Genomic DNA, 72,089 nt, shown 5'->3' on the forward strand with positions numbered 1-72,089 from the left:
TAATAGCTAAACTACAATAAAATTTCATTCAATTCAATTTGTTAAAATGTATTGTTTGTAGTCCATGTTAATAATAATACTTTATTCATCATTGAATGTTTAATTGCAATATGTATAAAAAAGGTTACAAATCTTGATTCATACCACAACAATATATTCTTCTGAATATGTCACTGATTAACAAAATGATTAAATTACAAATAAAATGGTTTGCTTAACACTATTTACATATTTTTAGAAGCACTTCTTATTCTGCATGTAAGTATGGTATTCTTCTAATGTGTCAAATGGATTTTGTAACAGGAATTTCTTTAGATGAAATTTAAGCTTCATTGTGGGTAGGGTCATAACTTTACTGGGCAGTGCATTGGCTATCTTTAAACTTGCATATTGCGAACCCTTTTCATAGAGTGCTGTTCTGTGGCTGCTAATGTAAAATTTTTCTTTATTTCTGGCATTGTACAGATACAAATTGGAACAAATGTTGGGTTGTAGTGTTTTAACAAGTAATGTGGCTTTAAGAATGTACATTTTTACTACAGTTAGTACTCCAGTTTTTGGAAACAAGTCACGGCATGATTCCTTATATTTTGCTGCAATGATGATCCTTATAGTCCTTTTCTGAAGTAGCATTAGCTTATTTAGATTTGCTTTGGTTGTTGCTCCCCATATTTCTATTCCATAATTCAGCTGAGAGGAAAATAGAGCATGGTATGCAGTCTTTAGGAGAACAGTATCTTTGGAGAACTTGCTAATCATATTAATTGCAAATATATTCTTAGACAAATTACATGCTAGTGTGTCAACACATGTGCCCCACTTCAGATTGCTTTGAATTGTTAAACCGAGGAATTTTACACTAAATTCTTTTTTTACTAATTCATTGCCTATGTACAGTTTAATTTCATCATTAAAACTATTGTTGTTAAACTCAATGAGACATGTTTTACTACTGTTTATATTTAAGTGGCTTTCATTAAAGTACTGTACAATTGCAATTGTGACTATATTACAGTATGTCTCTAGTTCATTAACTGATTCCTTTTTACACACAATGGATGTATCATCTGTATACAGAACTATTTTAGAACTCTAAGTGCAATATCTTATACCATTTACGTAAATCAAAAACAGAAGACGACTCAATACTGAGCCCTGGGGCACTCTATATTTTATATTAGTGATTTTAGATTTGTGAACACCACTTTCAGTTTTAAGCAGTACAAACTGTTTTCGGTTACTCATATAAGATTTTATTAGGTCATCATGAGAATGTTCCATAGCTTTTCTAATAGTATTGTGGTGTTCACATAGTCGAAAGACTTCTCAAAGTCGAGGTATATACCTGCAACATGTTGCTTGTTCTCGACACCACTTATTATCTCTTCAATCAAATGAGCAGCTGCTGTGCTGGTTGATGTACATTTAAGGAATCCATTTCGATTTTCAAACATTAGGTTGTGCATCTGGAGAAAGTTTATAATTCTGCTGTATTTGACTTTTTTCAACTATTTAGGATAAGACTGGAAGTATTGGAGGGGTCCTTAGTTTTGAATTTTGAGTTTGTTTTCTTTTTTAAAGATTGATGTTACCTGAGCTGTTTTAGTCTGTCTGGGAAGGTGTCTGACTCTATTATGTTATTTACTGCTACATACAGAGGTACAGACACACTTTCTCTGCACACCTTTAATACATTAATACTAGGCCATCATGCCCTGTGGAACTGGATTATTTTAGAGAGCTTATGATGTTAATTATTTCTTAGCAATTTGTGGGGGCTAGATAGATGCTATGCTTAGATGGATTGCCTTTAAAATTTTACTGCAGGTTATTATGTTTGTCACTGATAGCTTCCCCTGCTGAAGAAAAACATTCATTAAATATATTAGCAATTTCAAGTTGATCTTCTACTACCATCCAAATGTGGTCAATATTAAAGTCCACACAGCGTTTGTCTCTGCCTATTCTAAAACTGTTTAACACTTTCCAGACACCAGAAGTAGCACTGTGTGAAGCCTGAAGTTTGTTTGCAATGTAGCTGCTCCTGATCTGTATTAAAAATTCTTTATATGATTCTCGATAAGTTTTGAAGGCCTTCTTCAGCTTGAGATTTTGTCTATTATTCAACTTTGGACTATGCAATAATTTTAATTTTTCCCTTACTTCAATGACATCATTATTTATCCAGATACTTTTGTTTATATATTTAGTTTGTTTAACTTTTGTGGCTACAACTGGGCATGTGGCAACAAAACAGTAGTAGAGCTCAGCAGCAAAGCTATCATAGGAAAACCTATCATTCTCAAACCATGATACGTGTGCTAACATGCAGTTCAGTCTATACACAATTCTTTTGCTTACGTATAGTTTCTTTTCAGTAGCAAAGGGCATCTCATTTGCCTCCAATTGAAGCTCTACTGCATGGTGATCAGTGTTGGTTAGTTTTAGAACAGCTGTAGTGTAGGAAAGATGGGTCAAAAAATTGGCTCTGAGCACTATGGGACTTAACATCTCAGGTCATCAGTCCCCCAGAACTTAGAACTACTTAAACCTAACTAACCTAAGGACATCACTCACATCCATGCACGAGGCAGGATTCGAACCTGCGACCATAGCGGTCCGCGGTTCCGGGCTCCAGTGCCTAGAACTGCACTTTGCAAGGTCACAAAACTTTATGCTTTGCAGGTACACATTTTACTACTAGACTAGAAGGGCCACCCACAAAGTACAAATGAAAAATATTGGAATCTAAATTGCGTATTCAAATTTCAAATTCTGATTTTGTGCTATATTTTCTCATATTTAAAGTTCACTGCCAGGTCACTAGGAGTGGTGCTGTCATTCTTAGATTAGATTAGATTTACTTACATTCCAATTGATCCATAGTGAGGAGGTCCTCTAAGATGTAGAGCAGAAAAACAATAATACATGACAAATATTTACAGCTGAAACAAATAAGCAAATGTACCTTCCACAGGTAATAAGTGGAATGATCGTCAATTTTTTTAATGAACACTATATCAAAGAATCATTTTACAAGCACTCATTTACTAAGATTGCATTAATGCACTGAATTTAAAATTTAAAAATATGTTTTCCTTTGAACTTCCCATTTGACACCTAAGTCTATTCATGCTGTTCCAGACTCTCCATTCCAACCGTGATCCAGCAGGAAGTTATTCTTTAATGTTCCAACTTTTCAGGCTGCCTTTATCCAGTTTCTGTTTCCACATTGATTCTCTGGTTGTAGATTGACTTTCGTTTAGTGGACATTCAACTTTTATGAAATCTTTCCAAGCTTTAAGTCTTGCCATCGCTGGCTGATGTGCATACAAGGGATGTCTTGCCTCTTCTCACTGCCTGCTTCGTTCAGCCATCACCAACTTTTGCCATCTAATCTGTGGGGAGGGGCTATTCCAGAATACATATAAAGGAGATCACAGTTTGTAGGCTTCAGGCATCCCATGATTAATCGACATGAGTCATTCAGTGCTGCATGTAGTTTCTGGTCATGTGCCAATCTTCTCCATACGGGGTATGCATATTCAGTTGGAGCAAAGCACAATGCCAGGGTTGAAGCATGTAGAATTTCAGGATTTGCTCCCCAGTGTGAGTTGGTAAGTTTGCGCATTATACCCTTCCATGTGTTGACCTTCATTCTAGTTTTTTCTACATGTTTCTTGTAAGACAATGTTCGATCTAACGTGACTCCAAGATAATCTGGGTTTGGGCAGTGTTTAAGTTTAACTGAGTTCCTTTCCACTTGTAATTTCCTATCTGCTTCCTTATTGTTCAGATGAAATAAACAAGTCTGCATCTTTCCTGGATTTGGTCGAGGCTGGTTCCCTTTGTAGTATTCAGTTAAAACTTCTAAGGCATCTGTTAGATTTCTCTCAATCTGCTTGACTGATCTGGATTGGTAGGCAATGGTTACATCATCAGCATAGATAAAACTTCTTGTTGTTGGTCCAACGTGTTGGTCATTTCTATACAAATTGAAAAGTAGAGGGAACAAAACACTACCTTGTGGGAGCTCATTCTTCTGGTTCCTCCAGCGACTTCTTTGCTCTTGAAATTTCAGATAGTACCTTCTGTTGGAGAGCAGTGATCTCACAACTTCAGTAAGATGGTAGTTTCCCATCATTTTGAAAATTTTTCCCAGAAGGATTTTGTGGTTTATCATGTCGTATGCTGCTGATGAGTCGACAAACACTTACCAGTTTTTGTCCCTTCTCAAAACCGTCCTCAGTGTAATGTGTTAGGCAGAGGACCTGTCCAGTGTAAGACTTACCGGGTCTGAATCCTGCTTGTTGTGGAATGATTTGGTTTTCTAGTTGTGGTCCTACTTTATTCAAGATAAGACGCTCATATAGTTTGAAAGGGCAACACAGCAGCGATATTGGACGATAGTTCTTGGCATCACCTCTTGATTTACCTACCTATGGGATAACTACTACCTCAGCCAGCAGCCATAGCTTAGTTACCGTCTTGTTGGACCTGCAAAAATAATAGAGCTGTAAGGGCCATTTCTTAGCAATGGGCAACATATTCTGTATGAATTCATTAAAGACGTCATCGGGACCTGTGGCCTTCCTGGGTTTCAAGGAACTAATAGTAGCTACCAATTCTGTTGAATTGAAATATGACTCAGGTGAAATTTCAGCCACTTGTAGCCTCTTATATGAGGTGGCAATCTTGCTGTTCCTGGTTGGTTTATCATTCAAAAGGAGCTGATGTGCGATTTGAATAGCTGCCATGGAAACCTGATCGTTGGGGACTGCCAGGTCACTAGACAATCGTTTTATAAGGTTCCAAGATCTTCTGCTACTATGTTTCATGTCAAGACTCTCCAACATATGTTTCCAGAACTCTTGTGGGTCTTCGCTTGTAGTTTCAGTCAGCTGATCCCCAAGTTTTATGGTTTCTGCACTGAAAGGGGCCTGGCTGTACTACGCCAGGCATTCGTTATGTATTTCTTTCGTGTCATTGGACACTACTGGAATGTAGAGTGTTCGGCAGCCTCTGGGTATGCTGAGTCTTGCTGATCTTTTAACAGCTAAGGTGTCCGCAAATTTTTTCCGGTTAGCCCTTTTGAAGTTAAAACATCTTTTAAAGGGTACTTTTTGTGGCACTATTACTGGTCTAAACTTTAGCATGATTGGTCTGTGTTACGTCTTTCGGATCGGGTTGAGAATCAATTTATTGCATGACCCAGACAAGGTCTTGGAAACAAGTATGAGGTCTGGTTTATACCCTCTCTGCTGTCTTGCACTGTTGAATGACGCAGGATCCTTCTGATCATGGATGAGATTCAGCTTGTGCTCTTCTGCCCAGTTTTCCAGTAATTCTCCATCCTCGTTTGTGTCTTGGTAGCCCCACACTCAACTGTGACAGTTAAAGTCTCCCATTATTAGCTGTGGGTGACAGACATGTTGGCTGAAAGCAAACCTTTCCCCTGGTGGTTTATATATATTGGTCGTGAGGGCACTCCTTCACGAAGGTCATCCCAGGAATATTTGGACGGCTTTGTGATGGCCCTCTACGGGTCTGCTGGAGGCACAGGACGTCACAGACGTAGCTCAGTGTGTGGAAGGATCTGCCGGTATTTAGCGTTGCCCAGCAGATGCCTGACTCTACATGTACAATCTTCTGGGAGGCTCCTTCCTTGTCCCACTTGCCCACACAGGGCATGAATAGAAACCTTAAAGAAAACGATACAGGTAAATGCGTTTGTAGCTAGTGCTCCATACAGGCATGATTTAATAGATAACTGCTGTGTAAACAGAGAAACAGTTACCATGCACATTCTGAAAGATCTACAGGAGTTCCCAATATGCCAGATTTTTAGAAACAAGGAATCAATGAGAAATCTTTTCATCAGGCATGGATTATACAAAATAATTAAGGGGTGACAATTCTGCATGAAGAAATATTGCAAGTAATTAATACGCAAATAGAGAAAAATGGAGTAATTGTACTGTTTGCAGAAACTCAAACTGAAGCAATACAGGACGCAAAGAAGTGAAATTGCAAGGAATTGAATCATCCAAAGAAGAATATTCACCAGCAGCAGAACTATCACTGACACCAGAGTTTAAAACACCAACAAAACTGGCAACAGCATTCAAGGAGAAACTCGAAGTATTAACCTTACCTGCAGCACAACCGACACTAATTAGTAACAGCAGAAAAGAGGTAGAAGCTGACTGAACAGTATTTTAGATACCTACAGGTAGCAAAAATGTAATATAAAAATATAGATACTAATTTAAATGTTACATCATAATAACCAAAAATTTTAAATTAATTATTTTACTTTAAAATGCGAAATATGTCTCAAAAAATTAGAAGAGATAGAATTACTATTTGTTACTGATGTAACATATATTTTTGTAATGGCAGAACGTGACCTAAAAGAACATGAAATAAGTGTTAACAACCAATAGGACTACACAGAATTGCCATGATTTCTGTAGATCTGAAGATAAGGTTGGGAGACTGACAATACTTGCTAACAACAAGATGAAAGATAGTATGTCTTGGTAGTGGTAAATAGCACAGAAATAACTATTTTCAGTTAGTAGCAATAATACCTGGGGAAATAATGTTTCATAATAGTTCTTTTCTGATTACAAGCATTGAGATAAATTTTTTTTACAAGAATTGCAGTTCATTTTAATCAAGCTTGGAGAATTCTTATATATGGTAATGGTCGAGACTTAAATATAGAGTACATCATAGTTAATAGCGAAGACTGACATGGGTGAAAGTAAATAAAAACATTCTAGTAAACTGGCTTCACAAACAAGACATTTTTGTGAGAAGACTGCAGATGTGTGGTTACAAGCTTTAACTAACTCCAGTATGAAATGTTGCCCTAGTTAGTACAAATATATTTGAAATACAAAATTTTCAGTGAAGTCTGGACCGTTCATGTTCACATACTTTCAATCGTCTCGCTTTCCCCTATTATTTGTAGTACACCCTGTGTAAATACACTGATAGCCAACTTACATACAATATCTTTTTTGTGAGTTGTTCACCAATTGCGTTTTAAGGTTAGAAGTAAATAGCTGAACAAGTTTTAGGAACTCATCAAATTTACTAGTAGATGATATAATAGCCTATGTTTGTCAAAGTAGACCACTTTAAGTCACACTTACACTGAATTTGAAGTATGTTTTGATACAATGTTCACAACAGTGTTCGCAACTGCTGTTGGACTATCATCTTGCGACTGTTACAAACACGAAAAAATCTTGTAAAAGGTCAATATGTAACCATGTTTATAAATGGATGTAAAATGTGAATATAAAATGACTTATTCCACATCAGTGTGATTAATCATACTAATGAATCATGCAGCATGCAATTAACTAACTAATTAGCTATCTATGATTGTGTCAATACAGATCAAAGGAAACATTGGTTGTGATACACTACCGGTTTTTGTTTATTTCGTGACATACATTGTATAGTTGAATGCAGTGTAACTGTGCTGGCTCACAGTGTGTGATAGGTTCTAATATCTGTTGTCCTGTGAAGACAATACATATTTAATCTTGTCACACTCTATGAGACAAAGAAATGGCTGTGGAGTTTGTGAAGTGTTAACTATAAAAATTACAAGTTAAAACAATCTCCATCCAGAAGATCGCTGCTGTGCTTAAAACCAGCTGTAATGAAGTTGAAAAGAAATTTGGGGGTCTCTTGACACACTGCAGATGAGTGCCATCAGGTCCTCTTTGAGAACAAATTGACTTTATTTAGGAGGATGGAAGAATTGTCAGTGAGCATGGACATGAGAGTGTGGATGGGGAGGGCGGGGGGAATAGGGTTGAAAACAACTGTAGATTCTGTTGTTACATTCATTAGGTCCAGTTGCGGTATTACTGCAGAATTGTTGGTAGGATCTGACAATGAAAATGATATGATTTTTTATACATTAATGTCCTATGAGTGTTTCAATGTACAATTAAAAATATGCTTCAGTGTTATTTATGTGACTGAACTGCTGTTGTGTAATCCTTCAGCTGGTGCTTCACAAACAGCTGTACGAATATAAATATTATGTGGATGTCAGATGTAGAATAAATATCGAACAAAAATACACTGCTTGATACAACAGTGTGTTATCTGGTTTGCTCTGGGAGGACACTGAGCGGATGCTATAAGACATAAAATATTAGTTCAGTTTATGACAACATAGATAACAAGAATTACTTAACTTTGTATGATCCATATCCAGAGCAATTACATGGGTAGTTACAACTATCTCTGAACATTAAGGTATCACTTTATATAGACAAATTAGACGTCTATCTCTCAGACTTTATTGAACAATAACTTTGACATTGACTCTGCCTACTAGATTAATCACACAGCTGGCCTACTAGAAGACAATCGCGTCACCTTAGTTGATGATTGCAGACTGAGCTGGTGGTACTGTGCTCAGACATAAGTAGAAGGTTGGATGCAGTGGCGTAGCAAAACGTTTCTAGTTGTGGCTGTGCCAGTGTCATTCAATCACTGTGGCATTGCATTGACTATCTTTTCATGTGGTTCATTATGGGGTGCCAATCATGTTTTGGCATCCCTGTGTATGGTGGTGGCTTGTGACAATGGTAGGGGGAAACGGAATGCAGACAGAGATGACGGCACAGGGAGTGTATTGCAAGTTAGCAAGTTAGCGAAACCAGTTACAGGCTGCATGCCAGCATCCAGAGACACAGATGAAAGGCAAACAGCACGGGGATCTTCTGGGGGGCAGAATGACAATCCAGGGGTAAAAATGGAAATGTCGTGTGACGAGGGCCTCCCGTCGGGTATACCGTACGCCTGGTGCAAGTCTTTCGATTTGACGCCACTTCGGAGACTTGCGTGTCGATGGGGATGAAATGATGATGATTGGGACAACACAACACCCAGTCCCTGAGCGGAGAAAATCTCTGACCCAGCTGGGAATCGAACCCGGGCCCTTTGGATTAGCATTCCGTCACGCTGACCACTCAGCTACCGGGGGCTGACAATCCAGGGGTGCCACGTCCATACACATTGGTTCAGGACGTAGGGCTGGTGCAAATGTTGGTGAGAAAATGGTTCAAATGGCTCTGAGCACTATGGGACTTAACTTCTGAAGTCATCAGTCCCCTAGAACTTAGAACTACTTAAACCTAACTAACCTAAGGACATCACACCATCCATGTCCGAGGCAGGATTCGAACCTGCCACTGTAGCGGTCGCGCGGTTCCAGACTGTAGCGCCTAGAACCGCTCGGCCACCACGGCCGGCAGATGTTGGTGAGGTCAGTGGCGGCTGCAGTAGCGGTGACAGCAGCAGCTGACTATAGTCTGATTTGAGGTAGGTTTCACTTGACGTTTACGCTGCGATGTTGCGGCATTGTCACGTCAAGCACTGGCTGGAGGCAGCCGCCTCAGCGCATCGCTATAGTCTGTCGGTAAACTGAAGAGCGAGCAAGCGAGTCCCCACTCTGCCTACCCTGCTACGTCACAGGGTGCTTCTACAGGCCGTTTCACAACGTAGTACTGGCCCTGCAGCGGCGCGCGCTTCAAATCTGTGGCGACGCCGTGTACAGATACGTCCCGGCTGTGTTTATTTTTAGACAAACGCATTAAGAGTATAAGTAAAACAAAAGACGATAGCTTCTTCGAAACAAAACATTATAGAGTAAATAATATTAACATAAGAACGGAAGTCAGTATTCTACTACAAACATAGAACCGAATGCCTCTTCATGTGAATGTATGTTCCTCTATTCGAAAGACGAAGCAGATATAGTGCAATCAATCTGTAGAATTTAAGGCTTGTTCTTACTTTGTGTTTCTACTAAAAGGCAGAAGTTTTCTTTAAAGGGTTTGCATTGAAACTTAACAATACTTGCAACACGAGGAGTGTTAAAAAGTAAGCAGAAATTTATAATTCCATGTTTTGTATTAGTTCGATTTGCACTGCTTTTTTTGTCACTGTCTTCGTAAACATGTCTGAAAAGTATCTGTGCAATGTTTTGCATATTGGGGATTTACCCAGTTCTCAGTTGTCAAAAAAGTTATATGTGTTTTGGTAGCATCAACTATTATTTGTTTTGTATAAAAATAGATTAGAGAATCTGTACTAAATTTTGTTATAAGAATGGAATAAACTGTATCAAATTTTTAGGAATGTTAAATATTGCTTTTGGTGAGTCCCTTATGAGTAAACCCAGAACATACAAGTGGTATAAACATTTCAAAGCAGTCCTTAAAGGACAGCAGTTTTACAAGAATGGATGAGATTAAAAATGCAGTCAAAAAGCCTATGAACTATACCGAGGAAATAATTCCTAAATTGTTTTGGGAATTGGAAAAAGCACTGGCATAAGTGTATAGCATGTACTGGGGAATATTTTGAATATGATAACATTGTTGTAGAATAACAAGTAAAGTTCTTACCAAAAAATAAAAATTAATACGTGAATGCACCTTGTATGTCAAGCTTTTTACATAGAAGTCCAGAATCGGTATACATGTTTCGAAAGAAATTTCAGCAGGGTTTAGATTAGCTATTGCACACGTGTTTTAAGCAATATTCCTTAGAATCATGTGAATAGTAACCGAGATAGAGTTTTAGCGACAGAATACATTCAAATGCTGCTGTTCTCTAGGCATTAAATGTTTTACATGATTGAATCACGTTCTACTAGCGAAAAGTTAATTGATTTTACCATGAAGTTCTCAAGTTATTTCTGGTTTTGTACAACAAGTGATAATGGTATTTATTGCTTTGGACCACATTTGACTGTATTTATCTTGGAAAATCTTTTACTACCATGTAGTACATTTCTACAAAAAGAAATTTCATGGTGTATGAGCAGAGTCAGGCTTGAAAGAACACACAACATATTTTTCAAAAAAAATATTCATTGCCTGTTTACATACATCGTATTTGAGAGGTCATCATCAACATTGTCACTGTCATTACCGACGTCGTCGTCGTCGTCCTCGTCGTCATCACTTTCTAAATTAATAACTATAGCGTCTATTATGTCTTCCATAACCCCATCCTTAACACAGTATTCTCTTTCAAGTTTCTCCACATGGAGGCAGTATGCACTCCAGTCATCTTGAGTTATCGTTTCGAAACCTGTGACAATTGGGACAAGTGTTTGTATACGCTCTCTTTCGGTTACGGCAAAATTTAGTTCGGAATAAAACATGGAAGCTCATAAAATGTCTACGTACCTTCTTTCACCAACTGCAGCAACTTCGTCATGCAAATATCTCCAAGAATATTTCTTCTTCTGACGAAATTCTTGAGCTTTGCCCACGCCATTTCAATTGGATTTAAGTCACAGTTGTATGGTGGAAGTCGCAGCACAGTGTGTCCATGAGCTTCAAGTATTTTATTAATTTCAAATACTTTGTCTTCCGGCTTATGTTGTTTAATTAAATCAAATAATTTTGTTATTCTCATTGTCATATCAGCTTCCACCTTATTTTTTAATAACCATTCAATCGATCATTTCGCTTTTATTCGAGGACCTAGTTGGAGCTTTGTTGTGCTCCTTGTTGTGATATGAAGCGTTGTCCATAACAAATGGCTCTGAGCACTATGGGACTCAACTGCTGAGGTCATTAGTCCCCTAGAACTTAGAACTAGTTAAACCTAACTAACCTAAGGACATCACAAACATCCATGCCCGAGGCAGGATTCGAACCTGCGACCGTAGCGGTCTTGCGGTTCCAGACTGCAGCGCCTTTAACCACATGGCCACTTCGGCCAGCTGTCCATAACAATGACAAAGTTCGGTGGCAGATTCGGAATTACTTTATTCGATATCCAATTAGAAAAATTTTCGTAGTTCATTTGCCCATGGTGGTCTCCTGTTGCACATCCCGCTTTATAAATCAACCCATCTTTTGATCCAGTATTGACCACTATAATCCTATTGCTTCCGCTAACATTGTCCATAATGCCCTCAACGCCAGGGCCCTGCCAATATTTTCTGTAAGTAATGTTGTTGTCCACCCAAGTTTCATCAATATAAAAGAATTTTCTGCCTAGCTCCCTTAATTTCCTCACTTGGATCAGGTACTTACATCGCCAGTCAATTATATCCGTTCTTTCTACGAGAATATTTCGTTTACTTACAGATCTTTTTCAGGTAAATCCCATTTCATGCAATGTCTTGTGTAAAACATCTTTCTGCAAGGAAAATGTATTTTTTGTTTCACGACAGTAAGTAATTTCCGTAATGTCGGCACTATTTTTTGGTTTATGTAAAAGTCCTCCATCGTTTGTCGAATGACTGATTTTGTGAAGCTGTCTATAACGATGGGTTTCCTCCCTAAATTATCAGTTTTCCTTCGCGGCGATTCCAGTAAATCATGCGGCTTGTTTTCACGTTCCTTCCTTATGCGTCCTATTGTGACGAGGCTGACGTTTGCATAAACTGCAGCCCTTTGATTGGGGCTGTTAATGTTAGCCAACAGTTCTTTTGGTGTCGCCTCCTTAAAACACGCTGTAATAACGTTAGAGACGATCGAACGCTCGTTACTCCGCAAATACCTCCTCTTCTTCGTATTCTGCACATTTTCTTGCAATGCAGGGCGATTGTCCATCACTCCGGGATACTGAAGTATATCAGTGAGTACACAGTCAACTGACTGACACTGACAACAAAGATTCCACAAACAGAAACGACGTATATCAGTGCACGCTGAACTACACTGCTAGACAGGTAACAGGGCAACTGATTTTGGGTGGCCCTGTAGGCCAGTGACAGGGTTCTTCCGGGAAAGGCCACTTCCCCCACGAAAGGCGCTGCTCGCTCTTGAGTTTACAGACCATACCCCCGGCGATAGAAAATCGTTTTAAAGCCTGTATCTTCTACAAAAAGTAAGTAAAAAATTTCAAACCCACATATGATGTATATCTCTACAATGTCTCTCAATCTGTCAAATATCTATTCTTAATTTTAATTAGGACAAGAGTTACGTTAATTCGTTTGAAACCATTTCAATTCTCGATTCCGCAAACAGCTTCTAACTTATCACGTCATTACTGAAAAACTTTTGGTGTCACAGCAAAATATTTTTTTTTCCATTCATTACCAAAATAATGCACTCAGCAAAGAATCCTTAAAAGTTTTCGTAGTGCATTACGTTTCCTGTATATAAATTTCTGAAAACAGCGTTTTTAAGCAACCCTATCAGTACTGAACTCGAAACAAGTATGACGTTTAAAATCTCTATCTCCTATAAATATTATGCAAATATTTTTACATTTACGTACACTATCGGTCTCAGTGGTATCTGTAAGCATATCAAATATTTTTTCTTAATTTTAATTAGGGCCATTGTTACATTAACTATTGAAGTGTGAGAAATTTTCGCGTCCGGAAAAGTTTTCTTCTTTAGGTTGCAAATCTCGAAAACTATTACACACATTGAATAAAATCTTGGTGTGTATACAAAATGAAATAGAATTAAAATTCAGTCTAACTTACCGTAAGGAGATGACGAGAGCTGGCCAAACAGTATTTCTTAGTCTCACAACAAGAATAAGAATTAATCGAAATAAATTCACAAACACAATATTTAATGGCAGTAAGTACACTACACACTAATCAGACAATGCGAAAACACCGCTTAATTCAGAGTCAGAGTCAGTGGAACTACCTGTGTCGCTGCTCGTACTGACAGATATAACCAAGTCTTCGACACTTTGTTGTAAGATACCTTCATTGTTCCACGTGTCCTGTATCACTCCTTTCACGTCATGCACTACCTTCTGCCAGTCTTCCGATGTCATAATTTCAACTGCCTCTTTCCACTTCGGTTAATGTGAATTTCTTATGTTCTGCAGCAATATGCCGTTTAACCTGAGCCCAAATCAATTCTATTGCGTTGAAATGGCAATGGTATGGAGGCAATCTGAGCACTTTATGCCCGTATTTTTTTGCTACTTCATCGACAATGTCAGTCGGGTTCTTTGGCTTGTGTTGCGATACAAGTTCTAATAAGTCTGCCCTTGTCAAATTACCGTCGAACTGTACCATATGTTTCTGTAACCAGCTAACAATGTCGTTTTTCCTCGTTGCCTTTGTGGGTGCCTTATCTTGTATTACTGAGTGATAAGGAGCGTTATCCATAAAAATGATAGAGTTTTTTGTTAAGTTCTGGAGCACACAGTCTTCAAACCATTTCGCAAAAGTATTGTGGTTTATCTCTTCGTGGTAGTCGGAGGTCTTATTTGAACTGAATAGCAGCAGACAATTTGGAATGAAACCTTTTGAATTTCCGGCATGTGCTACAATTATCCTTTTTCCTCTGCCGATCGGAGCTGCCATACTACCGCTGATGGTACCGTCTGTCCAGCATTTTTTTTTTTTAACTGTGTCCTGCATTCACCCACGTTTCATCAAGCCAAACGATATCATCAAAACTTGTCCCCACTAATTCTCTAAGAAAGCGGCACGCCAGGCTGCAATATCTTGGCGTTCCATTAGTAACTTTCTGCCAGAGATGGATTTATAGCGGATCCTAACATTTTCACGACTCGTAACAAAGACGATTTACTACCCTGAAACAGGTCAGCCACTGTGAGGGTAGTATGTAGTTTTTTGAGTGTTGGATACTCCTTCCACGAATAAAATGCGTATATTTGACGACGAATGGCATCTTCCTGAAAAGAGTTTAGTTTTGTGACCCCCTTCTCTAGTCGCCTCTTTTTCCCAGGTGTCTCCAATTTAGATGATTCACTTGAGCCTTCTTTCGTGAAATTCTCCTTGGAGATTCTTATTACTGACCGTTCGCTAACTTGCAGAGCAGCTGCAGTTCGCTCCACCACCTTATCCAAAGGAACGAGAGGCCCTCTCGCATCCCTCTCTCTCTCAAAATACTCCCTTAAGGAACACACGTATTCGCGCGCCTGACTGCGTATAACGACGCCATGTCCGCCACTTTTTGGAGGTTTCAAAGGAGTGTGCAGCCGCGGCCTCCCTCTCTTGCGACTGCTTTCATCAGACATCGTAAACACGCGAAGCTACAAGTCACTCGAATCTCTCACCCGCACGTCTATAGCGGCTCGCTGAGGACTGGCTGGCTTGCGTAATGCCTTAGTCAGCTCAGCAGAGCGAAGTGGCAACGCAGTGGCAGCCGACAGCGCTGTCGGCTGCCATAGGTTTATTGATGGCGGGAGCCCTGCAGCCCGTTGCCTGTCAAGTGACAACTACTTTAAATCAGACTAAGGTGGGGCAGTGGGCAGTGACCTCCACAGGGACCACTGTGCACGCGTACTGGCCACGACAGGCTGGGAGATGGAGGCGACTGATGGTGTGGTCCCCAGCAGTGTGCTGGTCGATGGGAAAAACTCTGCAGCAGAATCTCTGACATGTACTGAAGCGTGCAACAGTTGGTTCTGGTGGTGCCGATGCAGCCCAGTGGAACTTTGTACAATGAAAGAAGGGCGTCCAAAGGCTTTTGTAGTGACACTGTGGTCCCAATGTAGTTTCTTCCAAAACGCTTCATAGAACACTTTATCCTATGCCTAAAACTTTGTCTACCCAGATGGAACGAAATATTTCCATGGTAAACGCAGAAGATGCAACAGGGTACAGTGTCTACAACCACGTAATAATTCTGCTGGCAACTTTTGTCACACGGCAAGGGGCAATAGGAGGACAGAAAAATCTTTAAGAGTGCTTCTGTGTGTGGGAGGAACGGAGTTTCTCCATGTGACTTCTGAATGTCTGAAAGAACCATTCAGCTTCAGAGTTAGACTGAGCATTTTTTAATTTGTGTCAAAGGCATCAATTACAAGGGAATTAACAGAAATTAACAGTTATAAAACATGTAAGTATACAATGGACAGTAACACATAAACATGAAATAGGAGAAAGAAATCTATAATTAACTAGCTTTTGCCCAAAAGGGAACAATGTTCAAAGCATTACAATTAGCAAACAGTTAGAAGTAATTGTACATAAATGAAAATTCATAAATACACTTAAGTATAGACTAACAGACATTGAATTAAATTGTATTCGCCCAGAAATGGGCAACGTCCAAGGCGTTAGAACTGGCCATCATCAACTCTTCTTTGGTGCATGATGATGGACACAGACAGCAGTTGTGCAGGTGAGACATCATCTGCTCCTCTCCACACTCACAAGTTGAGGGTCCTCTAGCGCATCCCTATTTTTCGATAGCTTCTTTACACCGCCAAACACCAGTTTGTAATCTGTTGAGGGACTTCCAGGTACACCAGCTCTCATTATCACTGGGGGGGGGGTAGTTCTTCTTTGGGTTGTCTCCAGCTTAGAGGAGCAGTCTCTACTCTCTTTCTCCTCATGTGTAGCCTTTGGTTTGTGTTGTTGTTGTTTACATAGACCCTTACAAAACTTCAAGTGGGACGGTGCTGGCGAATGGCCAAATGATGGGTGAGTGTCAGATGTCAAGGCTCTACATCCTTCTATTGGAGTAGCTGCTTCACACCTGATGTCAGGTGGAGCTATACCTGCAAGATGATACAGCGGCTCCCCTTTAATGGGTCTCAGGCACCCAGTGATTACGTGGAATGTCTCATTCAGAGTAGTGTCCACGTGCCTAGCATGGCAGGAGTTAAACAGGCGATGCATATTCTCTCGCAGAGCAGCAGAACGCCAAAACCTAAGTCCGAATAGCGACTGGCTGTGCTCCCCAGTTAGATACCATTAGTATTCATATGATATTATTCCCTGTGGAAACTTTCAATTTGGTGTTTTGACATTGCGTTTTGAACATTAGGGTCCGATCTAAGATCATCCCAAGATACTTTGGGGAAAATGAATGTCCAAGTTGAGAGTCATTGCATGAAATATTTAGTTGTTGGTTGGCCTGTATGTTTTTTTAGCAAGTTCTTCCAGTGCTTCAGACAGCTTATTTTCGACGTTATGGAAATCTTTTCCCTGGGTGGCCAATGCGAGATCATCCACATACAGAAAACTCCAAGTGTACAGCGGGAGTGGTTGATCATTTGCCATATACATATTAAAGAGTATAGGGGCCAGCACACTGTCCATTCCTCTGTAGTCTACATCTACTGCGCCGTCCTTGAAATTCCACGAAAAATCTCCTAAGGAAGTTGGCTATTAAGGTGGTTAGAGTACAGCAATTACTGATGTCATAAAATTTTTTCAGGAGTAATTTATGGTTCACAGTGTTGTACGCAGCAGATAGGTCACCAAAGGCCTCATTGGTTACCATACGTGATTTAAAACCGTCTTCAATGTATTGGGCGAGGTTGAGGATCTGTGATGTGCAGCTTTTACCCAGTCTAAAGCCAGCCTGTTGAGGTATGAGCGCAGAGTCAGTTGCTTCTGTCAAGCATTCAAACTCATTCTCTTCAGGATTTTATACAAAGGGCAAAGAAGAGATATGGGACAGTAGTTCTTAGGGTCATTGCTCTCTTTACCAGGTTTAAGAATAGCGATGACACGAGCTTTCTGCGAGACTTTGGGGATCCTTCCAGAGCATAAGCAGTTGTTAAAAAGATCTAGAATCAATTTTAGTGTTGCAGGACCAAAACGTTTTATTTGCTCATCCCTAAGGTCATCCATTCCAACAGCCTTTCCTGTTTTACATTTACTAATCGACCTCTGCAGCTCTTCTGAGCAGAAAGGTCTAGACAGGTCGGTAACATAAGTACGCACGTTATTAGACTTTGGCTTGATGTTTCGGTTATCCGATTTCACATTTAATAATAGTTGATGGGAAATATCGTAGGCTGTTATGTTTGCGTGGGGTGGGGGGGGGGGGGGGGGGTCGCTCTAGCAGGGTCATTATTAAGGCGTCTGAGAAGTTTCCAGGCTTTCTGGATGTTCTTGCTGAAGTCAGTTTCCTCCATAAGCTTGATCCACTGACCCAACTTGGCGGCTGATATTGATTCAAGTAATTGCAGTCCAAGAGATATGGTTTCTTCGCCAAAAGGGTTTAGCTCAAATGCTGTGTAGTAGCGATCAAGATCTGGTGCTATCTCAGGGGCAGTCCTTGCACGTATGTAGTTCGACATCGACGAGGAATGGACATTCTAGACCATTTGTTCACAACTCTTACGAAACGATCGTATTGCTCAGGGTATGGGCTGATACTAACCTAAGGACACCACACACATCCATGCCCGAGGCAGGGTTCGAACCTGCGACCGCAGCGGTCTCGCCGTTCCAGACTGTAGCGCCTAGAACCGCATGGCCACTCCGGCCGGCTACATCGCACTACAGGTGATACCTCCTAACACACCGAGTCTTAGCATCGACACGCACCCAAAGCGTGAACCGCTTACACCATATGAAACACATCCGAAGATCGAGACTCACATGCTCGTAACACACTGAGTCTTAGCGTCGACACGTGCCCAAAACGTGGGCCGCTAATAAGATACGAGACACATCCGAAAATCGAGACGCACATGCTCCATGGCACGACTTAACATCTTGACACCACGAAAAACATAAAGTGACGTACATCCGTCCCTTGGACAGTGTACAAGAAACCACGGAAAGTAAACAGAAACAATTTCATCGACCATGGTGATAACTGTGAAGGCTCTTCTACGAGAATGCTATGAGAGAGTATGATGCTCAACTGCGGTCAACTTACTACAGACCTCCTTGCTCTCCTGGGAGCGGAAATCGGACAACAATTGTGAGGTTCAAAGAAATAATAGCAGTACTCAGTTGTTTGGAGTACTCAGTCTTGCAACGTGCCTGGTTTGGTATGCCACAAAAGTGCCAGTTGGTGATGACATATAACTTGCAACTGAACTTTAATTCAATCTACCACCTGCCAGTGAATGTTGGTGTGAAGATGTCACAAATACGCAACCCATTTGACCACATTCAGCAAGGACTACATCTACATTTATACTCCGCAAGCCACCCAACGGTGGAAATTACAAACAAACAAAATAACACAGAAATAGAACAAATGGAAAATTACGATAAGCAGCACAATATCAACGTTAAATTACGTTAAAAACTTCATCTCTGGAGACTATTTACATACTGCCACCTTCTCTTCCCGTTGCAGTTCTCTTTTAGCTTAGTATTCTAACAGGTTAATATCGGTCGTTCCGATAGTTTCTGCGGCATTGTGTTGAGCTGAGTCCGCAGCGGCTGTGTGTCAATTCCTGTTCCAATTTTCTCTGCGTGACTGACCCCTGCGATGGGTTAGGTGGCCTCAGTTCCACATATTCGCTATGTTGGTTATTCCATTGACCTTTACCGTTGTAGGTCCTGCAGTTGCTTTGCTGTTGGTCCCTGGAATCCTGTTGGCCCTGATTTGAGTTCTGTTCCTCTCTCCGCTTTCCGTTTCGTCGATAGTTTTTGTTGTTGTTGTTATGATTATAATTTCCTCATATTTTTCTATTTTCCCATGATGGCCGCTTATTTCCATTGAAGTTTCAATTCTGGTTTCGACTCGATCGATGTTTCCCCCCATTTCGTCCATCCTCATTCATCTCTGGGGAATCTTGCCAGTTACAGTCATTATTTCTACTTCTTTCCCGCGAGTTGTGAATTTCATTCACAAACGCGAGTTCTCACAGCGCACTCTTGAAAGCTTCGATTGAACTGCTGCATCCACCGATGAGCAGTTGCTGGTAACATAAAGGTAATTTAATGTAGCAGTGCCTTATAATTTCCTTGGGACTCTATGGTTGATCCAATAATCTTTTCTCCTTGACCAGGGATTCGAAGAATTTGACAGGAGTGCGGAATCCTGACGCTTCTAAGTCCTTCCCTAACATGATCTCCTGTTTTATCCTCTCCTGCGTGTCTTGCGACCAATATGTGCCAAGGAATACGTCCTCAAATTCTTGGTAGGAATGACAACTCTGCAACTCCGCGCGTATGTTCTGCAGTCGACCCTTCTAAGAAAACACAGATAAACTGGAGCTTGTACTTCAGTGGCCAAGAGTCTGGTAGCACGTGATCGTACTGTCCCATCCAGGTCATGGATGCAATGCGTTGTTTGCCTCCTTGTAGGCTTGAAAATCCTGCATGGTCAACAAAAGTTTGTAGTCGAAAGGTTCGACGTATCCGCCGTACGAATTATCCCTCTTGTCTGCAGTGCGATTCCATGTATCCGTGCCCAAACGATCCTCGTGCACTGTTATGGTATCCTCTCGTGTTGTCAGATTCACATAATAACGTTTCTTACCTCCTTAGAGATGAACAATTGTTTTCCGGCTCAGTCTGCGCGTTACCGACGGAGCATTTTCCATTACACGTTCCACCGCGACTAGAGCATATTCCTGCTGCATTCGCGCATGTGCAGAGGGTATGTCCTCATAGAGCTGTCCGGAGAGTCGCAAAACATTTTCTTCGCTTCTGTAATGCTCTCGATGGCGCTCTACCGGACGAGATTGTGTTTGCAATTGCGCGACCCGCTCATGTGCCTGCCGAACGTTCTATGCCGACTTGTTTTGTTGCACGGCTACTCGGGTCTGCTTATCTTTAACTTTCAGAGATTTCGACCTGTTTGATTTCTATCAGTTCGATTTGCTACGCAGCCTCACTCATTTTTTCCTGCATTTCTCGAACTATTTTTTTGGTTTGCTTTTGGAGAGTTGCAAGTGCGTTTTCTGTCTTACACACTTCAGTTCTTGCCACTTTAACTTGTCCTTTGGTCACTGATGCATCCTTTCGTGCTACATGCGCTACCAATCATGCTGTTTTGGCATAGCGCTTCGCCTGGTCTGCGACCTCACATATTTCTACTGTCGTTTTCTTGACATTCTCTTGCTCTTCTTGGATTCCTGTGATCTCTTCCTAGGCTCTTTCTGCCTCTTGCCTCTTCCCTTCTGCATCTTGCATGAGAGCCTCATACTGAGATCCACGGCTAACACCTTCCAGACTAGATGAACGAGATTCCATCATTCTGTGAGGTTTCGTTCGTGATTCTGATCTGCCAGTCTCACTGATGTTGCGTCTTGTACCAGCAGCGCCTACATTTCGTTCTGCTGTCTCCCGTTCACTTTCGTCACCTGACTGAGACATATCATCATACTCTGATCTCTGCCCAGTCCGCAACCGCATTCTCCTGAGAATCCTGTGTAACATCTGCCTGGTCACCGCTAAGAATCTGACATGGACCCATGGTTAACAAAACGCAATTCAAATGGCTCTGAGCACTATGCGACTTAATTTCTGAGGTCATCAGTCGCCTAGGACTTAGAACTAATTAAACCTAACTAACCTAAGGACGTCACACACATCCATGCCCGAGGCAGGATTCGAACCTGCGACTGTAGCGGTCGCTCGGCTCCAGATTGTAGCGCCTAGAACCGCACGGCCACTCCGGCCGGCAAAACGCAATTGCTTCCGCTACTCTGTAGCAAGTGTGCCTTGCTTCTTGTATGCATGCACTCTAATTCTGATCCAACAGAATTTAAACACTACACATTCCTATGCCACACAGATTCTAATCTAAATTACGCTCCTGAGAGCTATTGATTCTTAGTTCCTGACAACGAATTCAAATAACAGCATGCTTGTGTATGCTAACAAACGAAAATCTCAATATATCCTAACAAATCAGCACAACGCCATTCGCCATCAAAACAAACAATCAAGTGATACAGAAGTCACAACACAACATGAAAATACACATATACAATAATTAAATATTAGTACTATGTCTAGGTGCCAGCAATACGATTCTACTCTACCCAGTGCACCATGTTAACATGGGAAACAGAAACTTCACTAGGCAATACCATCTAAAATCTGATGGTCACAGAAGGTGCCATCAATTCAAAATTCTTTGCAAGGGACATGAAATTGAATGACTATGCTAGGCAACACAATCTGATGGTCAAAGAAGGTGCCATCAATCCGAGATCCTGCCAGGGTCGCCACAATGAATGTTAACCCTGTGGGGGCTATATGAAACATTGAGAATGAAGTAAAATTTACTAACATAATTTATTTTACTAAACCAGACATAAATTATGCTAAACAAGTTATTGATTGAATACCATAAACAACTAACAGGTGGTTTAAGACTACAATGGGCAACGATCGTGGGTGGCAGACGTGAGTGAAGTACTCTGGCCCTAAAAAAGTGAATAACGCAATCTGAATTGGTCTGATGCTGAGCAGATTTTGATTGAGAAAATCTACTGTAGTTTTACTACATAGGTGCAGCTGAGAGCAATTGGCGATTGAGATCTGTACATCCTGACAATGCTGGAGTGGCAGTACATTACCCTATATGCTTTTTGTGGCAATGTAACTTGCAGCTGGTGAGATGTGTGCAGTGGAGGTGAGATGTGAGGTGGCACCTGTGAATCGATTGCGGCCATGAAAGAAATGCAAAAATCTCACAGTCTAGCAATCAGGCAGATGGATCGCAACTTACTCTCTGCCAGAGCCATAAAACCATGGTAGATTCCAGTGTGTTCACCGATCGTACCAAGGACCAATTTGGCTCACTTATATGACAGAGTGCACAGGGATACCAAATGTCAAGGCTGCTAAACAAAAAACGAATAAGTGTGCTCTCGGCAAACGAGTAGTCCAAGACATTTGAAGTCATACTGTTGGTACAGTAAGAACTTCACCACAGGTTCCCCAGTCTGAACTACTCGCAAGTGAAGTCAGTCATAGGACAGGTCCCAAGTACCAACCACACATGCCAGAGCTTTGACCAGAAGTGCTTCCAGACCAAAGTCCAGCACCCAAGTATTTTGCACCTCTTCAGAAGAAAACAAATCCGTTTTCTTGCAAAGTGCACAAACGACACCACATTCACGCCATCTTGAGCCAATCACAGGGCTCTAGAGGCGCTAAATCTCGCCTCCCACATGACAGCAAAAACTCATGTCGAACCAGGGCAAGAGTTAAGAAACCTGATTCTCTGGGGAGAAAAAACACCAATTATTGGCTTTTTTAAAAGTTTTCATAGAGGGGGAAGATGATTTTCTCCAAATTCATGTTGCTTCCCATGGCAACAAGCGAACAGATACAATCTTAAAAAAATTTATCTGAATCACCTGTGCCTTGGAGCTTGTTCGTCCTAGCTATGAGGCATAATAAAGATTCTATCTCCAAACATTTCTGAGAAGCTGGAGTTTCTTATACAACTGAGGCAGCCAATGGAGATCGTTCACAGGCTTATTGGCAGTATTGGCGAACACGAAAACCCGTGAATTTTTATTATGCACGGCTCTGCACACAATGCCCAGTTTACGACTCCATTGTGTAGACACATTCCTTCAGTCCATCACCCCCATCTCAGACTTCCGCTGGCGCCATGGCAGGTAGCTCAGTATTGTTGTGCTGGAGACCTGTCTTGACAAGGGGCTGCTCTGTCTGTCCTTTATGGCTGTGGGCTTGTCTGGCAAGTTTACTGTGACTCTCATCCACATAGAGGAAATTCATAAGTTTCACACTATGATCGAAGTGTCAGAGATATGTAGGTCACTGTCTGGTATACTTTGATGTATATGTTCGAGAATTAACAATAAATGAATGTGCTGTATAGTCATCTACTTACATTCACAATGGTACTCATAAAGTAGTGGAGGGGCTGTTTAGCAGTGATAAGAAATTTGTAAACATTCTGCCGTATCGTTAGTCAGTGTTGAAATTATGATAAAGTTGCTAAAATTAATCGCACTATCAACTATGATGCTTATTGTTAAAGTACATCGATAGTGTCTTTTCCATCCCAACATTCCATTGATACGCTGTTGCTTACCACATGATGATTTGACTGACATTGCTTGTTTGAGATGGAGAAAGAGTCTTGGTCGAGGAGGCAACACTTTCCAGGGATGGCTAACGCCGAAACAGTGCTCGCGTGCATGGCAGCAATATGAGGAATCAATCAAATGGAGCACAGCGCCATCAGCTATCCCGTCTGTGAATGATGAGTTTAAATGTAGAGGTCGTCAATCACCTTTGGACAGCAGTTTGGAAACGCTCCACAATGCCTCAAATCTCTTCCAGTTTCCTTATGTTGTGTATGTCTTTTATTTCAGTCACCCAGTGTGTGGGTGCTTTGTGGGATCAGCAGCGCCAACATGATTTGCACGGTGTGATGTCTAGTTTCCTGGGGGAGCCAATGGACCAAAACATGTTAATGTCAGTTTAGAATCTGATGCAGACGTCGAAGTCGTGGCGGAAAAAAAGTAAGTATGGCAGTGTACAAAGTGTGTTAGAGCAGAAAAAGTGGTGCATTAAAGAATGAAACAGGGACCCTCTCCTGCGACTGATAACCTGTGGGAGAAGAATTTCGTACAGTACAGGCAATGAAACTTTACACCGGTCTGTGCAAATGACGTCAATCACTAGCCACCTGCTCCAATGGATAAATACCTGTAAATTTAACAGGATCGCCACATATGCTCGATGCCAGCACGTAGACGGTATTCGTTTTTAATATCAACTGCGGTGTGTATCACAGCACATCGCCCCATATCAATGGTATCTTTCCTATCTCGACTCTCCACTGGGTACACTGTTGATTGCCGCACAATGACTGACAGACTGACACCATTCCGTTGACATGGAGGGAGCCTTGGCGGAATGCTGGATATCTGCTGTGGAACAAGGGATTAAATGTAGAGGTCATCACCTTAATACAGTTGTTTGGAATCGTTCCTCGTTGCTACAGACTCGTCCTATTTCCATATGCTGCGATATCCTACACGTTTTAATTTTTAGTTTTTTCACCAATAAGACAACAGTACCTCTTTTTGATTATGCTTCCTCACGTGTGTTGTGAGCAGCACCTTCTGGTGTGGTCAACACCGGAACAGTAAGCATGTACAGTCGTGCTCAAAAGTATCCGAGCGACCTGAATTGCATTTCGCCTGATTCACATTCAACCCGTATAATGCAGCTGTCTAGCAGGTCCTCTAATCGCTCCTTTGTACAGTCGTTTGACTATTGAAAATGGTTCCAACAAGTCACCACTAGAAAACACTGCTCTGTATCGTAATAACTCAAGATGTAAAGTAATACCACGATACTAGAAATATCAGGGAACACCTTATCTCAGATAAGACTGTCCTGAGGCTTGTAAGCTCACATTTATTGCAATAAATGACATACCTGAAATTTTACCACTCTCATTATTACGTGAGATAGGTAAAGCACGTAGTAAGTTCGTCGTATTCATGATTTCCTCTTCAAGGTAACATACCGTACTTGTTATTTAACACAAAATTACATTAAAAATTTAAGTTATTCACGAGCAGCTAGTTGAGAACATGTATGAACTTCAAATGACACGACGAACCGTCTCGTTCTGCATATGGATTCAAACCCAAGTCATTTCGTGACTGACGGAAACTAACAGTCATTCCTGACCAGGCATACAGAGAGGGATATACCTCGATTTTAGACAGTATCAGCTAGCAAATATGAACTTCAAATTACATAACGTAATCATTTTTAGCGGACGCGAATTCCTACCCAGCATCTATTGCCCCTGTTAAAGAACTACAGGAGATGTTAAATATTGCTTCTTCGCAAGTAACTTACTTGAAATGCCGTGAGGTAAAGCTTTGTGTTGGACAGGGATTCGAACCCAGAACCTAATCGGATTGTTATCGAAGCACAATCAACTGTGACATATCGGATTTTCTCGTCAGTAGCCAGATGTTTTAACTGAAATGACGAGACGAAACATTTTTTTCCTTCCCAGGACTCCAACCCGGCAACTATCGCTAATATATTCTAGAGAAATCGAACGTTAAATACGGGTTTGCTACACCAGCAGCGACATTTGAGCATGTTTGAACTAGAAATAATGTGACGAAGAGTTCAGAGCTGACTGGGAATCGAACCCCACATATATCGTTGTTGACTACACACAAACAGACGTCAGTTACCGAATTTATCTCCACCAGCAGTTCGGAATAACATCCTTGAACTTACAGTGATCTCGCAAATAGTTATATGTCTCACTGGGAGTCAAAAACGTCAGATATCGCTAGTGTTGACAACGAATGAAAATGCATAAAAAATCTAAATTATTATCCTCCAGCAGATTGGTGTTCTCGTGCTAGAGCTTGATAATTCATAATAAAAACCTTTTTGACCGGCCACGATTCGAACCCATTCACGCGCAATATGTGGAGATGTTGAGGAATCTACAGTTTTGAACAAACAACAAATTGTAGTCGAGGTGTATTGTCACGAATGGATCAAATTCCACGTTAAGGGCGGTCTGAGTTGCATTCCCAGTTCAGAACCAATTTGATTGGCATACAGAAGCTCAAATAAAAGATGGAATAAGAGTCCTGTGACCCTACATAGCGTTTGTTTCGTCACTAGAAATGAATAACTAGTATAAGAAAGGATACTGGTGATCGAGTTTCTACATTTCGCCACCCCTGACTTTATTGTGGTTCAACCTAACGTCTACTTGGTAGAGAAGGAATATCATGTTCAATGTGAATTTCAGACCACAATTCCATTATACCTTCTTCACTTGGCGTAGCCAGAAGCGAATAGATTCTGTCTCTCCCTATCAAAAACCATCGGCGGGAGGTGGAATCGAACCTAGATCGCCAGTATATGAACCTATCACCAGTCCAACAGACCACCAAATGCTCTTTTCTGTTACTCATTTTCCTATCATAATACTGATGCCGCACACTCGATGAGAACTCTAACACAGGCTCTCTGTAGTGGTTTGCAGCATGTTCAGTACAGTCATTTACTTGGTTGACCGAATCGCCATGAACTAGCTGCCTCGGCTATCCAGTGCATACATTCAACTCTATTTTGTAATCACCGAAATAAAATAACGTAACTGCCACCTACACAGAACTGCCAACAGTGTAGGATGCAGAAATTTAAATAGGAAGTGTTCCTTTCCATTTGAGCTATTCTATTGCCCTATCTGTTTGTTGAAACCGTCGTGCAGTGCAAAAGGAAAGCTGTAACTGTCTGCCTCTCAGAAGTCAAGATCTGGCCTTATGCATTATCTCACAGCACTGTGCAATGCGGAAGACCTGAAGGAACAGTTGTCGATATCTGAAGCTGCTAGCTACTAGCGTAACGGTAAGCGTCGCGCAGTGTCGATTCGATAATGCGTCGCGAGTTCTATTGCAGTCGCTGCTATATTTTTTAATAGGCAGAACTGCTGTCTGCTGAAGTTATCAATTTAATGGAACTTTGAACATAATTCCCTTCACTTCTCAACCCAAAATATTCGCATGTGGAAATAGGGCTACCTTCGGCGACATTTAGTTCTTTTCAGGTTTAATAGACGGCCAGGCAGCAGATGCATCTCGAAGGTTTTGTATTATGTCTGGGGAGAGCGCATCGTGCCAAAATAGTCAGAAAAGTACTTTCTACTTTAGCCGTCGTCTGGTAGTGGCATTTTATTCTTCTTCAAACCTTGTTTGACAGCTTTAACTCAGAACAAGTTTTCTACATGCATGTAATCAATAAACTGCATGTTCATTGTCAGACTGTTATAGATAACATCAGAGAATTCGCATTATCGTTGATGATTAATTTCTCTCTCATGTTTAGTATTGTTTTAACAACACTAAAAGAAACCTTACGAAAATTGTGCACTGTATTATAAGAAATGAAATAAAACTACCCACGATAACCTTACGACGAAAGTCTGTTTTAATAAAACTGAGTATATGTACACAAGCGTGCCTCTATCGGCACGAATTAGTAAAATACTACTCACTTAGATTTCGATTGGGTCTGTGTTTAATTGGTATGCTGTGTCATACTCAACAGGTATGCAAAAGTGGTATTTCATAAATGAAGTTGTGTATTCCTAGGAACCTAAACTTTGCTTGTCAGCAGCAGAAAGAGGCGTTACCTGTTGTGCAGCATTGTAAGTTTATCACCATTGCACTATGAGCTGAAAGTATTTTCTTGCGATTTGCTTATCAATTCATTTCCTTCATTCTTATCATCCTGGCATGTGAGTCTTAAGTGAAGAGCAATTTGAATTTCGTATCGTTGACGGTCGATTCGAAATTCTTCAGAGACGCTTGTATTGTGAAGCAGCTTGGCAGTCAGAAAGCCGAGATCTATGACCATTAACACAACTTACTGAGTCGAGCTGCCAAGAGGATTTGATGTGTGAAGGTTTTCTTCTGATTTCGATACAGAATTTTTTCTGGCAATTCGCAGCTCCATAAAATAAAGCACGGAAAAATGTTTGGATACACTGGCCTCTGCCACGGTCAGAACTGACGACTCCTTCAAGCGTTGCAACACTATACACAGGCGGTACCTAGGGGCTACGGAGACGCCGCTAGCGGTACACCACTCTCATAGTGGTATTGCTCGCTCAGCCTCATAACGCGTCGTGTACGATAATAAAAGTTATCACTTACGTGAAGAATAGCATTCGATTATTCAAAAAATTGAATTTTCTGCCTCAGTGTCTTAGTTTACATGAGGATTGTACAGCACGAGTCATTCAAATGGAAAGGGAATATCAAGTGAATTTAGCGAGTCACTTCATTACCATACGCGGAAGTGATTACACTGTCACAGTGTTGCCAAATGTTTGTGACGATGTTGCCAATTCTCAACTGTGCTAGGAACAGCTCTGTAGCGTTATAGGAGAAAATCCCGTGCTGGTGTCACAGGAGGATACGGAGAGGAGGCGCGGGGTTTGGTTAATATGCTGCGTTTCTCCTCCCAGTTGTGTCAAACATTCAGGTGTGTAATCTTCCATCACGATTACAGTTTCCCACAAAATACATACGAATAAAACACTTACCTTGTTACTTTGTGACAAAAGATTATTTCAGTCCAATAAAAAGTCTTTGGAATTCAACTTTGCCCAGCTGTCACGAAAAGTAAGATAACAAATATTTTGCACCTCGAAATCTATTGCATCTATGTGCAGTCTTGTGATCATACAAGCAGAATTTCATGAAATGCACGAGAATGTAGAAAAATGTTGGTGCGAATGGAAGCTGTAAGACACACAGTTAACTGATTATTTTATACCAAGTAATAATCAATTCATTTGAAAATTCAGAAGAGAAGAAACTAAAAATTATGCGCATTAAGACAGAAACTAAAATGCAGATGCGGGCACTGTGCAGATCCTGGCTTTTTCATCTTCAGATCTATTCAAATAATGTGTACTAACCAGCGTATTCATTGCTTTCGTAATGTTTCCCTCTTGTTTAGTCTTCTAATGATGAACTGGATCCACACCCATGAGTCTGATTGTTTCTTTGTATCCTTCCATCTACTATCTTTGTGTGTAATTGTTTTGTGTTCAAAAAGTAAAACATTACGCCTGCTCCCACGAGGTATTAAAACGAAGTCGCAAGAAGGCTAACGAATTATAATCAAAATACAGTGAGACGCCAATTTGTCTGTCGTCATGGTGTTAAGTCGACAGAAATAGTTGGGTGTTATTGCCTGCATCACCGGCATACCATTGTCGTCTTCTCTTATTGTGAGTTTCATATTACCCTGAACACAAGACGCCGAGATAAATGTGTATATTCTCCGTGACGAAACATCCCACATTCCATTCATTCTGATCCATTCGTTACGTGCATCTGCGGTATTGAGTGACAGGAAAGCTGTTGTGAGGTGACTAATAACAATAACAATGCTAGTAATAACAAATCAATACTCAAGGATGTTTACTGCATTACAGACGATTAACAAAATAACCAAGAAAGGCTGATTGTTTAATTGGCGCATTGCGTAGGTGTCCTTACCACTTTGTTACTGAATTATGGTCTCGTTGTTTGCAGAGAGAAAAGAAAGAAGCCTGTAGCCATACATATCGCTAGTACAATGAGATATTACCTATCAACTATCCTTGCTTTACATCACGAGACGAAAATGGCGTCACTGAGCTGATATTTGAAATACATTCCTGTTTCCTCTCTCTGTCTCTCTCTCTCTTTTTATTTGTACTTTTATTTTTTGAGGAAAGCATCGAGAAGCGCGAATAATAAGCAAGTGGGCATATAACCTGTTTACAGTTATTTTCATTGGGATACATAATGCAAAAATACAACTTTTAAGTGTATTATTGCGAAATTCCAGTTATTGGCAGTCTATTCGTGAGTTTGCTCGCATTCAGTGGGGTGAAACCTATCAGAGAAGCAAGCAAAACACAAATATTTCTTGCACCATGCGCAACACACAAACGAAATCTCGCTGCACTGACGCGTAGTTCGATATATTGCACGGAAAACATATCTAATTCATGTCGCTGAATACATCTCTATCAGATATCAATTTGGATGCGTACCAAGCGTACAAAAGTATATCTTGAAATACGTAGAAAGGCACATAGAGGTATTCGACTGAAACATAGCCATGACCAAGATTGTAACTGGGGTCGACAGCATCGTCGTCTACCACCTTGACAACTCGAACGGTGACAGTGCTCGGCCGGTTACTTATGTTTACTGGTATCAAAGCTTCAGCATGAAAACACAAAAATGTTAATAACCCGAAGATAATTAATTTTGGAACCCATACAAACTAATGCAATCATCAGTCGGAAGAGTTGTTTGAACACCACAGTGCTTTAATAGGCACGGTCTTGTTGGAGGTGGTATGCCGTTGCTTTCCTCCGACCTTTCAGTTGACTTACCTAGCCAGTTAATAGGGGAACCTACAGTTTAACGTGGCTTTCGGACCACAGTGCAACTCGGCATTTTTCACATCAAAAAACACTGCCCGAGGGGAAATAAGTGTAAAATGGCACATAAAAAACGTGGGACTGACGAGGACTCGAACCTGAGACCTTTATATCCGTAGTTCTGCTCTTTATCACCTTGCCACCATGCAGCCAACACTGTGGGTTCTGCTTGGCATTAAAATTAGGATCTTTCGTTTGTGCCTGCGTGGGCACTTGCGTGTCCCTTAGGAGACTTTATTTTTGGGATTACTCTCGTATGCGTGTGTGTAAACGCCTTCCAATGCCCACTCAAGGAAGACAAGGACACACAGTCTAGCTTCAATATTACAAATACGCTTCAGTTAGTGAATGAACGCAGACTTAGGTTGATAATCATTCTGAATATTTAGCAATACTGTACCCATTGGTGTTAAACTCGTTTACAACCAATGATTCCTACAGCTGCAGGAACACTACTTGTGATACCTCTCAGATAAAATACTTAGGCAGTGCTGTCAGACGAAAAGATCAACCTGATACTGTGGGAAGTTTGTTTTACAACCTTCGTACCTGGATAAAGAGCTTTTCCTATCTGAGATATCTGTGAAAGCTGCTGCATAAGACGATTTAAGAAGAAACTAAATTCCTTCAGCTAAGCCAATGTTTAAAGAAATCGTCTGGTTTGTGAATCGTTTACCGGTCGTACTCTGCCGCATTTCGCTGGTTGGAAGGCAAAAAGCTTACTGACAAATTTCACAGAAGGAAAAGGGGGACGAAATGTCTCCCACTGGAAGGTCATGTTGTTTTATTTAAATGATTACAAAATCAGGTAAAACGAACAGCGAAGTTGTCAGTATAATCACATTACTGTTGTCAGTATGATGCTTAACCGCCCAGGGCCTGTAATGATAAAGGTCCCATTTAGGTCAGGCATATTGTATACAGAAGTGTAAGAAAGAGCACCACTAAATTCTACAATCCGTATGCATTGCATACACACAGAATTTACTGTTACAGTGTACTTATGGAGCCCAATGAGTGAATTGCATATTTTCCGGTGAGAAAGAGCACTGGCAAACAGTCTTCGCTATTTTATGTTACTTAAACTGGTGTCACTCTGAGCCAGAATTTATGTCAGCGACTAAGTGTAAGGACAATGAGTCGGATGCTGGTTTTGCAATTGTGAACTACTTTCCTACATTATAGAAGCGGATATTAAATTTCAACTAATATTGCGAAAAATTTGGATTTGGATAGCTTAGAATGAAAATCTTTCTGTTTATTGCAAAGGAAAACAATTGATTTTCTAAAAAAGTCTCTGTCATACACAACATGAAACAGGCCACGTCGACCAAATCATATCAAAGAACTGACAGCGACGTATATCGGAAGGCAATAAGATCCCTTGGCTTTTGGTTAGGCAGTATTCGACAGCCATTTCTAGGCGCAAGTAAATGAAGAGAGGCAGCGCGTTATTATTATCAAGTAACGTCTTCATTAATTACTTTAGTTTTAATGTGATCTATGAGTAATTGCTGATGTTTGATATTAACATGAAAAGGATTCCGAAGACAGGGAAAGAACGTGTTCTTGGGCAACTACTTCTATAATGACCAAAAGGCATTAAATGATCTTCAAGCACATGGTTTAAAGCAGCGGTATGAAGAAAATGATAGTAATAATGGCGGTAATAATCGAATTATCCTGTAACTTCACACTTCACAGTGGATTTTCTCGAACTAAGAAATTTGCTGAATTAGTGAAAATTTCCGAATGGCTTCACATCGAAGCTATGATGCCTAGAAGAGTCTTTACATCCTGCTGGCATGAGAATAGCATAATCTCCACGTCAGAATCTTGCTTCTACTTAACCATTTAATAGACTCGCATTTTTTCCACCGTGACTAATTTTGTAAGCTAAGCACATCATCCGTTTCAGCACACGCCTGGGGCTGGGAAATGTGGCCACAATGGTCTGGTGGAACGAACTATCACAAGTGCAATGCGTGGGTTCAGGCATTTACTCTTAACAGGCACAAACAGATTTACTTTACCTATGGTAACCTCAAGAGAAAGATGTTATAATCCAGAATACGAATTACACACAACGTTCCTTCATTACGCAATGGGCAGAGACGGTTTACGTTGGGAAATGACATAGGTGGAGGTCATGGTCCAGACAGAAATACTGTCACCAGTAAACTTACTTACATTTGAAGATTTTATTTTATTTGATGAACCGATAGCCATTTAAAGGAACAGGGCTCTTATTTTACTTGTACTTGATTGAACTAGAGACGTTGAAAAATTTGATGCTGGACTGTGATTCGAATTCGTATCTCCTCTTTCGAGGATCTGAATCTCTCGGGACAGAATAGTTCAATCATTTCGTTCCTTTTCCCAAGACTGCAATATTCTTTGGGTCTCCTCCAAAGGTAACTATGTGGCTCCGAATCCTGATCCAGTACAAAATTATTCATAATTTCATTTCAAGCACAATCACGTGCACACCGACCTGCTAGTGAAAATTAACGTGCATTTTTAATGTCTGTTCATGTGTTGCCAACAACTTCTGGTCAAACACGCACACATCTTGGTGAGTAAGCAGTTCATACTTATACTATATTCGTGGACGATAAAGAAGAACGATAGGAGTGCTGTTCGATTGTCGCTCAGCCACAAAAATTTGTATCCTTATTTTAGATTCAAACACCTAGCAGCTGGCAAGAAATACCGATACGTAACATTTGCTTTTGCTTTGTTAACGATCCGATTACGTGTTGGGTTCTTATCTCCGTCAGAGAATTTCATATCATGCGCTTCATCTTTAAATGCATACACACTTTGTTACCTCTGAATTGAAGTGTATCAGACACCTTTCGTGGTTAGTTAACAGGGATGAAAGGGTCTTGATAGGAGTCCCGGTTTATTACAAAAACTGTCGTCTTTTATTTTCAAGTTTAGATTTCGTTACTGATATAGGCGAGAATTTCGGTAATTCATGACTGTTCATGGCTAGTCAGCAATATGATTAGATTAGATTAGATTAATACTTGTTCCATATATCATGAATACGACATTTCGTAATGATGTGGAACGTGTCATTTTAATGAAAGGTTTCTTTACATACCAGTAATCAATTTTTGTACAACAGTTTTTTTATCCTCTCTCTCATTCTTTTTTATTTTGATCTCTCTCTCTCTCTCTCTCTCTCTCTCTCTCTCTCTCTCTCTCTCCCACACACACACACACACACACACACACACGACACACACACACTCTCTCTTTTTATTTTTGTTTGTTGCGCTCGACTATCGGCGAGGCACGAAAACGTCCGTGAATGAGTTTCTTAGTTCGCGTACAGTTACGAAAGAAATATAAAAACAACAATTAGAGTGACTGATTTATGATAGTTAGCGGTCAGTTCTGAGTATTATTAGTAACTACGCTCCAGTCCCTTAACGTAGTTACAGAATTGCGAATCAAACGCATTACATATTCCAGACCGTAGCAGCCGCGTCTTTGAGACACCAGCTGTGGTCACTTTCCAGCCCGCTGTAGGATCACATCGGTTCGTCTTCTTCCTGCTGGCACTGCAACTGAGATTTGGCAACAAGACAAGGTATATTTGGCAACACTGCAATCGACGAGTTACTTCCTCGTGTGCACGGAATTAAGCCTCAAAGTTCACTTGATATTTCTTGTCATTTCCATTGATTAATCTGAGTTGTTATCGCTTGAGGTGTAAAAGAAGATTGTAAATTTCCGTTTTCAGCCCAGGAAAGTCGTTGCACGTGGAAATCGCAACTAATCACGTCCTTTAAATAGCGGATTACGAGTTCTAGCAACTATTGGCCTTATAAGAGGAAGGCCCAACCCACAGCTCTTCGGTGGCCTTCTGGTGGCGTGCTGACCCGTGGAAAAGCGTCTGTTAAGTTTCGCTAACTGTAACGTTTTTATCCCATCTGTGAAAGAGCTACAAGCAGTCACATCAAACATCGATAAGCAAATTGCAAGAAAATACTTTCAGCTCATAGTGCAATGGTGAAAAACTTACAATGCTGCACAACAGGTAACGCCTCTTTCCGCTGCTGACAAGCAAAGTTTGGGTTCCTAGGAATACATAACTTTATGTATGAAATATCACTTTTGCAAACCTGTTGAGTATGACACAGCATACCAATTAAACACAGACCCAATCGAAATCTAAGTGAGTAGTATTTTACTAATTCGTGCCGATAGAGGCACGATTGTGTACAGATACTCAGTTTTATTAAAACAGACTTTCGTCGTAAGGTTATCGTGGGTAGTTTTATTTCATTTCTTATAATACAGTGCACAATTTTCGTAAGGTTTCTTTTAGTGTTGTTAAAACAATACCAAACATGAGAGTGAAATTAATCATCAACGATATATGCGAATTCTCTGATGTTATCTATAACAGTCTGACAATGAACATGCAGTTTATTGATTACATGCATGTAGAAAACTTGTTCTGAGTTAAAGCTGTCAAACAAGGTTTGAAGAAGAATAAAATGCCGCTACCAGACGACAGCTAATGTAGAAAATACTTTTCTGACTATTTTGGCACGATGCGCTCTCCCCAGACATAATACAAAAGCTTCGAGATGCATCTGCTGCCTGGCCGTCTATTAAACCTCAGAAGAACTAAATGTCGCCGAAGTTAGCCCTATTTCCACATGCGAATATTTTGGGTTGAGAAGTGAAGGGAATTATGTTCAAAGTTCCATTAAATTGATAACTTCAGCAGACAGCAGTTCTGCGTTTTAAAAAATATGGCAGCGGCTGCAATAGAACTCCCGACGCCTCATCGAGTCGACACTGTGCGACGCTTACCGCTACGCTAGTAGCTAGAAGCTGCAGAAGTCGACGACAGTTCCTCCAGATCTTCCGCATTGCACAGTGCTGTGAGATAATGCATAAGGCCAGATCTTGACTTCTGAGAGGCAGACAGTTACAGCTTTCCTTTTGCACTGCACGACGGTTTCAACAAACAGATAGCGCAATAGAGTAGGTCAAATGGAAAGGAACACTTCCTATTTAAATTTCTGCATCACACACTGTTGGCAGTTCTGTGTAGGTGGCAGTTACGTTATTTTATTTCGGTGATTACAAAATAGAGTTGAATGTATGCACTGGATAGCCGAGGCAGCTAGTTCATGACGATTCGGTCAACCAAGTAAATGACTGTACTGAACATGCTGCAAACCACTACAGAGAACCTGTGTGTCAGAGTTCTCATCGAGTGTGCCTCACCAGTGTTATGATAGGAAAATGAGTAACAGAGAAGAGGATTTGGTGGTCTGTTGGATTGGTGACAGGTTCGATTCCACCTCCTGCCGATGATTTTTGATAGGGAGAGACAGAATCTATTCGCTTCTGGCTACGCCAAGTGAAGAAGGTATAATGGAATTGTGGTCTGAAATTCACATTAAACGTGATATTCCTTCTCTACCAAGTAGACGTTAGGTTGAACCACAATAAAGCCAGGGATGGCGAAATGTAGAAACTCGATCACCAGTATCCTTTCTTATACTAGTTATTCATTTCTAGTGACGAAACAAACACAGGACACTTCTTCCATCTATTATTTGAGATTCTGTATGCCAATCAAATTGGTTCTGAACTGGGAATGCATCTCAGACCGCCCTTAACGTGGAATTTGAGCCATTCGTGACAATACACCTCGACTACAATTTGTTGTTTGTTCAAAACTGTAGATTCCTCAACATCTCCACATATTACGCGTGAATGGGTTCGAATCTTGGCCGGTCACTAAGGTTTTTATTATGAATTATCAAGCTCTAGCATGAGAACACCAATCTGCTGGAGGATAATAATTTAGATGTTTAATGCATTTTCATTCGTTGTCAACACTAACGATATCTGACGTTTTTGACTCCCAGTGAGACATATAACTATTTGCGAGATCACTGTAAGTTCAAGGATGTTATTCCGAGCTGCTCGTGGAGATAAATTCGGTAACTGACGTCTGTTTGTGTGTAGTCAACAACGATATATGTGAGGTTCGATTCCCAGTCAGCTCTGAACTCTTTGTCATATTATTTCTAGTTCAAACATGCTCAAATGTCGCTGCTGGTGTAACAAACCCGCATTTAACGTTCGTTTTCTCTAGAATATATTAGCGATAGGTGCCGGGTTGGAGTCCTGGGAAGGAAAAAATTAATGTTTCGTCTCGTCATCTAGCTACTGCCGAGAAAATCCAATATGTCACAGTTGACTGTGCTTCGATAACAATCCGATTAGGTTCTGGGTTCGAATCCCTGTCCAACACAAAGCTTTACCTCACGGCATTTCAAGTAAGTTACTTGCGAAGAAGCAATATTTAACATCTCTCGTAGTTCTTTAACAGGGACAATAGATGCTGGGTAGGAATTCGCGTCCGTTAAAAATGTTTACGTTATGTAATTTAAAGTTCATATTTGCTAGCTGATACTGTCTAAAATCGAGGTATATCCCTCTCTGTATGCCTAGTCAGGAATGACTGTTAGTTTCCGTCAGTCACGAAATGACTTGGGTTTGAATCCATATGCAGAACGAGACGGTTAGTCGTGTCATTTGAAGTTTATACATATTCTCAACTAACTACTCGTGAATAACTTAAATTTTTAATGTAATTTTGTGTTAAATAACAAGTACGGTATGTTACTTTGAAGAGGAAATCATGAATACGACGAACTTACTACGTGCATTACCTATCTCACGTAATAATGAGAGTGGTAAAATTTCAGGTATGTCATTTATTGCAATAAATGTGAGCTTACAAGCCTTCAGGATAGTCTTATCTGTAATAAGGTGTTTCCTGATATTTCTTCTAGTATCGTGGTATTACTTTACATCTTGAGTTATTGCGATACAGAGCAGTGTTTTCTAGTGGTGACTTGTTGGAACCATTTTCAATAGTCAAACGACTGTACCAAGGAGCGATTGGAGGATCTGCTAGACAGCTGCGTTATGTGGGTTGCATGCAAAACAGGCGAAAAGCAATTCATGTCGATCGGATACTTTTGAGTATGACTGTACATGACGGAAAATGAAGGAACAATGCTTTTCGAAACAGAGCACCAAGACATCCGCTACCCTATCGATAGGAAGATGAGATTAACTGTACAGGTAATCACCTTTGAATAGCTGTTGGAAGCGCCCTACAATACCACAAACTCTTCCAGTTTACATATGTTGCAATGTCTTCCACACTTTTGTCAATGAGAAACATTGCCTCTGTGTTTTATTTCTACCTGTCTGTGTTGTGGTAGCTGTATAGTTTATGCCATGCGATGTTCAGTTTTTTGTGAGAGCCTGAGGATCGAAATGTGTTTATGTCAGTTTAGCAGCAACTGACATGGGTCACTAAGTCATGATACAAAAAACAAACGGTATGGCGGAACACTGATTGGGTGAGTTACAACCGAAAAAAACAGTGTATTATACTTTTTATGAAGGAACAATACAGGAACCCTCTCGTGTTACTGACAGTCTGTTGGATATGGTCATCCTACAGTACAGGTGATGAAACCTTACCCTGGTCTGTGGAAGTGACTTTGATAAAGAACCACCTGCTCCAATGTACCAATACCTGTATATTTAATAGGACTGCCACTTATGTTTGGGTGATAGACATTGGATATGTATTGCAATGCAGTAGCAAAATCTTCGTCCTTCCTCCATGCCATGTATGACGTGTAGTCTTCCTATGTTTCCCAACAAGAAACACCACTGTAACTGCTTCGTTTGGCGCTGGCCTTACACACTGTACACAGTTGGCAGAGCTATGACACCATGTTCCCATTTCCACCGAGTGGTCGAAATGGGCTCCTGTCGCATTAACTCAGCTCGTCCTGTTTCCCCACAGGCTGCAGAAGGTCTTAGATACAGATCTCTCCAACTTCCGTACAGTCAGACTTAAATTGGGACGATCACATGGACTATGCTGCAGGGGGGGGGGGGGGGCAGGGTAGATACTTAGGATCAGTTACAAGATGCAGAGGGACTGTCTAAAAACAGTGCTGGGGTTCTTAGTGTATGGAATCCTTAGGAGATAGGTTCGAAAAAAGCTGACTCGTTTTGAGATACAAGAGTGGCACAAATGTGATTCACCAGTGGCAGTAATCATTAAAAGACGTCTCTACAGGATTCAATGCAAATATGTAGTTGAATGGATAGACCTGATTCCAAATTGCAGACTGCACTTCGGACAGCATTTCTCCCTAAAAGCGTAACACTAACAGCGACCCATATGTGCCTATAGACTCAGGACCGCCTTTTATTCAGGGTGATGGTAACATAAGCTCAAACTGGTTCAAATGGCTCTACGTATTATGGGACTTAAGATTTGAGTCCCCTAAACTTAGAACTATTTAAACCTAACTAACCTAAGGACATCATACACATCCGTGCCCGAGGCAGGATTCGAACCGGCCACCGTAGCAGCTGCGTGGTTCCGGACTGAATCGCCTAGAACCGTTCGGCAACCGCGGCCGGCGTAACATAGGCGTTATGATCGTGTTTTTAATAGCATGGTCCTCACGCTTAATGTATGTTGTGGGCTTTAGAATCCCTGTGTGGTCAGCTTCAGATGTCATTTCTCAATAGTGTTCCTCGAAAAGAACATCGTGTTCCCTCCATGGATCCCCAGTTGTGCTACTTGGTGAGTGTAATCCGACTGTTGAAAAAAAATTACTCGCCATGTAAAGTGACTCTCACGATCAATTTAATTAATTGGCCTATCAAACTGATATCGATGAAGTGCTGCCTTGCGGGTGGAAGAGTTGGCTGGGGCGCCACAAAATGATTCTTGACAAGCATTTCTTTTTTTTTTTCGTTGCGGTGATATCTTTTAACGAAATTTCAATCCCCCACCTACACAGGGTGAGATAGGCTCTCACGATTTGTTTCGTAAACGCTAGTATGATATAGCATCGCATTGGTAAAAGGGGACTTGTCATAGTGTACAAAACAGCTATGTTCTCTTGAATTATAGCTTATGGTTATTAAACGTTTTTCCGACATGTGAGCCAACGGCACGAAAGATTGCATTCTCTAATGTTATTTTAGGTGCATGACAGTTTATTTACAAACACTGAACGCAAGAGACGCCCTCAGATCGTGTAATTTGTTCAACAAGATGGAAGAACTTGCTTAATATAGATTATAATTTTTTTCTTTGGAGTTTAAATTATCGCTTTTTCTTTACTCTGATGACGGTTTCGAAATAACAAGGATATTCTGCGGTGATCGATAGTTTTTCGCAGCAAAATAGTCGAAGTTTTTTTCCTGATTTTACACATGGTAGACATGTCTCTGCTGATCACTGTAATCGGTGGTGGTATATTTCGCTGGTTGTCGCAAAATAAAGAGATGCACATTGCAGCCGGCCGGTGTGGCCGAGCGGTTCTAGGCGCTTCGGTCTGGAACCACACGACCGCTACGGTCGCAGGTTCGAATCCTGCCTCGGGCATGGATGTGCGTGATGTCCTTAGGTTGGTTAGGTTTAAGTAGTTCTAAGTTCTAGGGGACTGATGACCTCAGATGTTAAGTCCCATAGTGCTCAAAGTCATTTGAACAATTTTTTTTGCAGATTGTACCCTGCAGTTGACTGTAAAACCTATACCGATTTTTTCATTGAACTCAAACTAAATGGACTGCATCTATTTTTATGGAAAGAGGACATTTATTATCGTCGCAAATGTGTTTTCCTTTTAACAATTGCTTTATTATAAGAGTCGAATTGATGTAAAATAGTCCAGCACAGAATGGTGGGTTGCTGTGTGCGAGTTCCCTACGAGGTCATGGCTCTCCCTTGGTCGGGATAGCAGTTGTTTATCACGGTTTTGAGGGATGCCGGCGTGAGGCTGCACTCGCTGTAGGCGGCAGGGGCTTCCTGTTTTGCAAGCAGCCAACTTTTGAAATTGCCATCTGGAGCGTTCTCCGGATGGGCGGAGTTGTGCTACTAAATTTCCCATCTATGCTGTCAAGGACCGTCGCCTGAAGGTATGCCAGGTATCATGAGGGACGACAGAGGGCCTGGTGAGGCCTGCAGCTGTAGAGGGCTCGGCAGACAAACTGTAGAGGACAGACAGTGGCCTGCCTGTACCGTGAGATGGTCGGCCGATAAGCTGGCTGTTTGAAGGAGCATGTGTTCTCTCCATAGATCGATGGATGGACGAAGGCAGAGGGGAAGGGAGGGAGGGAGGGAGGGAGGGGAAAGGGCCTCGGTTTTCGGCAGTTTGTGATTGTACATCGAGGAGAACGCACGTTCAACTACCACCCCCTTTTCATTCTTTTAGGACGACGATTTTCACCAGTACATGTGCTGCATTATTACCTGTTCACTCTGAGTGCTGGTTTTTTCACGAGAATTTCGATGTGTAATTAGAAGTGTGATGAAATTTTTTCCATCAGTCTATTGGCTTCGATTACCAGGACTGCAGGATGGTTTTTCATCAGGCATCTGTTGCGAATTCTGACATCAAACAGCGATAGATACTGTATGCTTACAGGTAATACACTTTTTAAACTCATCTCTGTCCAACACCAGCATCTCGTCAGTTGAACGTATTTCCCACCAATAAGAATAAAGACAGTACCATACACCCCTGCCTTTTTCCTGCCAGCTTGACGTGAAGGGTAGAGTTTCAATGTGTCTGTCACTAGTTTTGAGTGGTATTGCGAAATGTTTTCCCAGCAGGATAACACCAATTGTATGGTGGCGCCAATTTTTGAGTTGTATTGCACTTTTATGCTGTCCTTGTGTAGCGCTATGCATATAGTTGTGTAACTAGGCCGATCCTTATGATTAATTACGTAATTAGGTTCGATCTTTGCGTCAGTTTCCTGATCAAAATAAATAAAGTACAGTAACCTAAACTTCCTCTCCCACATCTAGGCAGTTTGCACATGTTGGGGGAGCGCACTTGGGCTTTCCATACAGAAGAATCAGGGTTTGAGTTCGGGATAGGTAACTGCCATTTTTAATTTCCCGCCAATTCCTGAGCGGGGGTGGAGTGAGACATCACCACAGCCCTGGGACAAAGAAATTCCCGCCAAATTCGAAATTTCCACCAAAATTCGAAATTCCCATCAAAATTCGGAATTTCCTCCAATAGCATAGGTTGGGGGAGGGTGGAGATGGGGGAGGGAGGAGGGGGAAGGGGCTGGGGCCCACATGCAGGTTGAGAATACACGTGATGTCATCTGGGGGTGGGGGTGGATGTGGTCAGGGCAGGTGTGATTAATTGATCAATTTAATTAACTTGTGTATCAGTTTAATATCAAAAGTGTCCTGACACCGCCACTACCCTCCTACTCCTGATATTTGGTGTGCTTCTAGGTGGGCCCTGAATTGTGCAATATACTCCGTCGAGTCTTCCACATTTTCATCGAAGGTACGATAAAGTGGCAGGAACTGCAGCACGGAAGCTGCAGGATGGCTGCCGATGCACTGTTTACAGTTTAAGCTGCTACTTGACGTGTGACGAATTCTGTCATGATTTCAGTCAGTTTCTGAAGCGACTGCATCTGACATTGAAGGAATGTATTAATATCCTGTGGCGAATGTACAACCACGTTAGGCAATGATTTGGTAAGAACAGATACAATTGGCGGACTCGTTTGTATTTGGAGCTGAAGTCTGTGCAGGCAAAGGTGACCGTTTTGTCATGGGATAATGAATTATAAATTGTGGTTGGGCAGTGGGTAGGGTTGACATCGTAATTAGTTACACAATAGCAATGACACAAAAGCATAAGGTGTGATGTACACTACGTGCTCCAGCAACCAGAATAAAAAATGTCACAAATGTGCATGTTATGTTGGGAGAAACAAGGCAAATTAGAACACTTTAAATTCGAAGCAAAAGACACGTCAGCCGTTGTCGCCACTGCATCTGGCTTAGGAAGCCGCCAACTCGTCGACAATTTTGTAAACGACTTGTCGACAATTTCGTAAAGACCTCGTCACTACTGCTGTGGACGCCGAGTTGCCACTGTAGTTATGGTAGGCCGAGTTTGTGGGTTCTTGAAATGGCTCCTGGTGCAGTACACCGCTAAGACAATTTCTGCTTGCCACTATTACACAGCTATGCCAACATATCAGGTAACAGGATAGGTGAACGAAGGTTCTATAACACTCCAACAGCTGGAGGGAGTGGCCGAGCAGTTCTAGGTGCTACAGTCTGGAACCGTGTGACCGCTACGGTCGCAGGTTCGAATTCTGCCTCGGACATGGATGTTTGTGATGTCCTTAGGTTAGTTAGGTTTAAGCAGTTCTAAGTTCTAGGAGACTGATGACCTCAGAAGTAAAGTTCCATAGTGCTCAGAGCCATTTTGAACACTCCAACAAACTAGTAACAAAGTTACGCAAATGAGTTAAAAGATTCACTTACCTTTGTGAATAGTTTAATACTGATGTCTGCAACACTGCTTGAAATACAACACAAAAAAGGCCATCAATGGCTAAGTGCAAACAATCGTAGGTAAACTTCACAGTACATAGCAAATCCAATGTACAACAACTGTCTGTTCACTTCTAAGAGTTCACTAAAAGACGTTCCCTGTCTAAGTCAGCCCTGGGCGATGATCTATAACCAAGCGGGCGAGAGCTGCTCTTCTGTCTTCCAAATAGGCTTTTGTCCGCGCTCGGCTCGTCATCGGTGGATTGTATTCAGCCAGCAATTGGGCAAGGCGAAGTCGATATCTTCACTCACAGCGCCGCCCGTGGCGCTGGTGGAAATCGCGCAAGTGGCGAGTCTCTAAGGCACTGGCACGAGCTCATATTTTTGTGCCTGTCTTGTTCGGACAACACAGCACATCTTGTCATGAAATGAGTAGGGTCCACACATCTGTGCTGTGTGTCAAACCGTTATGCCTGTTCAACGAAAAATGTCATCACTGATGAATTTGCGTTATGTTGGACCTTGTAGAAATGGCTTGTGAGAAATCTGTTTAGAAAATGTGAAGTTAATTTTGGTAACATCTGAGATATAGTTACAGTATCATGTTATGTATGAGCTCAAATTTTTTTTTTTACGAAAGACTCCGTCAATGACAGAGTGCGAGTACTTGTAAGTCACTGTCTGGATTTTAGTTCTGACGGCTTGCCTTAATACTAATGAGAATATTCCTTATCTCAAAACAATTGTTTTTTAGCAGCTCTTCCTGATCCTTGGCCCATGTACCCATCACCCAAGTCACCAAGCAAATATAGTGGGTGGACTCACCTAAAGAAGATTCCACATGAAATTTTCACTCTGCAGTGGAGTGTGTGCTGATATGAAATATCCTGGCAGATTAAAACTGTGTGCTGGACCGAGACTCGATCTCGGAACCTTTGCCTTTTGCAGGCAAGTGGTCTACCATCTGAGCTAGCCAAGCACGACTCACGCCCCGTCCTCACAGCAGATGGTAGAGCACTTGCCCACAAAAGGCAAAGGTCCCAAGCTCAAGTCTGGGTCCGGCACATAGTTTTAATCTGCCAGGAAGTTTCAAGATCCCATATGTTGGAGTACCGGTCAGATGGCTGCACATGTAGATTAGCCTTTTTACATTGGTTGTCCTTGTCATGGCTGTGGGTTTTGATTTATAATTTGATGTAATCCTCGAAGTTCTAGAGATGTTGCGGAGGCCCCACAATTGAAATAGACATTAAGCATGGGAGATGGCAAAGAGAGAGGGAATTTCGAAGTGTTGTCGTAACTAAGTTCATTGTGCTGAAGCTCCTTTCACAGTCTGATGTGCTATTTCAGGTTTTCAGCAATGTTCTCTCCTCTGTTATCTATACAATCTCTGAAACCTTCTCTTACATTTGGATAAGAAAGAAGAAAACGGTTACACATTTTTCTTAGATTTTCTTCCCCATCAAGCCATGGCTCAAAATGTCATAGGACCATTTTTTACTGTCTAAAATATCGATCTCTTTCATGAACAAAAGAGGCAAAAAGGTTGTTAGTAGCAAAATTATTGAGGAAGTCAGGTGACATTGTTCACAATGTGATGAAAGAAGTCCACTGCCATAGAGTGGTACAACCTACCTCAACAAAATCTGCCACAAAACCAGCCACCACTGGCAAGCCAGGGGAACTTGTAAAGCCTGCTGTCCTCATTGCTAGTCCAAAATTATCCTCTATGGCCCAGCAGGTAAAACTCAGCCTTAAAATCATACACCAGAATCTTGGTAGTATTAGAAATAAGCATAATGATCTAGATGTAATTTCACGGATTGACAAACCCGATATATTAGTTGTAACTGAACATTGGTACTATGAAGCTCTGATTAGCATTAGTCAACCACTGTGTATGAAATTCTGCACAGCCTTCAGTAGAAAAGACAAGACTGTAAATGAGAGTAATTTTAATGTTACTGATGTGAGTGCCTTCTGCTTAGAAGGCGTCTCAGAATTTGCTGCAATAAACCTAACATGGGGTAAAGATAACATAACAGTTACAGTGTTTACAGGACATCTGCAGCAAATACAGATATCTTTTTTGTAAATCTTTCCGACTTGCTTGTATATATAGACACAAAATTTTCTGGGCCAAATGGTCTTGTAAATATTATAGTTACAGGGGAAATAAATATAGATTTATTAACAAATGATGTCAGCACCAAAAAGTTACATCACCTGTGTGATGAATTTAACCTGACCCCACTCATTCGGGAACCCACTAGAGAAATTGGCAATAGTAAATCATGTCTTGACAACATAATAACCAACATGACCCACCTATCCCACAGTGCATCTGTTTTAAAACTAGCCATCTCAGATCTCCATGCAATACAGCTTAAATTGGAGCTCCATGAGGCCCCACTGTCACCACAAAGCAACAGTTTGTAACTAAAAGAATAATGTATAATGACAACATAAATAGACTAAACTACATGCTAGCACATATAAAATGGTTTGAAAATAATAGCTTTTCATGTGATAGCTTTGCTGCTGACTTCTATTACTGCTTTGATACCACATGCCCAGTTGTAATCACAAAAATGAAACAAACAAAAAATATAAACAAAAATATTTGGGTAAATAGTAATGTCACTGAAGCTAGGGAAAACTTAAAACTACTCCACAGTGGAATGCTGAATAATAGAGAGATTTCTGAGCTAAAGGAAGCCTTCAAAATATATCAAGCACACTATAAGGACTTACTCACACAGACCGGGAGCAACTACGTTGCAAACAAGCTTCAAAACTCACACAATGTAACTGCTGGCATCTGGGCAGTCATAAACAGTTTTAAAGCCTGCAATGACAAATCCTGTATGGACTTTACTATTAACAACAATGACATGCTCATAAAAGACCAACTGGAAATTGTAAATATTTTTAATGAATATTTTTCTTCCGTACGGGAAGCCATAAATGACAAATATAAAAACATGCACTACAGTTTTAAAGGTAATACATGTGACCATAGTATATATCTAGCCCCCACAAACTGTGCAGAAATAATGGACCTAATTAGCTCTCTAAAACCCTCCAATTCAGCTGGGCATGATGGCCTAAATATTAATGTTTTAAAAGCCTGTAGCCAAAATGTCTCTGTACCTCTGTCTGTAGCAGTCAACAATATAATAGAATCAGGCACTTTTCCAGGCAGACTAAAAATAGGACAGGTAACACCCATTTTTAAAAAAAGGTGACAACAACAAAATAGAAAACTACAGACCAGTCTCAGTCCTTGTTGTCTTTTCCAAAATAGTTGAGACAGTTATATACAACAGGATTATAAACTTTAACAAACACAACCTGATGTTTGAAAATCAAAATGGATTCCTAAAAGGTAAATCAACTAACACTACAGCTGCTCATCTAATTGAAGAGGTGTTGGGGGTATCGAAAGCAAGGAACATGTGGCAGGTGTATACCTAGATCTGGAAAAAGCCTTTGATTGTGTGAATGTTGACATCCTATTAGATAAGCTTTGGAACATGGGCATTAGAGGCGCTGCTTATGACCTAATAAAGTGTTATATGGACAATAGAAAACAGTTTGTTCTGCTTAAAATGGAAAGTGGTGTCTACAAATCAGAGATCACTTGCATAAAATATGGCGTGACCCAGGGCTCAGTGTTGGGCCCCCTTCTGTTCTTGATCTATGTAAATGATATTAAATACTGTATTATAAATTCCAAAACTGTTCTGTATGCCGACGACACGTCCATTGCATGTAAAAAGGAATCATGTAATGAACTAGAAGCCGAGTGTAATAATGTGACAAAAGAAATTGTTCAGTGTTTTAATGAAAGCCACTTAAATGTAAGCACCAGTAAAACATGTTTGATGGAGTTTAATAAAAGTAGTTTGAATAATGAAATTAAATTATACATTGGCAACGAATTGGTAAAGAATGAGTCTAGTGTAAAATTCCTTGTCGTAACAATCGAAAGCAACCTGAAATGGGACACACATTCGACTCCCTATCAACTAAGTTGTCAAAAAATATATTTGCAATCAGTACTATTAGCAGGTTCTGTAAAGACACTGTAGTCCTAAAGACTGCATACCATGCTCTTTTCTCCTCTCACTTGAACTACAGTATTGAAATTTGGAGGGCAACAACCAAAGCTAATCTAGATAAGCTACTCATTCTTCAAAAAAAAGGGTGTGAGAATAATCTGTGGAGCAAAATATAGGGAATCTTATCGCAACTTGTTTCCAAAAACAGGGGTGTTAGCTGTTATAAGTATATAAATACTAAAAGCCATACTGCTTGTGAAAATACTGCACCCAAACACTTGTTCAGATTTCCACCAGTACAATACTATAAATAAAGAAAGATTTTACAATGGCAGCCACAGACCAGCACTTTACGAAAAGGGGCCTCAGCATGCAGGTATAAAATTAGCTAATGCACTGCCTAGTGCAGTCATGGCTCTTCCTACAATTAAACTGAAGCATCAGCTTAAGAAATTTTTAGTAAAATACCCTTTCTACACATTAGAAGAGTACCATACTTATATGAAGGACAACAAATGCTTTGTGAAATTGTGTTAATAGAAATCAGTAAACATCTTATTGTAATTTTTTGTAAATTAATGATGTATTCAGAAGAATTTGTCTTGTGCATTGTACAAACAACTTTAATCATTACTGTTTCTTTGTACATGTGCAGTGTACCATTCGATGTTGAATAAAGCAATTATTATTATTATTATTATTATTATTATTATTCACTGTCAATCGAAATTAGCCTTTGCCTCAACTTGTCGATAAGGCTCTGACAGAACTGTTTCTCATTAATTTGGGTAGTCTTTCTGCTTGATTCTCGTCTGGGATCGAATGAGAGGTCTTTGAAGCACCCTTCAAAATAGCTTTATCTGCTTCCTTCATGCAAGCACCTGGCATTTCCTTCAGTTGTTCAATGGCTGTTATTAATCACGTATTGCCCTATATGATGAGGAAATACTAGCACTGCTCATTTGGAGGTACTGTGAGAGGATACTAATCTCTTCGAGAACATCAGAAAACAGTGCAATGCTGCTCATGAACTCAGCGCTTGATAGTGTTTACTGCAGTCTCTTGAACTCTTCCCTTACAAATGATTTTGTAGTCATGTCATTTGAACATGTGGCAACACTGACATACCATAACATCTCTAGCGCGCAAAAATTCTTTAGGGCAAGGCGGCCATTATGTTCTGTCTATGTGATACTTTCGATTGTAATGACGTATATTGATTGATTGATTTTTATTGCCCAAAAACAAAACATTTACAGGGATGTAACGCTTGTATAAGCAACGTCAATAAATGTACAAACAACAATGACAATAAATACACAAATAATTAATCTATGTTAGAAATTATGCTCACAGAAATCTTCCATTGTATAAAAACAATTTTGAATTAGTAAAGTTCTTACAAATATGTTAAATTTTTTCAGCTCCACAGTCTTAACTGACTCTGGTAGCTTATTAAAAAGCTTTATAGATGTGTGTTTGAAGCTGTTTAGAGTTTTGGTGTATGAAGAGTAGTCTTTTTTTACATCATTACAGTATCGTGTGTTATAACTATGTACATCAGAATTCAGATCAAAACTAGACAAATTCTTTTTAATGTACAAGAGACATCAAAATATGTATATACATGGCAAGGTCATAATACTAAGATTAATAAATACTTCTCTACAGTGAGTTCTAGGTGGTACATTACATATCAGTCTGACAGCTTTTTTCTGGGCTGTAAATAAGCATTTTGAGTAGCAATTATTTCCCCACAAGATTGTCCCATACGTCAAATGAGAGAGAATATAACTATAACAGACAGAAAGCAAAATTTTCTCATCTACTGTTGCTTGTAATTTTCTGAGCATAAATATTCCTTTAGAAATTTTTGGTGTTAAATAATTCACATGTGCCTGCCAGCCTAAATTATTTTGCAAAACAGTGCCAAGAAACTTTACAGGAACTGTCTCTAAGGTGATTCTATTGTTATAAGAAATGTTTAATTCCTGTATTTTATTTATGTTGCACCAGTCAGAAAGTATACCTACCTTGAGTGAGGTAGAGTTACTTATGTTATTGTTCATAGGCACTGTAACACTTAAACTGATATCATCTGCATACAAGTAACAGTTTTTAGTATCATCTATTACATTGCTAGGTTGGTGATTCATATATAACATGAACAAGAGAGGGCCCAAAATTCACCCTTGAGGAACACCATGGTTAACGGGTAAGAAACTAGAATATTGATTATTGAAGTAAACAGTTTGAGATCTATTAGATGAGTATGACTCAATAATTTTAACAGCAGAGACTGAGAAACCTACAGTTTTTAATTTCAGCAGCAGAGTGTTGTGGCACACAGTGTCAAACGCTTTTGATAAATCAAAAAACTTTGTACTTACAATAAATTTTTCTTCTTTTGCTTCAAGACAGTTACATATGTAGCTCATAACAGCATCACATGTTGACAGATTTTTCCTAAACGGAAACTGGCTATTTGAAAGTAATTGATGAGAATCTGGAAAATTGATTATTTGAGTACTCATTAGTTTCTCAATGACCTTGGAAAAAAGTGGTACAAGAGAAACTGGCCTATAATTGCTAAGCAAATTATTGTCACCATTTTTGTGGACTGGGATTACTTAAGCTACTTTTAATTTTTCAGGGAAACAACTTTCATCAAAGCAGTAGTTTATGATGTGATAGAGAACCTCTGCTATATTATGACTACTAAGTTTCAATATTTTAGAGCTGATATTGTAAATATCCAGAGAATCACTTTTGCTAAGAGAAAGAATGACAGAGTGTACATCTTCTATACAAATGTGTTCAAAATAAAACACATTTTCCATAGCATTTTGATTTTTATAGGCAACATCCAAATAGTAGCTAGGTTCATGTTTGCTATCAGGTATCTTAGTAACTACACTATCTGCACTGTTTACAAAATAATTATTGAAACTATCAGGACTAATTTTGGATCTAGATACAAATTCTTTGCTACCCGATGCTAGATTCTCATTAATGATTTTCCATATTTCTTTTGGTTTATTAATGGCTTGTGCAACCAATTTGCAAATATATTCTAATTTAGCTTTCTTAATACCCATTCTGTACTGATATTTGCCTTCTTTATATCTTACTTTGGCATGCAGACAAGATGAATTCTTTGCTAGGTAGTAGAAATTGTTGTATTGATCTTTAAGTTTTCGTAGTTCCTGTGTGTACCACTTATTTTTATTGATTGTCGATACCCTGCTCATTTTAACACATTTGTTCTTTAGTGACAGGCCAATGTTAACTGCTCACATGAATAATTCAAGAAAGTTGTTGAACTGGTTTTCTGCTCCAGTGTTACCATACACACATACCCTGAAGTGTGACAATAAATGTGCTCATTGTTTTAATAAGTGGATCAATGGGTTGTTATTTATAACGATAAGGATCCAAACTCCCACATTGGTGACCCCAATGACAGTTTGTGACGCTCTTCCCGTGTTCTACCTGAGTTCAATAACAATAACAATTGTGTATGTACGAGTGAACTGCATGTATCGTCATGTGGCCTACGCAACGAGGTGTACCACTGTACGATTTCTACGGTCAGAATCTGACCATGCCACCCACCTGCACTACGCATGGACTCTATACAGCGAACATTTCGAGGCCCTCTGACCTGCGAGTGGATTGCAGTACCACAACACTCACAGACAACGCGTACGAACCACCCGTTATCTTGCCTCAAGATGGTTCCTTCGAACATACAGGACAAAGTGTGAAAAGAGATCCGGACATTCCACCGCTAACGTCGCACGCTCAGGGGTGCGCAACCCCCCTCAGAACTTTGCACCAACTTTCGGAGCAGTGTAGTACACGGCTGCTACATCATCTGGGCCACAAATCGGTTCCACGCCTGGCTACACACAGCCTCAATTTTCTGATCGAACTGAACAGTATATAGTGAATGTGACCTCTCCTAGTACCTCACCCATATTTGCTAGACATCAGACAGCAATAACAACCGATCCAAGGGGTGTAACAGTTTACTGGCCCCCGGGCTTACCCCCCCCCCCCTGGCAGACGCCATATTGACTGCTCCCACACCTGTGGCTCTTACACACCCAGTGGTCATGGATTCCAAACCAACTAAGTTACTTAAACTGCCAACTTTTGCAAAAACGCAGCCCAACACATGCTTCACGTTAGTCGACTCTATATTCGCCGCCACAGGCATTGACTTAGAAGAATCACACTTCATGTGTTTGGTGGGACATTTGCATGACCATTTGGATTTGATTAGCGACTTCACTGAAATATACTAACGCGGAAAGACTCATTTGTGAAAGACTTTCTCGAGCTCCGGACGAGATTATTCATCATATCATTCATGAGGAACACCTGCACGACCTAACCCCATCGGGACTACTGCGACAACTCCGCGCCCTCGCACCTGTGGATTTGCTACCCGATACAGCGTTATGGTAGATGTGGTTCGTCAAAATCCCAGAAGCATTACAACTACAGTTCCTGCCACTCACCAACAGCACCTAGGACGAGAAGCTTTCGGTCACAGATAGAGCTTTCAGGATTATTAATGGGCGAGCGCACAGCATGAAGAGTGGGGTTAGCGATGTCAACAGCACGCCACCCCCCCCCCCCCCTTTCCCCTCCAGGATTCGGGCGAGCTCGCTTCCTCAGCACTCACGCTACGACAGTGGTGACATCTGCCCGCCATCAGGAGGAACCAGATACAGCCTTCACGACCTCCGCCATGACAACTGACACCGCACTGCAGTGCTCCACAATGGACACAGCTGACACCAAGAGCTTTACGTCACCCCCGCCTAACGTAGCCTGGCCACTGTGTTGGTTCGACAGCAACTTCGGCGACGCGGCTAGGAAATGTTGCAGCTCTTGCACGGCAGGAAATGCAGCTCGTGAGGCGCCATAGGCGCAGCATTTTGCGCACAGGAAAAAAGACACCTTACAGCAGCAACAGTATCTAACACGGTAAGTGCCGACGGTTGTCTATTTGCTCTTGGCCTCGTCTCAGGAACAAAATTCCTTGTTGACAGTGGTGCTGATACGAGTGTAATACCCCCAGCTCTCGCACCTGCCGTGTTAACTTCCTCGCCCAGACTGTTCTGCGCAGCTAATGAGTCTCATATCAAAGTGTTAGGTACAGTGCCTTTAACGCTCAAACTGTCAAAAGACTTGAAGTTTTCGTGGACTTTTCATGTGGCACAGGTGACTTGTCCGGTCTTCGGCATTGACTTTCAGCGACACCACAGATTTTCACTAGACATTCCGCGAAGTACAGTAGTCCACCAACCTTCGCAAAACACTATTGCCCTCATGGCCACTGCATCTGTATCACCCATTCGGTCAACAAACATTGACATTTCACTATCGCAGACCAAATGTGCCCTTCTTGCTGCCAAGTTAACTAGTAAAAGTTGCGGCGTGCTACTACAACGACAAGAAGGCAGTGGACTCAAGCAAACGCAGGCCAAACTCACCTCCCTTATCGAGCGTACTGAACAGACATTACAGAGCACAAAATCCGAACTCGCCTCACTTTGAGGGATTCGCTCTTCGCACAAACCGGTGTGCGCTCAAATCATTGACTCATTGCACGAGTGTTCGAACGCTAACAACACACACTGCGCGCGTAGCATGTTATCAATCACGAGTGGCGCATGTCACAAACTCAATACGACTGAGGGCCCTCCGGTCAGACACCGACCACGACGCCTGAATCCACACAAACTCAAAGCGGCGAAAACAATAATCTCGGACATATTAAAAGCAGGCATTGTACGCCCATCCTCCAGTGACTGGTCGTCACCGATTCATCTCACACCGAAGAAGGATGGTTCCTACAGACTCTGTGGCGACTATAGACGTCTCAGTGACTGCACAATCATGGACAATTATCCAGTACCGAACGTTCAGGACTTCGCTTCTCAGTTGACAGGCGCTAAAATTTTCAGTGTGGTAGACTGTGAGAAAGCATATCACCAAATATCAATGTACGAACAATATATCCCTAAAACAGCCATCACCACACCCTTCGGCCTCTTCGAATATGTTTACATACCTTACGTATCGAAAAACGTCGCCCAAACCTGGCAGATGTTCTTAAATACAGTTTTACGACTCCTACCTTTCTGCTACACGTACCTGGACGACATTTTGATCTTTTCTTCCTCTTGGGAGGAACACGAGCTTCACATCTGGGTCTGTTTGACATATTACAATCCCACGGTGTGATCGTCAACAAAGACAAATGCAAACTGAGACAGGATTCTGTTGCTTTTCTGGGACACACAGTTTCAGCCGATGGTATCCGGTCCACACAAGAGAAAATAGACATTATAAAACAGCTGCCGATACCAGAAACATACCATGAGCTCCGTCGGTTCTTAGGAATGATCAATTTTTTCCGCCGCCACATTCCAAGAGCCGCTGAAATACAGGTCCCCATCACAGACGCACTGCACGGGCCACAAACGTCAGGCGACAGGGGCGTGCCGTGGACAGAGGTCATGCGTGCGTCTTTCAAAAAACTCAAAACCGCACTCGCGGAAGCCATCACACTTGCCCATCCACATCCAGATGCAACACTTACGCTCACCACAGACGCTAGCGAAATATCTATCGGCGCAGTACTTCAGCAACACAGAGGAGATGTGGTGCAACCTCTTAAGTTCTTTTAAAAAAACCTTTCTCCCTCTCAGTGCAAATGGTCGGCTTTCGACAAAGAGATCTTAGCTGTCTACGAAGCCGCGAAGACGTCGAGGGACGCCCCCTCACGATCTTTACAGACCACAAACCTCTCGCCCAAGCACTCACAAACCCTCCAGCTGACCCACCTCCTAGGATCTCATTTCACAATACACAACTAATGTACAATAGGTTCGAGGATCCGATAACATAGCCGCTGATTATTTCTCCCGGATCTCGGGCATATCTTCCTCAATCGACTTCGACGCTCTTGCTCGAGCGGAACAAATGATGACTCCTTGGCGAGCCTTTTATCTGACAATAATCACTCGCTGCGCCTGGCGCGCAAGACGATCCCTGGCACACGCTTGGAGCTATGGTGTGACACCTCCACTGGCGTGCCAAGCACCCTCGTCCCCTCCTCTTTGCGTCGCTCGGTGTTTGACGCACTGCACAGTCTCGCCCACTCGAGCATTCGCGCAACTACACGCATCTTCGCTGAGCGTTTCGTATGGCTTTCGCTTCGCAAAGACTGTCGCGACTGGTGTCACACTTGTATTTCATGCCAGCGGTCCAAAGTCGGACGCCACTTTACGCCCCCCTCAGGCGCCTTCCGCTCTCCTTCTGGCAGACTCCACCACATCCACATCGACATTGTCGGCCCCCTTCCCCAGGTGGATGGTTACCGATACTTGCTTACTTTTATCGACAGAACAACTAGATGGGTCGAGGCAACCCCTCTAGCCGATATTTCGGCCGAAACAGTCGCCAATGCTGTCCTCTCCACATGGGTCGCACGTTTCGGCTGCCCCGAAACCATTACTACAGACCAAGGCCGTCAATTCGAGGCTGTCCTCTTCAAAAAAATGTGTGAGCTCTTCGGCGTCGGCCGCATTCGCACGACAGCCTACCACCCCCAATCAAACGGCTTAGTGGAACGATGGCACCGCACATTAAAGACAGCGCTAATGTGCCACAAGGAACGGTGGTTACACGCCCTCCCGTGGGTACTGCTAGGCCTCCGTTCTGTATATAAAGATGACCTGCAGTGCTCGGTGGCCAACTGCTCTAGGGCGAGCCGTTGGCCCTACCAGCCGAGTTTGTCGAGCCTTCACCGCTCCAAGATACCATCATATACCTCGTGCTAATCAAGAACATACGACAGACGATACGAGTGCAGAGAGCACCTGCTCTGAAAGCACACGCTCCACGTAAAACATTCGTGCACCAGCGGTTAGCCACTTGTGAAGCTGTGATGCTTAGGGACGATACAGTGCGCGCCACCCTGCAACCCCCATACACGGGCCCTTACAGGGTACTTAGGCGATTGTCAAATACATTCGACATCTGTATCAAAGGCAAATCCTCGACAGTGTCAGTATCTTGACTCAAGCCGGCGTGGGTCACTGCAGACGACACCACCTCCAGTGGCCCGATGCCACCGACCACTACGTACGACGACCTCCACACCACCGCCTCCTCAAGGGACGACACACCGGCCACGCCCCCTTCCCCAATGCCGGGAACCCTCACTGGGCAGAGTCCGGTGTCCATGCCCTTAACCCCTCCCTCTCCTGCTATGCCCATCACACACTTCTAACCTGACATTCAACAACCCACTACCGTCTCCATCGATGTCTCACACTTCTCACCATCTGACATCTGTATAACTACCACAAATGATTCTCTCTTAGTCATCCATGCTCCCTCCCGCTTCGCCGACAGTGACACCTTCCAACTTTCCGTTCTCCACTCCTCACCGATCCCCAATTCCTTAGATCCTTCCCTCATTCAATCTTTCATTGATGCCAAGGGGACACTGTACGTGTTGTACCCCATGTCTCCGTCTATTCCCCCCACCCCCTCTGTCACCTCACAAACAGGTCGGCGCATACTCCCACTGGTGTGGCACCGTGATTACATTTTTCCATCCAAAAGGGCTCGAACTCTGGCCCCGCCCCGCCCAGTTCCCCCTCCGTATGAAGAGAGCGCGACACCTGCACCCTCCCCCCCCGCCCCCCACAACAGCCAGAGCCTCGTGCTCTTCACTGCAGTGTTGGGGGGGAGGGGGGGGGGCCCTCTGTGGCAACACTGACGTGCCATAACATCTCTTCCGCGCAAAAACTCTTTGGGCCGAGGCGGCCATTATGCTCTATGTAATACTTTCGATGTGTAATGACATATATCTGAAGTGTGACATTAAATGTGCTCATTGTTTTAACAAGTGGATCAACGGGTTGTTATTTATAACGATAAGGACCCAAACTCCCACAAACATCTATTGAAATGATCATTCAGAGCCTGGTAGGACTTCCACACTGCTTGCACTGCTCTAAAGCTTGAGGCCAACCAATGCACTGAGAATACTTTAGATGTCTTCTTAAGTTCTGCACCTAACTCTTGTACAACAGCTGATTCTTTGGAGATTGATGATAAAACACATACAGCTTGTGGCACAAACAATGCCATTTGAACAGTTTGCTGTACTTGTTCTTAAGTCATTCAAAAAACATCTGAATTCTTACCTATCACTACACTAGCTCCATCACTGCATGCTCCTATCAAATTGTCATTCAAATAACTTGATGAAAAAGCTTGATACGAGAGACATTTTAGAAGTTCCGCTTCTATTGTGTCTGAAAGTGTTCTTTTAAGTTCAATAACATCCAAAAAGAAATTATTTACACAACCAGGACTGATTTCCAATCTTAAATACACTCTTAAAACTGATTGTGAAGCAACAGATGTAGACCCATCAATGAGTAGAGAAACCTTGAAATTCTTTGACATTATGAATGAACAGAGCTTTGTCCTCATAGTGTCCTTAATGCAGTCTTTGATGTTGGCATAACTGAGTTTATTACGCAGTGTTTTGTCCATGTGGAGACCAGTTTGAATTTGCAAATCCTCCAGCTTCCGAAAGTCTAGATATGGTTTGTTACTTTTTTGCTACAAAATATGCTGTGCGAAACACTTCCCTTGTACTTTCAAAAACATATTTCTGCTGTTCAGCTACAAGATTTTCTAGAATATTGTCTTATCCTTCTTTTCGTTATCTGCATCCAGTTAAATGGCTTCATAATTCCTATGTTTACCATTTTTTTCTCAATGACATCATCTGAGCTTGTTTACTTCCATAAACTGGACCCACCGAAATACTACTCCGTCCATTAGAAATGTGCACTCCCTGTGATTTACTAACATCCAATATTCTGCACATCTTTAATCACTGAGCATTCCAACTTGCCTTCCCTACATACTAACTGCTATACTTCGTCTTAAATTCTCTCCATGCGCTGTCGTTCCAACAAACAGGATAACTAGATATGTTTTGGGGACCCAAACCCTACACACTAATTGCTATATTTCATATTAAATTCTCTCCATGTGCTGTCATTCCAACAAACAGGATAACTAGATATGTTTTGGGAACCCAAATAATAACAAGGAATTACTTTACATGACTGGTTTTTATCTTCATCAATAACTGTTCTGGTGCTATTATCCGTGTATGGAGTAGACTGGCCATTATCAGCTTCACGATTTTTTAAGCACATGGACCATCTTCTGTAGTTGAAACCCAGAAACTAGATAGACTGAAATAATCTTCTATACTGTGTTATGCCAAGCTTTAAAATGGCAAAGTAACACATAGAATTGGAGGAGTCAACAGAGCTGTTCACTACAATGCCTATAACATAACTGAAAATAAAAATGAACAAGACCCCTGCTGGCCATGCAGTGGCTAACAATTAGTTAACAATCAGACTGTAAATGCACAAACAAAAGGCACAACAGTGACTCGAAATAATAAATAGGTCTAGTGTAATAATATCATAGCAAAGTGTTAAGTCAAGAGTGATGTTCAATATTGTAGTTGGATCATTGAAGATTGAAATATCAGTATAAGGAAGCAGGAAAGGTTTTCATTTTACTTATACCTTGTCTTAGAGATTAGGTTTCAGGTAGGAGTCAGGCTTTTTAGTATTATTATTATTATTATATTATTATTAACCTTCAGGTGCTCGCAGAATTTGGAGCCACGTTAGCACTCGCATGGTTGCATTTACACTGCCACTAATTGGTTTTCATTTTCTAATGCCCATAAATTATTACATCGTGCTTTAGAGTCAAATCAATCAGTATCAAAGTCCCACGCCATAAAGTGAGCCAACAGATATCCCGGGATTAAGTGAGAATCAAGCGCGTGAATAGTTACATGTTCAAGAGGCGATGTGCACGGAGGTTAAAGAATACAACATTTGTGTGCCGAAGAAGGGACACTATTATTATGTCACTCGATGTGAGCATCTAAAGGCGAGTCGACATCGGATGTGCAACGCTGCGCAGCACTGCTCATGACGGCACAGAACTGCCAAGAATGGAGCAGGGTCTTTGTAGGTGCTACAATGTAAGTGCGCACGTGTGTCAATAACAGTGGAAAGCGAAAATGCCGTCCAAACAGAGCACGCATTTCCTTTGATGTTCCGACACTGCAGAGAACTTTTCATTGTTGTGCATAGCGGCTCGGTTTGATGTCTACACCAGCAGTGATGTGCCAAACGTACTTCTTAGCTTTGCGCGGATGCTCGACCCTGGGTGCCTGATGTTCATTGTTCTTTTTTATTGTGTTGTTTGTCTGGGCCATTTATCAACGCTCATTTGACTTCACAGCTAATATGTTCTATGAGTCATAACTCACAATTGACTTTAATTTAATTTACAGAGATGATGAAAGGGAATTAGTGTGATAAGAAAATGTTCTCCATGTAAAACAGTAAGGAGATGGTGTACCCCTCGGAAAAAAAGTGGGGGGACGGCATCCACCTGCGTTCCCCCTCCAATACGATACTGGTTATATGGATGTTTTATTTCAATTAGTCTATACTACCACCTCCTCGAACACTTACCACTCCTCCTGAAGCACTCTTTATGGGACAGAACAATATGTTGGTTGACTCTTCTATAAACATACAATCTGGAAATTTTAACAGTGAAAGGACATCATGATGCATGACCTCTCTCTGGTAGAGATTCATTCACATTTATTCATATCATTGAGGAATATTTTTATGTGCAGTGCATTTTGATGCTTCTTTTTTGGGACAGGTTCTAACGTTACACTCATTTCAGCATCATATCCATCCTCCCGCAATTTGCAAGCCGTGACTTACTCAATTTTAAGATTTTGGTGCACCTTTCCATCTGCACTGTCATTTCTTTCTCCTTCTCATCATCAACAAATTTAATGGTGTTAACAGCTAGCCACTGTTTGAGGAAGCATTTTCCATGATCACTTCCCTGGCTCGAACTGCCTGGTAACTACGTGCATCACTTTGGACTGGAACATGGCTGTACCAAATCAGTGACCAAGTTGGTCCCCAGTATGACCGGGTCTACCGGTCTGCTCGTAGAGCAATACTTGCGTACATCGTAAGACACATTGAAACCGACTAATAACTTGGTGCAGGACTGGCAGCGATGACGTATCTATTGGGAAGAACTCACTCAAAATAAGTCCACACACTGCCTCTTTCCTCATGTGCTATTGCACAAGCATGGAAATAAAAGTGCTTGCACAAAAATTTGTGGAATAAAGCATGTACACATGTCCACACATCACCTCTTTGTGCAAGTAGTCTTCCTTGGATCCTCTTCATTGCTTGGGAGCTTGTGCTACATTTATTGCAAAAGAAACAGTGACAGAAAAATAAAACACAAAAGCGACTATCTGTAATGAAGTATCTAAGTAACAGAGGAATGAGAACATGTATCGTTTGCAAATTTCAGAGGGAGGTCAAAATGAGATTTTTAGATTTTCTGCTTGTAAAACTGCAGCTTTAAGACTTGAATTGCAAGTAATTGGCGACTTATATATTAAATGCGCAACCAAAGTTAACATTCGGAGTGCTGGATGATGGGAGTGGCTGTAAACAGGAAATGCCTTTGCAAAAGCTCCCATCAGCCACCATTCCGAGTGTCAACTTTGTTTGTGAGTACAATTCCAGTTTGAACTCGGGTATTTATTTTGCATTTCAGAACAAAGCATTTCAGTGATTATTCCTGAAACTGAGATATACTTAAGAGGGGCTTCTTAGTCATTACGTGAAGATAAATTAACTTTCAATGTGTCATTTGTATTCTATTTTATAAAAGAGATGTTTACATCACTACTATCATGAAAGCTTATATGTAAATTAATATCCTCAGTCTCGACAAATTTGGGAATTTCATAGCTGCCAGAATCCTCTAGGATGGAGGTTGTGTTTTCCAATTTTGTATTTTTTCATTATCAATGTCCTTCATTTCTATTTCCAGTAGTGTGTTGACGAGCTACATATACCCCATCATTTGTTTTGTTCAGATATCAGGCTCCTCAATTGTTGTGCTATTAAGTCACCATTGCATGAATATTCATCCACAGCTTTCATATAACTTTTAATACATTTCTGGTTTATTCTTCTCTGTTTTCCTTTTTCGAAACTTACATCATCTTGCTCTTTATGGTAACATGATCAGAGACTTTTTATACAATACTTGACACTCAGTGTATCACATCTCAAATTTTTATTGAAAAATCTTTGAAAGCGACATTCCATACAACTTTTCTTTGTCTGTAATCATCTGTAAATATAATAGTCTTTGGACCCAACAGCCATCACTACACATAAACCGCTTCACAGCATAACCTCCACACACTACACAATGGAACACACATGGGTGATGGACATATATATATTTTTCAGAATGATGCATAGTACAGATCCCCCTACATATAGAAGGCAGATTGGTATGTATTGGCCCTTCCATCGGCCTCAGATGAAGAATGGGACATGCCTTATGTCATGTGTGCCAAAGTGCCTATTTGAAACTGGTCAGCTATCCACTTCGTGAGGCTATATGCAACCCAGAGAAGAGGACGTAAAGTGCATTGCTTCCCATCATTGGTGAGAAACTTTGCGCTTTTTAGCAGCTGACAAGCAGTTCGGATCCATCACCCATGTGTGTTCCATTGTGTGTGTGTGTGTGTCTTTATATATATAATACCTTGAGAGTAAGATCTCGCTACTTGTGAGGCCATTTTCTGGGATGGCTTTGCTGGGCCTCTCTTAAGAACATTTTTAATGCTATTTAGCTTCCATTACTGATGCTATAGAGCTCTATACAGCACCAATCTAATATCGAAGTATCTACGATGGCATCTAGGGAACTGAATATTCACATATAATATCTACAGCTCCCCCCACAGACTCTTACAAGCTCCTCATACTTTGACTTGCAATACCACAGTTCTCTAGAACTAGAACAGACACTCTACAATAATTTCATTTCCATAGAATGTAAGTGCAATATCGTAGATTCTATGTTAATGTGGCATGACGAAGGCTCTCTCTTGGTCAGCTGGAAAATAGTGGAGATGGTCCTAAATAAAATAAAAGGACACCAATGAAGACATGAACTGCAATATAGACACCTTTGTTTAGAATGTTATTTTTGATTTCTTTTTACAGAAAGTCATGCACACCTTTGTTGCACATAGAAAATCAACTTTTGATTTAATTGTATCATTTGGCTTTGGTTCTGAACACCACCAAAAACAAAAAACAGGTTGGAATCCTGATATAATTTATTTTCTGCTTCACACTGTTTCTCTAGATCTGGCCACTTACTAATTTAGCTTGGACCAGTTTCTTCAGCCTCTGATATATGGTGGATACATAATGGTTTTTTCCATTACATTTTTGCCACGGAACATCTATGGAATCAAATCCTTGAAGAGAGAACATTTGGATGTCTGCCGCTTTCGCCACTGGAGAGCAGCGCCAGGTGATAGATGAGGTCGATTAGACAGGAGATATAGGTAATCGAGAGTGGACAGAGCTATCACAAGAAGAAGAAAAAGAATAAGCGAGTGGATTGGGGGTGAAAAAATGCCAACAATTGAAAGTGCACAGATAATGAAATAATTTTCTACTTTTCATAACTGGATACATAGCATGTTTTTAATTTGTGTAATGTGTATGGAGGAAGATGTAAGTCTGTTTGGTTTTCATTTCATACAAAGGGTATTTAATTTCGTCAATATTAAGAAACTTTGAATTGAACTGAGTCTGACTTAATTATTATTTGAAGCAGCTCTCCCAGCTTTTGGTGTCTGTAAAGTTTCTGAATTTAGAGTGACTAAAGTATACGTGAAAAGTGTCTCACATTAATCTGAATTTTTCAGATAATTTTAATTTTGTATGGCCATTATTGTTAATTGTAAAAACTTTGTGGAATCCTGTTTTGCATTGAGAAGGTAACATTTCCAGAAAAAATCATATTCCTACATGCTTGCTTATTTCCAGTTGCGGAGAGAACTATTAATTAGTTGGTATCTGGGCGGGTGTATTGAGTAGTTCAATAAAGATTTGTTGGCATTGGCTACTAGGGTAACCATGTGAAACTTTCCCAATTTTATAGTTGTAAATATGACAGTATTTGTAATAAGTGTAGTCATTGGAATAAGTGTTGTCATCAGAATGAAGAGAAAACATCTTTACAAATGAAACAAATGATATGAAGTAATTATCATGAATTCATGGGTACATCTTTGTATATACATTTCCATGTGTAAAAATGTGGTCTGTATTTGGAATGTTTGTCCTGGATTGTATGATATGCAGAGATCAGGGACTGGCAATAGGGCCACATAACTTGTAACTTTAACTTGGCAAACATCATCAGTTACAATAAGCCCATCAGGCGATAGTAGCAATATGTGAATCACAGTTCAAGACTACAGTGACAAATATCAATAAAATCTTCTCAGTTACAGTCCATGTCACTTTGAATAAAACACTCAAGTCTTCGATAGCTGTTTCTGCCAGTGTCATCAGGAGTTAACTCCCAATGATGGGGACAGCTACTGAAAGCAAGAGTATTTTATTCGAACTGACACATTTTGTAAACGGAGAAGATCTTATTGAAGCTTGCCACCACGAAAGACTCTGAGGACACAATGAAAAATAAGTTTGTCACTTCAGAAAGTATATTCATTTAGAAAAGTCATATTGTAAGATGGGCAGCGATTATGAATTACTGCAGTGGTCATGGTGACAATGCTATATACAAGCTATCCAGTTAATAAGTAATTTAAAACAAATAAAATGGTATTTGTAATGAGATAATATGAAAAGGAAGTTTCTTATACATCTTTAATACATCAGCTTTGTAAAATATTGGAATGCAGATGGGCATCCATGGTGCTCTTTTACCTGTGATAATTAAAAACCTCTTTTATGTTAAAATTTTCCACAAATAGTAAGTTTTAGTGCAAAATCAATATGCAGCGTCAAAAGCTACTTAAAAAACCTTCTGACGATATCTCATTCATCCTTGTATGATTAGTATGTGATGAGAAAAAGGGTAAGTGTTTTGACAAATAATATAAGAAAATCATTTCAAAAGTACTACACACTGTGCATGTGACATGATAAAGTTAAATTCACGTCAGTTGTGAGTGAGACTTTAGGCACGTGTTTGCTTGTTTGCATGGCTGTCATGAGCAATTTCATTTTAATATGGAAGCTGAAACCAAGTCACATAGTGAGGAGCGTTCCTACATCAAAATCGGATTCCTATATGGAAAGAACCCGACAGAAATTTACAACGCTTTGAGAGAGATGTGGGAACAGTGTAGTGGATTGTAGCACAGTATCACAGTGGTCTGCTCATTTCTGTGAAGATCGTGTAAGCAATGAAGACAATTCAAGAAGTGGAAGGCCATCAGCTTCAACAGACTACACCTCTCAGGTTACTGTTAATATTTTGAGAAGGGATCGACGAAAAACTTGTGAGGAAATTGCGTATGAGGCTGGAATGTCTGTCACTTCATTTTACAGAATTATGAATGAAAAATTAAAACAGAAAAGTTGCACGATATGAGTGAAGAGTGAAAAGAAGGTCGCAAAAGAATAGGAGAAGAATTGCTTCAGTGTTATCAAACAGAAGGAAAACAGTTTCTGAGACAGATTGTTCCACTTCATGGAAACCTCTGAACGAGATTTTAAGCCAGAGCTGAAGTTTCACTCATCACAATGGAAAAGTTCTGACTCTGCACAAATGGAAAAATTCTGCCAGCAACAGTCAAAGGTGAAATTGGTGATGATCTCTGCATATGCAAGAATGGAGTTATCACTGCAGACAGAGTGCCCCAGCAGATGTCTGTAACAATCTGCGACCATAGCAGCAGTGTGGTTCCTAACTGAAGCATCTAGAACCACTCGGCCACAACAGCCGGCTCATACATTTCTAATAGGGACGCACCAGACTTTGTTTCCCAAATTGAAGAAATAACTCCATGAAAAACATTTTGATGCAGTTGATGTAGCTCCCATAAAGGTGACTCAATTAACCAGACAGCCCAACGATGAAGGTGTCCTTTCCAGAACACAGAAGTTGCCAAAATGTTGGGAAGCTGTCACAAGCAAGAATGGAGGCTATATTGAAGGCCTGTAAAGATATTTTATAAAAGATATTATTTTCTTCAATTCTATCTTACAGTATGCAGAACCTCTGAAATGACTCTCGAATATGATTCCGTTTTAGCATCATAAAGTAAGGATCGAGCAGAGGCGCTGTGTGCCGGTAAGGTTCAGGCACATGCCATGTGATAGTGGCTGCTTGGGACCGTTTCCCTGCAAGCTGTTGTGGGGGCGGCAGTTCTTGGAAGGATTACCAGCTGCGTAAACAGCACAGTGTGGCTGCATGCTCTCCCAAGTATTGGTCAGAGGAGCATCGGATGGCATGGCTGCAAACTCCAGGCCAGGGCACACCCCACACCACGCCAGGGGTCAGGCTTTCTGGGAGTGGCCAGGTGCCTCGAATGTGCCGTCCAAGTGCACTGCCTGTATTGCTCATCACTGTTTCTGGCTGTAAAGATGTACCCTATGGTGTTCTTACTACATCTACAACTATGGTCCTCAGTCACAGTAACACATGTGCTGGTGTGCACATAGTCCAGACAAATGGTGATTCTTGTAGCAGTCTTTTTGACAAGATTTCTATACTGATACCGAGTGATTCAAAAGAAAGATCAGATTTCAGCTGTTTATTACAGGCAAATTACAAAAGATAGAAGCACATTGCGCATGTCACTGGATGGAGGAAAGTTCAAAGTTTTGACACAGCTGCACTGTTTTTTGAATGTAGCAACATGGCGACTACACTACAAGGGACATCATTTGATGTGTTGGAATTTGTGCGAAGTCAATCAATTTTTCAAATGGAACGTGTGGTCCACTGAAGATCCAACAAGAAGCCGCCTCTGCACAAGCAGATTTATGACTGGCATAAAAAATCCTGATGAAAATGTTGAGCATACCAAAAATGCAGTCACATGGAGCCCTTAGAAGTCCACAAGATGGGCAGGCCAGGAACTTCAACTTCCTACATAACTTTGTGGTGTATTCTGAAACTACACTTGCATACGAAACCTTACGAGTTGCAATTACTGTAGTAATTGCATCCCGGCAACCGTAACAGAAGGTATGCATTTTGCATTTCAGTTCTTCAGGATATGGCAGGGGATACTTTTCCCAAATGACTCATCTTTTTGGATGAATCGACGTTTCATCTATTTGGTAAAGCAAACCGCCATAATACAAGTATTTAGTGGTCACAAAATCATGGAATCGCCATCGAACATGAAAGAAATTCATTAAAAGTGAATGTGTTTTGTGCCATTTCTGTTCACAAAGTTTATGCACCTTCCTTTTTTGCAGAGGAATGTTGTACCTGGACTCTGGACATGCTGCAAAACTGGTTCTTTCCTCAAGTTCACGGAGATTCCAATGATTTCATTTTTCTGCATCACTTTCACCTTGAAGTGCAGCGTTATTTCAAGATCACCATCACACAATGTTGGACTGGAAGAGGTAGACAACAAGAACTTGTTCATTGTTTTTGGTCTCACAGGCCACCAGACGATTTGTTTCTGTGGGGGTACACAAAAGACACTGTCTTTGCCTCACCTATGGCACATACTCTTCAAGAACTGAGAAATTGAATTGTTAAACCTGTCAATTCAACAGTGACCTGCTGAGAAAGCTTTGAGCCTTCCTCAATCCAGTGACATGTGCAATGTGTTTCTATGTTTCATAGTTTGTCAGTAATAAACAACCAAAGCCCATTCTTTCTTTTCAAATCACCTTATATGTTTTATAGGGTGCTGAATCCGAATTTTCAAAGTTAACTGATCATTAACTGCACTCAGTTTTGCCAAAATCAACTGCATAATGTCAATTTTAATTGTTTCTTTGCAGACTACACTTTCACTTGGTTCAAACATGTCTAGGCTGGGTCCTACAGCTTTCACTTCATCACCTCTACCCTCGCCTCAATTCATTTTCTTAGCAATCACACGAGTCCACCAAAAAAATAATTAATTTCACAAATAGTTTGTAATTATCTTTTTTCTTTTTTTTTTTTTTTTTTTTTTTTTTTTTTTTTTTTTTTTTTTTTTCGTGTCCCTCGTCATTGTAAAGCCCTCTTTCAATTCATCGGGTCCATCATTGTTGGTAGTATCTTGTCACTGTTGATACGAGTTTTTTGGGGAGCTCTGAGTCTTCTTTCTTCAAGTGATTGTAAGTTCATTTATATATAAACTTCAAATACACAAATAATTGTCCTTTCTTCTCCTGCAACAGACAAAACTTCCTTGTCAGTCAACAGATCCCAGCTGACACTCACACTTGTAACCTTACCCTCCCACACATCACCATTAAATTTCTCTGTCTCTGCAAAAGTTTCGAAAGCTTCAACAGGCATAAGATTTACAAAAGAAAAACTTTTTATTTATCTTCATTTTCTCTTGTTGTCTGCAGTTGTTGCATCTAGGGGTACATTCTTTAGGCTGAAATTTTTAGTTTGTGGGTTCCAGTTGAACTGAATAATTGATGAAATTCATCCTGTCGCTATGACTTTCTTTTTATTTTATCCCATTCCTCTAAATCACACTGACTTTACAATCTCTACTTCAGAACACAAATTTACGTTGTTATTGTCAAAAGTATAAAAATGTCTGTTTCCATCAGAGGCATGCCCACTACTCCTTACATTCTGCGGTACTCACAATATTCCAAACAGTTTATTTATTTATTGTCCTCTGAATCAATACTGTGCATGACATGCATTTGATGTTGGACATCGTGATAATTTGCTGGCATGAAGTAAGATGCCAAACGTTTACACAAACATGAGCTTACATACATATTTTCTGAGAAGTTATGGACACACAAATTTGTGGACACACAAATTACATACTCAGTTACACATTTGTATTTTAGTGCTATATTCCTCTAACACATATACACAACAGTACCTGGTTGGATATTCTTTCTGCACTTAATTTACTTAGTAGCAGATGATACAGATCCAAGATTTTTGCACATACTTGCATTAATGTTTTACTGTTTACAAAATGCTTTGCTGCAATTTGTTTCATGTTTCTTTCCACCCATGTGGAGTAGAAATACATTTGCACTGTAGAAACAATGATCAAGTAGGAATGATTTTAATTTTTTATTAAATAGTCAGGGACTTACTGTTTTTTATTTCTGATGGCAGGCTATTGTATATATTAATGCCGTTGTTGAAGGGAGAGTTTTTAAAGGCAGAGGTGCGCATTTCTTAAACACAGAGTTCCATTTTCTGTCTAGTACCACAGTCATGGACATTTACATTTTTATTAAATTTTGTAATATTACTTTTTACAAATTTTCATAGTGCTAGTATATACAGGCTGCCAAGGGGTAGGATGAGCAACTTTTGGAAGAGAGGTCTGCAGCTATGTCGGCTTTGCCTTGTTCATTATTCTTATAGCTCTCTTTTGGGTGAGGAGAATGTTTGGGCTATGCGTAGAATCTCTCCAGAGTATAATACCATACTGCATTACACTGTGGAATTGTACCTAGTAGGCTGTGTGAACAGTTTCTGGGCTTGTGCAGTATGTAAGGATTTGTAGGGCATAGCACACTTGGTTTAGCTTACTATTAGTTTTATTAATGTGTGTTTACCATTTCAGATTATCCTGAATCCATACGCCTAGAAATCTTGTTTCTGTATGTGGGGATATTTGGGAACCGTGTAATTTCATATCAGGCATAATTTTATTTGATCTTAGGTGGAAGTTTAGGTAACTGGTTTTCTTTGTGTTAACTATGAGCTTGTTTTTCTCAAACCAATCACCAAGTTCGTCTGTATTTCCATTTATGGCTTCTTGCAGTTCGTGTTCATTTTTGCTTGTTATGAGGATACTGGTATCATCTGCGAAGAGTGTACTGGTGCTGGCATTGATGTTTGAGGGTAGGTCGTTTATGTACACAAGGAAGAGCACTGGTCTAAGTATTGAGCTTTGGGGGCACACCTTGTGTGATATTGCAATAGTCAGAGTAGTATGTTTTGATATGTCCTTGGTTGTTATGTTTTATTGACACTTTTACTATTTGTCAGGTGAGCTGAACCAGTTTAGTGGGGTGCCTCTGATGCCATATGACTCCAGTTTGAGAAGAATCTTGTGGTCTATGACATCCAGTGCCTTGGACAGATCTAGGAAGATCCCAACTGCTTTTTGTTTTTTGTCTAGAGCATCTAGGATGTAGCGTACCGTATTTACTCGAATCTAAGCCGCACTTTTTTTCTGGTTTTCGTAATCCAAAAAACCGCCTGCGGCTTAGAATCGAGTGCAAAGCAAGCGGAAGTTATGAAAAATGTTGGTACATGCCGCCACAACTAACTTCTGCCGTCGAATGTATGTAGCGCTATGCAGGCATGCTTTGTAGGCACAAAGATAAATACTGGCACCAAAACCTCTGCATCAGTAAATAAATTAAAAAAAAAAAAAAGTTGAAGACGTGCTTTTTTCTCCGCCGCGAGTTTCGACCACTGCATTTTCATACATTATCCAACGAAGTAAATACAAATTTCGTATTGTTCATCTTCGAATGTAGCACAATTTCAGTGTACTACGAAAATCTGACTGGCATGACTGTTTGGGATGTTTGTCAATATAGCCAACTCTACGTTCTGAATTTTTTCCTATCTGTGAGAAGAGATGGTTGCTAATAGGAACCTGACGAAATTTGAATCACATACAGTATTCTCTTCACCATAAGAATAATACGAATATAAACATTTTGCCATGTATTCTTTCGTGTTTGCTGCTATCTCATTTAAATCCTGTCTGCCAAATAAACTACGAATCTAGAGTGTGACAACAGCAAACGCGGAAGAATATACGTATCGTGTCATGTTTATATTCGTATTATTCTTATGCCTAATAGTGAAACAGTCAAAAATGAAGCACGGCAAGTGACTAGATTTTTAAATCTAAGATGACTAATTTCTGTGCAGAATTTGATGTAATAGAGAAGCGGCCGCAAAGATTTTCAAACGGAGAACAATTTTCACCCAACTCTCGTTCAGAACATGTTCTATCGTACGCAGTGTATTATTTGATTCTTGTTGATCATTATCAAAGAAAGCAGCAGTGTAAGTAACAACAAATAGCAGTCTCTTGCCATTGTATCGCTAATGAGACGATTCCTCTGTTTTTTTTTAATTGTACGCGGCGGTAGCGTGCACAAAAGCAAGCCATGCCACGAGCCGCAACAGGCCGTAAACACGCACTATCAAAATGCGACAAACAATGCATGACACAGTGCAGTAATGCATTTTCAGCTTAAGAGTGACGCAAACACCTATAACAAAGAAAACGGCACTTAGCAGATCAAAGCAAAATAAGCAATCGATTCAAACCAGACAAAGCACGTGAAAAAGGAAGGGCACCCGTATAAATACGGACGGAGCGCGTGACCCATAGCAATGACTACGTGGTAAAGCTTAACTGCTAAGCTTACGACTCGAACCAAACTACTGTAGCTGTATCGTCATTCATTCGACCTAAATTGTGTCTCATATTACAATGGACCAACTTTGTTTCAATTTGGAGGTGCGGCCGACAACTTTTCTCTCCCCTTGAATTTCGAGTCTCAAATTTCAGGTGCGGCTTAGATTCAGGAAATTTTTTTTTTCCTTTATTTCGAGTCTCATTTTTCAGGTGCAGCTTAGATTCGAGTGCGGCTTAGATTCGAGTAAATACGGTAAATACTCATATATGGAAGTTGTCGTGGATTTGTTTTTTCTGGAACTGTGCTGGGCATCAGATAGTATCTGGTTCCTATCATGAAAATTTATTAGTCTTTGGTGAACTAGTCTCTCCAAAAGTTTACCAAACACAGGTAACAGCGATATGGGTCTGTAATTTTCTGCATTGAGTTTTTCACCTTTCTTAAAGACTGGGATGACTTTAGCCACTTTCACGAATTTTGGAAATGTACCTGCCATCAATGATGAGTTGTACACATTTGAGAGTGGGAGAGCTATTTTGTTTATGCAGCTTTTTATGATAAAATGTGGGATGTCATCGATTCCAGATGAGAATTTATTCTTGAGGTACTTTGCACTTACTACAATTTCTTCAGGAGTAGTTTCCCAGAAGAATATAGATTCTACAGGAGTTGTTATTTTGTTTTGTCTGTTGGGCGTGGGTTTGTTGAAGCTTTGTAAGAGATTTTTAGAATATTTTCATAGTAATTGTTGAAGATATTTGCAATTTCTTGTGGATTAGTAACTCTGGTGTTGTTGTGGATCAGGATAGTGTTTTCATGGTTATGTGGCTGTTGATTTGTTTCATTCCTTAAAATATTCCACATTGCCTTGATTTTGTTTGAGGATGTTGCCACATAGTTGTCATTTGCTGTTTGCTTTGCTAGTGCTATGACTTTTTTAAGGATTTTGACATACTGTTTGATGTATCTTTCTTCAGATGGGGTGGGGATGGTGTCGTTACTTTTTAGATACTTCAACGGATCTCTCTTCCTTCTGCAGGAAATCTTTATACCAGTTGTTATCCATGGCTTCTTATTGGGTTCTTTTGATGTGGTGCATTTGAGTTTAAGAGGAAAGGCAATACTGAAGTGATATAGAAACGTGTTTAGAAATGATTCCATTTTGTTGTCTGTATCATCTGCTTCATATACTTTGTTCCATGTTTCTGCAGCTAAGGAATCATTGAAGATTTTCATGTTTTCATTGCTGTAGTTTCTTACTTTAGTTGTGTATTTGTTGTTGCAGTCTTAGGGGAGAACATTTGTAAGGTATAGGACTTGGCCACAGTGATCACTATAGCCTGTATCCAGAGGTTCGACTCTGTGGTAGGGACAGTTTACAAACATCTGGTCGAGTGTGGTTTTGGTGGTGTTTTTGCACCTGTGGGGAATGTTACTGTGGGATTCAGACTGAATGAGTTAGTGAGATTTAGTAGGGATCCTTTCACACACCCAGTAGACTGGAAATCAACATTGAAATCACCACATAAAATTGGCACCTTTTTGTTTTGGTGAAGTTTGTTTAGGAGTATTTCAAGGTTTTTTAGGAAGACACATACATTGCCTGTTGGAGAACGATAGATACATGCTATGATTATATTTGCTTCTAGAATTTCGATTACAGCTGCCTCAAAATAATTTTCTTTATTTATGTGGTCAAAACTTCTATACTTTACAGAATTTTTTATAAATATGTCAGCACCTCTACCATTCTGGATTTTCCTGCAGTAGTGGGAAGCTAATGTGTAACCAGGTATGCCAGCTGAACTAATTTGGTCTGGTTTCAGCCAATGTTCTGTAATGCAAATGACATTTACATATTGTAGGTCTGTTGTGAATAGGAGTTCGATTTCTGCAAGCTTGTTTGTTATTGACTGCACATTTTGGTGGTATATGGAGAAGTTGTATGTATGTGGACACCGACGGCTCTTTTTTGTTGCCTCTGTGGAGGTAGGGGGCTTGGCCATAAAAATTTTCTAGATTTAACATCCTACCCTTATTGGCGTAACCTGTATGGTTTACACTGGCTTTGTCTTTGGGTGCAAGGTTTTTTAGTCATGTTTTGTTCCTTAAATCTAAGAGGTATTATAGGACTGCTTTGCCCTATCTTTTGCTCTAAAGATTGTGATATTTGATTTGCAATTTCTCTTCTGCCGAGGTTGTTCAAGTGGAACCCATGTTGTGTGTAGTGTTCTCTGCGAAATTTGCACGCTTCAGTTACGACGACATTTGCAAATTTTGAACAGAGTTTATATATTTGTGAGTTTGTGTTTGTTACATCTGTGTTTACACGCGACCTGTTTGGAAGGTCGTG

At 40.8% G+C, this 72,089-nt stretch overlaps 1 protein-coding gene across 1 annotated transcript; it reads right to left on the minus strand.

Moving 5' to 3' along the window:
* Positions 1-10,915: 10,915 nt before the first annotated feature.
* On the minus strand, positions 10,916-55,400 carry LOC126412897 (uncharacterized). The gene is made up of 3 exons (XM_050082787.1): positions 55,185-55,400; positions 11,238-11,487; positions 10,916-11,139 (listed from the first exon to the last, which is right to left on the minus strand). The coding sequence occupies exons 1-3, from the start codon at positions 55,398-55,400 to the stop codon at positions 10,916-10,918; spliced, it is 690 nt and encodes a 229-aa protein (XP_049938744.1).
* Between the last annotated feature and the right edge of the window lie 16,689 nt (positions 55,401-72,089).

The sequence above is a fragment of the Schistocerca serialis genome, chromosome 7, assembly GCF_023864345.2.
Source record: "Schistocerca serialis cubense isolate TAMUIC-IGC-003099 chromosome 7, iqSchSeri2.2, whole genome shotgun sequence".
Lineage (NCBI taxonomy): Eukaryota > Metazoa > Arthropoda > Insecta > Orthoptera > Acrididae > Schistocerca > Schistocerca serialis.

Bases quoted from the DNA above. Each gene is read 5' to 3' on its own strand.
- LOC126412897 (XM_050082787.1), bottom strand. From the start codon at position 55,400: ATGGACACCGGACTCTGCCCAGTGAGGGTTCCCGGCATTGGGGAAGGG. The intron at 11,488-55,184 runs GTATTTGACAAT...TTAAAAAATAAG, and splicing joins CTTTGATACAGATGTCGAAT to GTGGAAGCTGATATGACAAT. The intron at 11,140-11,237 runs GTACGTAGACAT...CAATTGTCACAG, and splicing joins GCTGCAGTTGGTGAAAGAAG to GTTTCGAAACGATAACTCAA.